The sequence below is a fragment of the Cyprinodon variegatus genome, unplaced genomic scaffold, assembly GCF_000732505.1.
Source record: "Cyprinodon variegatus isolate N-32 unplaced genomic scaffold, C_variegatus-1.0 Scaffold658, whole genome shotgun sequence".
Classification (NCBI taxonomy): Eukaryota; Metazoa; Chordata; class Actinopteri; order Cyprinodontiformes; family Cyprinodontidae; genus Cyprinodon; species Cyprinodon variegatus.
The window spans coordinates 98,710-170,536 of NW_015151111.1; the positions used below are offsets into that span (position 1 = coordinate 98,710).

At 37.2% G+C, this 71,827-nt stretch overlaps 5 protein-coding genes across 6 annotated transcripts in view; 1 reads left to right on the forward strand and 4 right to left on the reverse strand.

Annotated features, from left to right (window-relative positions):
* The window catches only part of ppp1cb (protein phosphatase 1, catalytic subunit, beta isozyme), an 11,775-nt gene extending 10,382 nt beyond the window's left edge, over positions 1–1,393 (reverse strand). The window contains exon 1 of the mRNA XM_015393812.1: positions 1,284–1,393. Within this exon, the coding sequence (XP_015249298.1) occupies positions 1,284–1,335 (52 nt within the window). The 5' untranslated portion in view covers positions 1,336–1,393. The remainder of the gene's footprint in view (positions 1–1,283) is intronic.
* Positions 1,394–3,932: 2,539 nt separating this feature from the next.
* Positions 3,933–22,974, reverse strand: LOC107096908 (phospholipase B1, membrane-associated-like). The gene is made up of 43 exons (XM_015393797.1): positions 22,917–22,974; positions 22,421–22,476; positions 22,234–22,297; positions 22,058–22,121; positions 21,285–21,319; positions 20,076–20,142; positions 19,950–19,992; positions 19,790–19,858; positions 19,634–19,699; positions 19,479–19,534; positions 18,762–18,828; positions 18,577–18,684; positions 18,392–18,445; positions 18,008–18,073; positions 17,809–17,895; positions 17,663–17,723; positions 17,519–17,577; positions 17,167–17,240; positions 16,712–16,755; positions 14,651–14,759; positions 14,491–14,542; positions 14,317–14,397; positions 13,713–13,778; positions 13,509–13,609; positions 13,321–13,402; positions 12,351–12,455; positions 12,151–12,246; positions 11,994–12,065; positions 11,830–11,907; positions 11,687–11,747; positions 11,544–11,602; positions 10,557–10,624; positions 10,431–10,474; positions 10,212–10,311; positions 10,059–10,110; positions 9,864–9,944; positions 9,158–9,223; positions 8,958–9,052; positions 6,506–6,587; positions 6,319–6,423; positions 6,104–6,199; positions 5,944–6,018; positions 3,933–4,717 (listed from the first exon to the last, which is right to left on the reverse strand). Exons 1-43 carry the CDS (start codon positions 22,972–22,974, stop codon positions 4,376–4,378), a joined length of 3,366 nt encoding a protein of 1,121 aa, XP_015249283.1. The 3' UTR covers positions 3,933–4,375.
* Positions 22,975–25,536: 2,562 nt separating this feature from the next.
* LOC107096921 (protein yippee-like 5) lies at positions 25,537–30,566 on the forward strand. 2 transcript variants are annotated; one of them, XM_015393826.1, is made up of 4 exons: positions 25,537–25,693; positions 27,871–28,059; positions 29,318–29,584; positions 29,628–30,566. In XM_015393826.1, the coding sequence occupies exons 2-3, from the start codon at positions 27,919–27,921 to the stop codon at positions 29,540–29,542; spliced, it is 366 nt and encodes a 121-aa protein (XP_015249312.1). In that variant the 5' UTR covers positions 25,537–25,693; positions 27,871–27,918; the 3' UTR covers positions 29,543–29,584; positions 29,628–30,566. The 2 variants fall into 2 exon arrangements, with proteins under 2 accessions (XP_015249312.1, XP_015249313.1); XM_015393827.1 differs by having other exon boundaries at positions 29,318–29,580.
* Positions 30,567–36,624: 6,058 nt separating this feature from the next.
* lclat1 (lysocardiolipin acyltransferase 1) lies at positions 36,625–53,786 on the reverse strand. Its single transcript, XM_015393805.1, has 6 exons — positions 53,464–53,786; positions 43,274–43,441; positions 42,945–43,143; positions 41,015–41,161; positions 39,686–39,802; positions 36,625–38,496 (listed from the first exon to the last, which is right to left on the reverse strand). The coding sequence occupies exons 2-6, from the start codon at positions 43,439–43,441 to the stop codon at positions 37,982–37,984; spliced, it is 1,146 nt and encodes a 381-aa protein (XP_015249291.1). The 5' UTR covers positions 53,464–53,786; the 3' UTR covers positions 36,625–37,981.
* Positions 53,787–67,995: 14,209 nt separating this feature from the next.
* Positions 67,996–71,827, reverse strand: part of lbh (limb bud and heart development) — a 9,400-nt gene continuing 5,568 nt past the window's right edge. Inside the window, exon 3 of the mRNA XM_015393829.1 lies at positions 67,996–69,146. Within this exon, the coding sequence (XP_015249315.1) occupies positions 68,931–69,146 (216 nt within the window). The 3' untranslated portion in view covers positions 67,996–68,930. The remainder of the gene's footprint in view (positions 69,147–71,827) is intronic.

Consider the following 71,827-nt stretch of genomic DNA (forward strand, 5'->3'; position numbering starts at 1 on the left):
CTTGGTCGTAATACTTTTACAGAAATGACTGCTTCAATGCGGCGTAGCATGGAGGCAATCAGCCTGTGGTACTGCTGAGGTGATATGGAGGCCCAAGATGCTTCGATAGCAGCCTTTAGCTCATCCAGAGTGTTGGGTCTTGAGTCTCTTAACTTTCTATTGATAATATCCCACAGATTCTCTTCTGAGATAGGAATTTTGGGTTTTCATGAGCTGTATGCCAAAATCATCCGTATTAAGACAATAAAATACCTGAAATAATAAATAAATAATAATAATAATGAACTTTATCACAATATGCTAATATTTTGAAAAGGACCTGTAGTTGCAATGCATCCTCTTTTTTTCCCTGAACAGTAGAATCTTGATCACTAAAATTTGCACTAGGCGTAGAGTGGGTATAAAGAACAGTGTAAGCACATCCAACCAGTGTAATACTTTATTGGCAAGGAGAGTGTGAATGTATGGCAGACAATGTGTGGGAATGGAGCATTACTCATAAAAAAATACAGATGAGTATAACCAGCAAAAAGCTGTATTCTTCTTTTTTTATATATATCCTGATTAAGTGTATACATGAGAAACAAAGATAACATTACAGTAAATGTAGTAGTTAAAAAAAAACGTATCTGTATGAGTAATTATTGAGTATAATTATACACAAGATTACCATACAGGGATAATCCCCATTGAGTTCATGCCGAAGAACAAATGCATTTAAAGACAATGCAATCAAAGAAATACACCTATATTGGCAAAAAAAGAGTAGCTAATAGTTAATGCTGTATTTTGTTTTGCTTTTATGTGTTGCCTTCCACTTGTTAGTAACGAGGCCGTTTCAAACAACCTGCCCGAGGCAAAGCAAAAACGTCCCCGCCCCTCCTACTGAACATCAACCGTTTAGAAAATAAATGTGCAAAATAAAAACAGAAGCTATAAAACCGCAATGCACAAAATGTATTTATGCATTTAAAACAATTGGAGGGGTTACTGTAAGTTACGCAAAGCCTCTAACAAAACTGCGCCAATGAAAACATGTAGGCGTTCATTGCTGGAAGTGTTTATAAACACGGCCAGGCAGCTAACGGCGATGCTAGCAGCAGCTAGCCAGGGATACAACGATACCAACGGCTGATGTTAGCCTTAGCTGCTAACACTAGCCTGCGATCCTTTAAAAAAGGAAAAGAAACGGTAGTAAGTGAAACACTCGAATTAGACGACCCGAATGACAAAACTCGAACTTCTGCTGTGTTAAACAAAACACATTTAAGAAAATAAATTACCCTCCAGAAGACGAGAGATGAGGCTATCCACGTTCAATTCCCCCTCCGCCATCTTCACTGATGTTGAACAGTGTCAACTGGTTGTTATTCACAGTAGACACTAGAGGGCGCTATCGAGAAAAAAGACACAAAAAGTACAAAACAGTGATACCAGGCAAGCTGATTAAACGTTTAATTCTCTGCTATTCATAGGGAAATTTTGTAATAAAAACTACAAAATAAAATATTACAATTTTCCATAAGACTGTATCAATAATTATAAAACGCAAAACGTACCCTAATTCCAGTGATGTAAATAAAACAGAAGGCCAATTTGTGCACATCAAAACAAAGCAAATTAGGTACAGGTTAAGATTATTATTCATTGCTTAATCTAAACAGATAACTATGTTATGTTTTCCAATCAGAAACTATTAAATCTTTATCTAAAAAATTGCTAAAAGACAAAAAACAAATTGCCCTAAAAAGTATAAAAACCTTTGTGACTCTAAAAACCAAATTACCTTCTGATTTATTCTCTTATTATTTGAACTTTGCTAGTTTTAAGGTGGGGGAAAAACAATCTTAACCCTGAGACTCCTAAATAAAATACAGTGGAAAAACAGATTTTAGAAATAATGTAAACTATAGTTCAGGTAGGTCATTAAAATTGATATCAGTAAACAAATCCAGCTATTTAGATCTTAGACGATAGTTACATAACTTGTTTAATATGGAGCTAGAAAAGTCTCAAACTCACATATTTTAACCACACATGCTCAAAATCCACACATGCAAATAATTATTTAAACAAGCACATGCAAATTACATATTCACAAGACAAGATTCACAAAATTATTTCTGATGCACACACAATTTAATCTTTATTTATAAACTACTTGTGCATTTTTGTGTTGATTTTAGAGACTTACCTGATGTGACTCGATGCACAAATGCAATTTTTAACAATCTTTAAATTGCAACCAAGTGGATAACTTCATTATTTTTTGCCAATCTCATAAAACATATACCACATGTATACTTTTTTGTTATAAACCAATCACACCTCGCTACATTTCCTGCTGTTAGTTCTCTTTGCTCCAGATTGGTGTATGGTCAGTGGTCTTTCTCTGGCACGCTCTTTACCGGCGCTTTGGAGGAGGATAGTGGTAGATCTGAGCCAGATGCCCTTCAGATGTGACCAGAGCTGGGGCAAAGCGTTAGGTGGCTGGTTCTAGCTCTGGAGGCTAAGCAGGGAGTTTGAATGCCTAGGCAGAGTGCAGAGCCAGGTTGGGGGTCAGCTCTGGAAGCTATGTGAAAAGTATGAATGATAGATGACTTAACAATCCCTTTAGAGGCTAAATTGAAACAGCCTCTTTAAATGCCACCCCTTGCCTCTACATAGCATTCCTTACTTAATCAACATTTGGCTGTCTTTAACTGAAAAAAACTTTGTTTTTACTACACTATTTATTCATTGCTTTATTATTATTTTTTTTATGTGGAACTGTTGTTGATTTAATATCATCTTATTAAACATATCTTTAAAAAAACGTAAAAGAATATTAACCAATGTAGGTTGTTTTTAATTAACACAACACAAAACATGAAAAGCAACAGCTGGAATAGGATATAGAATCCAAATATGGTATCAGTCTCTGCCTCTTTCTGTTGGCTTCAGTGGCATCCTACTATTCCATATAACAAAATCATTGCTCATGTGTTAAATGTTCATGTGGTTGGCTGCAGCAGTGGAGTTACCTAATTGGTTCCAGCTTGGTAAAAAAAAAAAAAAAATGAACTGAGTCACATTAGGGGAGTTTAAAAAAATCCACACACAAATGCAGCGAAGTTGTTAAAAACCCCTGGTAGGGTATAAATTAAGATATAATTGTGTATCTTTACTTGTAAATATTACATTCATATGCCTTTTTGGATCATCATGTGCATGTATGAATCTTTTTCTGCACTTGTGTGGATTGTGCTGTGCATTTTTGGATCTTGTCATGTGCATGTGTGGATCATTTCCTTTGCATGTATGGATCTTACTCTGTGCATGTATGGATCTTGTCCTGTGCATGTGGGGATCACATATGTGAGTTTGTGAATACTGACACCCTTCTAGCTCCATAGTATGGAGCTCCATAGTTAAAAAACCAAACAGCCATGTAAGTAAAATAAGGAGAGGAGAAATAAAGCATACCAAAAGCATATCCCAGGCGTTAAATACATTGCAGATTAAGATAAATTTCTCAGCACAAAATGGGAAGCCCATGCATTCAACAAGTGCAAACCTACCGAAGTATGGCTCTTTACCTAAACTGTCATGCAACGAGACTCACAGTAAACAAAAACAATAAAGAAAAACTAGTAATGGACATCATTTATTAAATAAAATGTATTTTCTATAATATCCTTCGACCTTGTCCTAACTGATACCCTAATGATATTTACATTTTCTTCTTTTGGTTTAAGTATTTTCCACCCCTTTTAGTGGTATTATAAATAAATGAAGCTGTGTCATGCCTTACCCATTATAAGGGTTCAGTTAGGATGTTATAACACTTTTACAGCTTTTCAAGGAGCACAAGGACAAAAATAATCACCCTCAAATCATTTATTCCAACAAAATATACAATTATTTTCTTTAAACCAAACATTGAAAGAAGAATGCCACACAATAACCACACATTATGTACACTTTTTTCTGTCCAGCTTTGAGCAGAACATTATATCTATTACTTTATGTTACATTATATAAAAACCCGAGTTACAGATATGAGGCAGGAGGTAATGTGCAACCAGCAAAGGTAGTCTGCGTCCTTGCACATTTTGCATGTTCTCTGCAGTGGTTTGTGACTATATATGTTAGTTGTTAGACCAGCTACAACTTTTAAATATGCCTTACCTGATTATGCATGGATAAAATGTGCAACTGTTCCTCGTTTTTGATATGTTTAAACAAAGCTTAAGGGCATTTGCTCTCATTCAGTCAGTTAAATTACTGAACACAGAAAATAAAGTAAAACATATATTTTTCCAATCAAAACAGACAGAGATGTGGTACCTTGTTGAAAAGGAAACAGTTACATTATTTCTGAGACCACCAAGTTTCAAAAGGAGCTGTTTTGTCCCTCACTATCCTCGCTTCTCCGCCTGGGTTCTCTAGTGTTTGAGTTAGAATAAGTGTTGTGAGCAGAACTGTTCATTTCAACTGCAGCCCTTGTCCTCTTCTTCTTGCTTCGCTTGTTTTTGCAGAAACAGAGGACCCCGGTGACGCAACACCCAACCAGTAGGCCAATGATGGTCAGCACAGCAGCAAGCCATCCTTTGACAGTGCCTGGACAATGTGGGGTGCAAGGTTCTGCTGTACTGCTGCTCATTGTTGGCACTGAGGTTGAGGTTGGTTCCAAATTGGGAAGACTGTTTATGCTTGTGAAGATATAAGGCTGCTCCTGAAACAGGTGAAGGGATTTCATTTAGAGAAAGGTACACTGCCAACAGAAAGTGTCATCTTGCTTCAATTTCTCCATATTTTGTTTTAGACAAAAATTTATGTTTATTAAAGCTGCTTAAATATTATTTTCAAATTGAACTTTTTGGACAAATGAGCCTCATCAAGAGTAATATTCAAATTTACTAAAAATGACTGTAGTAATCTGACACAGAAAACCTCATATTAACACAGCAGAACCCATTTTTAGGCGCAAGTGTTTGCAAGTAGGTGATAGGATTGGGCTTTGAAACGAGGACATTTGCATTCAGGAGTAAGTACTTCACATAAAGGGCACATGCACTTCCTCTACTCCTCAAACCCATTTCTTGTTTTTATTTAGTGTTTTGTAAGTACTCACACATGTGGTTTGAATGACTTTTGTGCATCTGTGGCACCAATCATAGCCTCTTTTGGATTCCTCTATATGCTTGCCACAAATTTGGAGGTGTTTTGTCCCATTATTTCATACAGATCCTCTTAAACTGAACCCATTTGGATGGCCAGCATTATCTGACTGCATTTTTAACTCTCAAGTGTGATGATTAATTGCATTAAAGTCAATCTTGTGACAGAGTCACTTAGGGGCATTCATAAACTGCTTGTGAAGCCCCATGCTTTGTAATTTTGACCTTCAGATTTCAGAATTGTTCATTTTTGTATAATCTCTCTATCTAAATCAGATCCTATGTTGAATGCTATGCCCATGAAAACATAATGCATGATGCTGCCACCTCCATGCTTAATAAAGCACTGCTTTTCATCTCCAGACATGCTGGACATCTCAGAACCTGCTCTAGTTACATTAGACCAAAAGATTCAGCTTCTTTTCAGCTCAAGCAAGTTTTTAGCAAAATTCAACCAGGCTTGTTCGACTGGCATCTGTAAGGCCACCGTACCACTTTTAGTCTTCACAAGAGAACATCAGAGCTCCAGCTAAGTGGGAATTAGAGGCATGATAATTTTCCCTAAAAGCCCCTATTTTCCGGTTACATATCCATTTTTTCATTTTTTTTCCATTTGAACCATCTTGTTGACATTTTTATAAAGATAACTATACATAAATTGGTGACAGAATGACTCGAATGAAGTCAAGCAGTGTGAATACCTACTGACTGTGCTCTACTTAGAGCAGAAAAGCATGTGCAAAAGTGGGTCAACAGTCGCAACACGAAGCAGCTGTCTTACCTCAGTGGGGCACTTGAGGATATTTCTGTCGTTGGTGAAGTTGTTATAGGTCTGTTTTTTACCAACTGGCTCCAGCTAAAGATGAAACAAGAACATGCTTTTGCCCATCTTAGGTGGTAATTTAGCAACACTGCGTTGTAAACCCTGCAGTTAGACTCACCATGTTATTCCACAGAGCTGCTGCCATGTCAGCCTGTCCTCGCTCACTGAAGTGGAAACAGTCCTCGGAGAAGAAGCTAGTGTCAGGCAGGCCATCCTGCAGGGATAAAAAAAAAAAAGGACAGGCTCTCTGAATAGATTCTGTGCTCTACCTTAAAGCTAAATCCTGGTATGTATGGTGAAACGCAATAGAATGTTGTTGCACAGAAGACTTACAGCATTTAATGGAATAACTGAGGTTCTGAAAAAAGGCTGGATAACTGCAGCAAAGTCCTCTCTGCCGTCATAACGACCTCCATACACCACATTTATAGTCTCGGTCTGGCAAAGGTGGATACAAATATTATCACTGACCCATTTAACTCATGTCATGTTCCAGAGAAAACATATAAAGTCCAGAAACCTGCAGCTCGCGATTGATCCATTTCATCTCAGCCAGCTCTGGTGAATCCTCTCCAGGCAACAGGAAGCAAGGGCAGACCTGCCTGTGGGACAAATTAGGAAATTGACAGCTTATTCTGGAAGAGTAACTGCCTTGTTAAATAGTTGAAAGGCCAGGTGTATTTTTTTAATGTCCCTGTTCAATCTTATCTTATTTTCTGTTGAAATGACATAATCTTACACTGAAAAGTAAATGGAAAAATCAAACATCTTATTTGAGTGTGTTCAATTATTTAGGAGATAGTAACTTCTGCAGAATCACAATCAGCATCCAAAGAGGTATCTGACCATTCCTCTCAGCACAATCTGTCTAAATGTTTCAGATGCCTGGGTTCTCTCTTAGGCCCAGTTTCCTCACTGAGCCTAAGAGTTTCCTCACTCACACAGTTTTATAGTTTCACCTAACCATCAGTATTTAATATGATTTAGGTCTAGAGAATAAGATTGGGCAGAACAACTTTTTGTGTTGATGTTTCAAGCCATAAATTTGTTAAAAAAACATCCACTGAAGGCCAACACTGCAAACCCCAGTAAATTAAATGAAATCTAATTGTATATACAAACCAGTTATCTCAAAAGCAATTTGAAGTCAATTAAATTAACTTTTTATGTAAGAAAGTATTATAAAAATGTAATTTTTGTGACCCAGAAAATTTGTAAGTTACTTTATTTTGTCAACTTTACTTTAATATTATTCATTTGTATTCAAGGTATATATTCTTTTTAAGTCCAGGATACTCTAAACCATGGGTCACTGACCTTTTAAGGCTGAGGGCTACTTCATAGCTATTAAGTCATAGCAAGGGCTACCAATGCTGCTCTATGAACTGGAGGGGTCAACATTCACCTAAACTTCATACATAATAAACATATTTTTATTCTTTCTATTCTATTATAATTCCTAACTTTCTTTTAGATGTAATTTTAATATCTCTATAAATGCTTAAATGCTCTATATGATTAACATAATGAAATGCTCAATAAAAGATTAAAAAACAACAATAAAAGAATACAATACAATTTCAAACTTAGTCAATTGGGGATCCATTCTGTTTTTAGAAGACGCTGAGGGAACCCCATGTGGTCCTGGAGGGCCCCTTGGTGCCTGCAGGCATCTCGTTGGTGACCCCTGCTTTAAACAAAGCTTAAAACCAATTGCAAAATAACTAAGGTGATAGAGTCCAGTGCAGCCCGGCTAACTGAAAATACCTACCCATTTTGGCCTAAAATGTCTCCCGAAGTTTGTTTCAGATTAAGCATATAAAGTATTATAATATAATATGTATTATGAATGTCAAAACTCTCACATTCAAGGTTACTGGTGTTCTTTTAATGAGTACTAATGTAATGCATAATGCACCATGTGACCAGCAGATTTGACAAACACTGTTGCCTATTGCTGAACAGACCCCATTGATTGTATCAATAACCTTACTTATGGTGTTGCAGCATTAGCCACACCTTTTGCCAAATAGTCAGGCAATAAGATCTAATTCTCACATTGATCTGATTGTCCTACCACTTTCAAATACTTAACTTTGTTTCCTGAACGCACCTTAAATATATTTATTTATGAAGGATATTTTGTCCAGTAGTTCACTCGTTTCATTTAAGATTTTTTTAAAACCTTTTTTATTATCATTACATTGTAACAAGTACTGAGCAATGAAATTTACTCTGTGCATTTAATCCATCCCCTTGGGGAGCAGTGGGCTGCCATTGAGCGGCGCCTGGGGAGTGTGGGGTTAAGGGTTTTGCTCAGGGAGGCAGAGTGGCAGTCTGTGGGAGTTGGGCTAGAACTCAGAACCTCTGAATTCCAAGCGCAATGCTATAACCAGTAGGCCCCACAATGAGTATAAACAACAAGTTGATGAGAAAAGAGTTCTGTTCGCCTAAAATAATTTGGTAATTGTTAGGTTTTACAATCTGTTAAAACCTGTTAGATTTGTATTTATAAAACAATCATTTGGCACTTTAAATATTTTCTAATGCCATGTTTTCTAACACGAAATCTGGTTCTTTTGGAGGAAAAACAGCACAACAGATCCTCCACCATACCAAACAGCGGGCATTCCCTGTTTAAGATTTATTGTGTTTACATTGGTTAAGTTAGGGCGTCCATCTCAAATGTATAACTTTAAAATAACTGGTTGGCATTAGGTTGGCAAAGAGTGTTATCCAGAATACCTGCACTGTAGATATGTAACTCATTGCCTGAAATAACATGTTTTACATAACTCTATTGTAACATCAATAATTTTATAATATGTTTTCCAAGAAATTAAACAAAGTGGTTTTCTATTGTTTCTGGTGATTAAAACAAAATTATTCCCAGCATTTACTTGTTAGGAGCTTATGAACTTTTTCTTTCTCTGAATAATAAAGAAGTGATCAGACCAAATATTGTTGCATACTTTTGCACCAGGCTGCATCCAATACTATCCTTATTGATTTTGCGAAGGTCTGAAACCTCCAGGATTTCTACGACGTTGACGATAGTTCTGGGAACCTAAAAAAAAACACAAAGAAAAAATAATCTCATTAGCTTTTATCCTTTTAACGTTCAGTGCTGATTTTAAAGAAAAGTAAAAATGAATAATAATTGTAATCTCACCTCATTGTACAGAATATCCAAGCTTGTCCTCAAGTAATTGCCGTAGTTTGTATGTGAAAGCGCAGCCTGTGGTGTTTGAGGCAAAAATAATAAAATAAGCAAAGTTTTTTTTAACAGTGCATGGATGGCTCCCTGGTTGCAGTTCAACACTACCACAGCTAATGGGTTTGTGGCCTGTTCTTTATTTATTAAGTTAGAAGAGGCATTCAACCATAAGACTACACACATAACTGCTTCCACCATGCTGGAACTACCCCAGGGTAAGTCCTCATCTTAAATTAGGATACTTTCTAATATCCTGTTTTAAAATAGATACTTTAAAAGAAAGACTGCTTAGTCTATAAAGCCTAAGATGAGTCAGACAAGATGAAGAAAGTCTTTTGAGTTGTTTATCCCACTTCAGGAACAAGGCCTGTCTCTATCCCTCCCCTCTGTGCTTCTTCAATGCAGACAGAGGCTGGGATAGATGTGGGAGACGGGAGGTCTGTGTTGGAGGGGTAAGGTAACAGAATGTGCTCATTGAAAAGAAAGCATGTCTGCTCTCATCTCACTCTGACACAATACGGCTATTAGAGGAGAGCCCTTCACAAAGCCTCATTGTGCTCAGGAGCTTAGATCCATTTGAGGAGTGATATCATGAGGCAGCTCCACACAACCCCCAGGGAGTTTAATCAGAGATCCAATGCATTGCAGGGGAAGGGCTCACCCGGTCGTTGCAGTACTGACAAAGGTCGTTGCCTCCGATGAAGAGGGTCACAAGCTTCCAGTCATTCTGAAAATCCACGGTCTAACTCCAGCCAATAAAAGATTCAGAGTAGCAGACAGATGGTGCAAAGATTAGAATGAAATATTATGAACTGCAACAAATCTGAGCAACAGAACAAATCAGAAATAAACTCACCGCAGAATTTTTCATGGCATCAACCAGGCTTCTGACCTGCCCTGGAATCCCTCTGCACACAATCATCAAGGTATCAGCATGCTACTTCTATGAGGTCATAAATTCATTCATTTTAATCAGTATATAATGTTCCTGGGAAATGTTTCAGCTTACCCTGCTTTAGCCCCAGATATGGCCATATTGAAGCCAATATTGTCTTTCCCAGTCCCCGTTGAAAACCCTTTGATACCAGGATTGAACTTCTTGAGGATATCTAATGTAGAAAGTTACAAATATGTTTTACAACATTGCAGAGAAATTGCCTGGGCTAGGTCTGACCTCTAGTGTTGCTAGTTTGCAGTTACATAACATAGGGGGGAAAGCGAGGCTTACTGGGCAGTGTGGTGACAGTCTCCAGAGTGTCATCCCCTCCAATACTAATTAACAGAGACATTAAATGAATAAAATGCTTGCAGAGGTACAGGGATTTGCTTAGAGCTTTCTTATAATGTGTCTCACCTCCATGACACACCCCTGTATTCTATAGGCAGCTCCAGCAGGTTTGTCGCCCTTGCACCAAAAGCAGCCTGTAGGGGAAGATAAAAGCTAGTGTCTGTAGTCCATCTTCAGATACAGTACATTTTCCAGGTTTTTTTTTTCTAGGTTTTATGTTGAAAGATTTTTACTGTGACATGGAAGGAAACAAACACAATAAAGGAAACTAATCTTTTCACATCAATTCAAGCCTTGCCACAGATTCTAAGTCAGATCTGTACTTTGACTGGACCATTTTAACCAATCAGCAGGCTTGATCTTAATTCCCATTATCAGATATGAAGTGCAATAGTTTTGAACTTAACAGAAAACCTTCTTTATAATCTTCGTGGTCCCAATTGAGTCATGGTAAACAATAGATGTGGACCCCCCATGGCTTATTGTTCTTTCATAAAGGCCAGATTTGTAGCCCTGAACTTGATTAATTGTGACGTTTTCTCTTAAAAACCATGGCAACCATGGGAATTCATGAAAATCTACTCAGATATGCCACTAGTGTACAATTACCAATTTGACAATTTTGGAAATAAATCAACATAGGAAAAAATCACTGATCTGTTAATCTAGTTTTACGATTAGATTTTTTTAATCTTCTTGTCTGTAAATATAAATCTAACTACATTAAATGTATCTTTATTTTTATCTTATTTTTTTATAAGATCTGCAAAACTTTAGATGCAAACTGCAGACTTTTCCAAAATTTTGCAAGACAGAGTAGAAGATATATTTTGGGTACTTTGCTCATGATCCAAAAATAGATTTTAAACCCTGCAAGTCGCTCAGAACAATAATGCGACACCATTTCAGAAATGGTGTGGAAAACTTTAGAAAGTAGACCTAAAAGTAAAACAAAATTTCCTTTACTAAAAGAAGAGGAGTTGCTAGGCTTTCTTCTGACTAGATTCCAGATTTCATGCACTAAATCAGACCTTCCAACCAGCATTTACTTACTGTTAGAGAGTCTCCAAGAGCCCCGACCACCTTAATGTCTGCTGGACGTACTCTGTGAGCTAATAAAAGCCAAAATGAGTACTTCTTTATGTCCCAAATGTCTCAAACCCAATAATCAAATTCATTGTCACCAGGATGCTTACCTGAGGTGGGCACAGAGTTTGATGGACTCATAGGAGTACAGGAGAAGTCCTTGCCCCAGTTCTAAAATGTGACAAAGGAATTTTTTGCATGATGCTTACAAAATGAATACTTGGCAGATTAAAATTAAGGAAATGAGACTTACAGTGATGTTTGGAGCTACTGCTGGAGGACCTGGAAAGGTGTAGTTGCTGTTGGCTGCTGTTCGAATAAATGGGATACTCTAGGGGGGAAAGAACCAAAATAAGCCTGAATCCTTTGCAAATCTTTGGAACAATAGATACGATAGAGTTTCTGAAAAGGACTTACCTCTGATGGACAATTCAGGTTAATATCACCTTGGAAGTCTTGTGTGTGGGTCTTATTGCCGACTGGCTCGAACTAAGATGTGAAAACCAAAGCTTTGTTTTAGATTAAAAAGGAAATAAAAAGAGAAACATGTGATGCACCACAGAGCAAACTCTACCATGTTGTTCCAAAGCGACCGAGCCATGAGGGTGTGAGATTTCTGGCTGAGGTGAAAACAATCAGGTGCGAAATAAGAGCGATCAGGCCGACCATCCTGATATGAAAGGCGAAAATGATTAGTTAAAAAGTGAAAATTAAAAATAAAAGAAAATCTGTGAAGAAAAAGCCTTTCCACACACAGATAGCCTCATTGCTCACCTCTAACCTGGGAACAATAACCTCTCTAAAGAAGGGCTGCAGTATCACGCTGAAGTTGTCATGTTTGTCATACCGTCCAGAGTCAATCAGCTCTCTCATATGATGCTGCAGAAGAGAAAAAGGTATAGGAGTAGTAGCAGACACAGATTTCTGTTGCTTCCTTGTAATACATATCACAATATTTATTCAATTAAACACACACATTTCTAAAATAGTACATGTTTCACTACAAGCTTAAAGAACAAACCAAAATAAAAATATTATTTATGGCCAATACTATTTTCTAAAAAAAAAATCTCAGTATTTTCCAGGTCTTAACCTGACCAAATGGAAAACTAGTGAATTCTCCTGTGCATTTTGGAATATTATGTTGAACATATTGGTTAAAAAATGCAACTTTAAAAGAGAATTATTCAGAATAATGCAAAACTAAGGAGAATTAGGATTTAAAAACAAATCTAACTTCACACTTTTATGAAAAAAATATTAAAAAAGGTAATTATCTTTTAAAAAACCAGTTAAGCAATTTCCACCAAGATCTAATTTAAAATTTTAAAATCATATAGAGATTTGAACTGAAAGGATAACAGATATTTATAGCTTTCCAAGTAAACAAGCCAGTCGTTGTTTGGAGAAACGTTTGATGGAAAAATAAGATTAATAACGATTAATCTGCTTGACCACAGTGACAAAAGTTTAGAGTGACAAAAGCATGGAATTAGTAGCAGCACAGTCTGTTTCATAGCTGATAAAAGCTCTGCTATTACTAAGTGGAGGAATAGTTACACACCCATTAGGGCCTGTATGCATTAAATACAGGTAATTCCTGCTATCAATTTAAAAGCCTTCTAATTTGTTAATTTTCTTCCAAGTCAAAGAGAAGTATATTACTTCCAAAACACAAAGTAAAATTTGGATTAAATCTGATACCAAGGATGAAAAAAATCTTCAACAACATATTCAACTTTACCTGATAAGCTCTGTTGAAATCACTGAGCTTCTGCAGCTCTTGTGATCCATCAAGGGGCTTCAGCACACAGGGGCAAATTATACTAAAAGAAAATCAGCATTAGGACTGTTAATAGCAACAAGGCAGAGTTTTGTTTTTTTTTTTTTTTTATCTTAACTATTTGTATTGCTGAGAAAAAAATCACTAACTTGACCATCCAGGTGGGACAACCCAAAGATGTGTCCTGGTGCAATTCCCGCAGGGGTATGATATTAAACATCTCCACCATATTAACAATTGCACGAGGCACCTGAAAGATAAATAAGTAGACTTTAGTCATTCATATTTAATATATATATATATATACATTAAAACTGCTTTTATTATAATGATGCAATATGACATGAACGTACTTCTGCGTGGAGTATGTCCAGTGCCTCCTTAATACGGAGAACCACATTTCTAGCTGAAAAAAGGACCTGTAGGGACAATTGTAATTATTTGATGTATTTGATAGGACACATGTAGTTAAATATTAGTTCGCTTCCACTGAGATGGGATGTTTTTTTCACCTAGTTTTAAAATTGTAAGATAATCAGAATCAGAATCATTTTATCAATCCCTGGAGGGAAATTATTTTCTTGCAGTGCAACCGTTTACAGAAGAGAGAGAACAAAATTGTAAGTACAAGTAAGATATAAGAATAAAATAAGATAAATAAGGATCACAGTATACACAATCGAAAATTAAATGACTGCCAGAGAGATGAATTATACAGTTTGATGGCCACAGGCAGGAATGACTTCCTGCTGCGCTCTGTGGTGCAGCGTGATGAAATGAGCCTGACTGAAGGTGCTTCTGGGATAACTATACATTATAATGTTAAATAATTGAGGTAAACCATATGTCAACCATTCAAAATAAATGTATTTATTTAAGCATGCTTCAACTTGAACATTTAGATATGATTCCAAAAAATTGTGTAACTTTTAAAATGTGTGGGAAGGAAGAACTTACACTGTCTGTGCAGTAGGCACATATATCATTGCCCCCAATAAACATGGTGATCACTTTCCAGTCATTGTTGAAATCAATACGCTGAAAAAAATGGATAAATGCTCTAATGTTAATGGTAAACAATATGAGGCATAGAAATGTGATATTATATTGCATTTATAACGTGTAATTTACCGAGTCATTTTTCATTTTGGCCACTAGAGTGCGCACTTGCGGTACCATGTCACTATAAGAGAAGACAACTATTAGTAAGCCAGTGATATTACCACACACTTCTTCTTAATGTGGAAATGAAAAGGTTTTTAAGCTTTGGGATGGATGGCGGTGAACTTACACACTCTGTGCTCCTGCTACGGCTTGATTTAGAAAGGCTCCTGAACTGTCCTGGTTCCCGATGCCCGTTGAGAATCCAGTCACCTTTGGGTTAAACTCCTTCAGGATGTCTACAAAAAATCATTGGGCAGTATAAAATAAAGAAAAATATATATCTATACTATACTGCTGTAAATAGCTTTAGATAGATACAGCTTATTCACAGTTTTTATATGAACTGTGATTTCATCGGCATTTTGAACATCTGTAATATTCCTGCAAATGTTATGTTCATTTTATAAGAATATACATATATATATATATATATATTCCTGCAAATGTTATGTTCATTTTATAAGAATATACATATATATATATTTGTTGATGATGATGATTTCTTCTTCGTTTGGTTTGTTGAAGCAATATGCATGGATTTGCAAATTATTTAAACTATTTAAGGTTCATGAACATGTACCGACACCCTAATAAAGATGTTATCAGAACCTTAAAATGAATCCATGTTAATCCTTGACCAAACTCTCAGTAAGTATTTTAGAAACATGCCTACTGTCTAGTTGAATTTTGCTTCTCTGTCACATCAGATATCTTCTTATCTTTATTGCACAACCCAAAGGATTGTAGAAAACATGTTAAAAATATGTTTCATATTTACATTGAGTGTATATTTGAAACAAATTTGAATAAACATTTAAAAGTTTTTATCAAATTATGTTTTACTATAGTTTCCATAATGTTTCCACAATTTTAGTTTTTGGCAATTAGTATAACGGAAAACCTTGAGAATATATCTGCTGTAGTATGTCTTGGTGAAAATATGTACTGGCTAATACTTAGGTATTATCCAAAATACCTACCATGACAAAACCATCTAATGTAATATTGCCAAATATTCATAGAATCAATCAATTCTTTTTCTACAAGAAAAAGAAAGCTAAATATTTACTTTTATTCATTTGAATTTGAGGCCTTTGGGTTCTTTTGCAATTAAGAGCCAAGTGAACTGCAGTTATACAGCAGCAGATAATGAGGTTTAAACTAGACCGGGTTGCATTATATAATGTGGCATGTTTGATATTAATTGAAGTGACGCATTATGAAATATTAATTCATTAACTACAATCCAGCTTGTTATCAGCACAAAGTTCAAAGGCAAACACCTGCAATGTTATCAAATTACATCACTGCACTGGCCATTGATGTGTGAGCCGTGGCCATCCATCAAGCCATTATAAACGTCAGAGAGTATAAAAAGGAACATACAATTCTGAGTTGAGTTCTGTTTACGGTTTTATTAGGAAAAATTTGCCTCCTCAGAGATTGTTTTGTCTGGTTTTACCTTCTATGTCTTAAAAGGTTGAGATAATCAAACATATTTTACTGTCAAACAAAAATGAATATTCATACATTTGATACAACTAAGAAAGAATTTTATTTTAAGAGGATCATACTGACAGTTAAACATGGTGGTGGTAGTATGATGGATTGGGTTTGGTTTACTGCTTTAGGACTTGGACTACCATTTGGCTGATGGGAGCATAAAATATCAGGCCATATAAGAATATATTTATTAAAAGTAGACAAAAAGAGCCACTTCATAAACTAAAGCACATAAATATTTGAACTTCCTAATGGCTCTGGGGGGTGGAAATCTATTATTTTCTTGGTATTCTCCTAATAAAGACTATTCATGTATAAAAACGCTGCTGCAAATGTTTAATGCCAGTTTTTCTTGCTCAGCATGGCTGTACTAGTTATTATGTTTAATCAGGCAATCATTCTTTCACATCAGCCTGTATAATGTTCACCTTGATCAATCAAATCTAATCGTCAATTGAAAACTATGTTTTATCATTTTCTTCAGTTATCTTTGTCTGAAACTTGTAAAGGCATAAAAAGTTTTTCAATGCGGTGTATTTATGACAATATCAGATTTTTATTTGTTGTCTGACGTGAAAGGCGGCTCTATGAGGAAGAGAGTGCACCACATCAAGTGTTGAAACCTCATTGAGTAACCCTTATACCTAATAATCATTTCAATATAAAACATAGCAAACAAACATACTTGGTAGAGTTGTCACAGTGGTAATGTTTCCATCTCCACCAATGCTGAAAATTGCAAAAGAAGACATCCTTAGTTTATTAAATAATATATATATATATTCAATTCAATTTATTTATATAGCGCCAATTCACAACACATGTCATCTCAAGGCACTTAGATCAGGTGAACTGTCAGTCAAATTGATTCAAAGTTTTCTATCTAAGGAAAACAAGTTGATTGCATCGACTCATTGACTCAAATGCAATCCCTCACACTAAGCATGCTTTTAGCGACAGTGGAGGGGAAAAACTCCCTTTTAACAGGAAGAAACCTACAGCAGAAGCAGGCTCAGTGTGAGCAGCCATCTGGCAAGGCCGACTGGGGTTAAATATATATATATATATATATATATATATATATATTGATAAGATTTATAAAACTAAAAACTATATAAAACAAGCAAACAATCAACTCACCTCCATGACAGTCCTCTATATTGATAAGTCACCAATAATAGGTTGTCCTCTTTAGCACCGGCACCATTGGCTGCCTGCAAAAAAGTCCATTATTTTCATGTGTTATCCTGGAATATGTAAATCATATTTCAGTATTAGTGTAAAAAAAAACACTGGAATGATAGTGATAATATTGATAATTATTGATGTCGATTGATGTCAATTACTAATCTCAATTAGCCGTTTACACAAAGAGCAGAGAAAATCTAACCTAGTGCTAAATTTATCATACAGGGAATGAGCTGGACATCTCATTTAAACAGCTAATATAGCTAATCTAGTTACTGATATAAGAAAGGGCAACATAACTTACAGTCAGAGAGTCGCCCACAGCAGCGACCACCTTGATATCCCCTGGTTTGACTTTATGAACTGCTCAGAAAAGTAACAGCTCAGTTTAGGTAACCTAAATTTAACCATTTACCAGATTTTATACTTGGGAAAATAAATCCTTTACCTGATGAGGGTGTGACAGGAGATGGAGTACGATCTTTGCAAAGCACTTCAGTACCCGTTACCTGAAAGTGAATAATAACCCTCATTATTCTTAATCAGACACTGTTTCTCTATAATCTGGTTTGTTTCTTTTAAAATAGCACTTACAGGATCTATAGGTGCAGAGGCTTTACTGACAACCTCCTCCTCTTTTCCAATGGGGGAGTTTATGGATGTTCGGAGGAAAGGCCTTTCCTGGGGAAATGTAAACGTTTTCAAGTTTAATCATATAAATTAGAAGAGGAGAGGTCATATGAGAAGTCGAGATTTTTTTATTTCTTTAACTGGATGCAGAGGTATATCTCACCTCAGTCGGACAGGGAACATTGATGAGATTGTTTTTCATTTTAGTCTGGTCTGTTGACGGCTGGAGCTGATGGAGGAAATCTATGGTTAATTGATATTTGGGGGTCATCCTTTTCAGTAATGTTTAATGGAGATGATTGCACACATTTCCTATTTCCTCATACTCCAGATTTATAGGAGTGTGAGAAAATAAGCCAGAGTTTAACAAGGTTAATCTTAAAATCTCATATCTAATCAGTCTGATAAACAGATTAGTCGATCTCCTTTAGATTATAGTGCTTGTGTCCCGTTATCTACAGCACGTTTTTTTTGTTGTGTACCAGACATTAGTGCACGCCGTGTTCTTTAAAGTGCGCATGTCTATAGTTCATTTATGGGAACTTACCATATCAGTCCACAGCTGCAAAGCCAATTCATCGAGATGGGAGTCTAAGATTTCCTTCAAAGGATCATACCCAGGGTATAGGTTACACATTAGCCAATAGTGAGCATACAATGTCACAGGAAATGCATTATTTCGGAAATCCACTTGTTGGTTATAACAGTTTTTATTAGTTACTATTTACTTACAGAATATGGGTAGGATTCAAGAACAACTGGAGAAGACTGCAGGACAACTGTGAAGTCTTCACCTCTGCTGTACCGTGAAGGATTTTTCAAAAGATCACCTACAGAGTCCTGAAAGCAAAAATTAAATATGCTGCTATTAAAATAGCTCTGACACATGGGTGGGAACATCCTGATCAGTGTTGTACCTGTAGTGCTTTCAGCAGGAATGCTTTATGTAGTCCTGGGTTTATACCTGGTTTTGCACATGAACAACTGCTGCAAAACAAAAAAATGCAAACATTTAACTTAATTAGACCTTTATGGTTTAAAGGTTTAAAATATTTTATTAAAGTCTTCACACTCCTTGAACCTTTTCATATTTTATCAGATTATTAATTGCACTTTTATAGGATTTGACAAAACACTGAAATACGTGTCCTTTCTTTTTATAACGGCAATGCAAAATATCCTTACATTTTTTTATTCTTATATATTTTTTTAGCTAATTTCCCAACATTTGGGTTTCCATGAGAAAAGACTGGCCATGCTATCATCCTGCTGGAAAACTTTAACGGGTTTTCCTTAAAGAATTAAACACAGGTTGCTCCATCCATCTTCTCCTCAGCTCTTATCAGTTTTCCTCCTCCTGAAGAAAAGCAGCCCTTCAATGCAGCAACCACCATTTATCACAAGATTGTATAATCAGTGCGTAACGCAGTGTTAGTTTTCTGTTGCCATATGTGTTCTAAATGTTGAACAAGATTATATATTGCTGTCATTTTTTATGCTGATTAGTTTGGGTTTATTTCAGTTCCTTTTCACAGACGTATACATTTTATGAGGTGCTGCATTGCACCTAGATTGTGCCTCCGTATGAATCAGGGAGGATTGATCACTTTTATCCTTGATTTTTAATCACTTACTCATCTTTCTGATGGTGTCCACTCCAGACCACCACGTGAACTAAAGTGCGATGCATCTGGGAAAACATTAACAGGTTAAAAATATTACAGCAAGTGTTTCTGACTTTCTCAATGTTTCATTCACTGTTGACAGAGTAATCTGATCAATATCACACCTGATTCTGCAGCCTGTTCAGAGCTGTGTCCACCTCCTGAACTGTGGTTTTAACTTTTGCATCAACCTGTTATGCAAAGAACCAAAAACATCATTCAGGAAGACATTTTTAAGGGTTTAAAATGTATATTTTAAGATTTGAAACAAGAAAACTCACATCTGGTGAACAGGCACATCTTAAATCCGCAGGGACAAACAACAGCACTAACTGCCAGTCTGTCACTTCCTAAAACAATAAAGTCAAATGAGTTTGATTGAAAACAAACAAATAACATTTTTAAAACTTTTCAAAATGGGCATGAATAGACTAATAATACCTGATTGGAGGAGGAAAGGTCATCAACCTCTTGTATTGAAGTCCTGCAACACATTACCTCCACTCATGAGGAATAATGCTATTGTTTCCACTGAAGCATTTATAATGTTAGATTTATTTGTATTACCTCTGATTAAATGAGGTCTGAGCCTCATGCTGAGTGACCACATTGGGATTAAACATGGATAACAGCTCTGTGCAAACATAGAGCCCACATTAAATGACATAATGCTATGACACAGCAAATTTATACAATTTTGTGAAACAGGGAAGCTTCGATCCCTGTAATCATGTTGTGCTCATTGTTAGGTGTCCTGAAGGTCAGTGTTCTGTGTTTATGGCCTGCTATCAGAGCTTACAGATAAGTTTAATTCACTGCATGGCTATTGATGCGATAACTTTCTCTTCAAAGTGCATCCTAATCAGACTATTGCTGAGATACTATCTGCACTTGATATGAGCTTTCTGCCGGCCTTGAATAAATACTTTCTAATACATAATCCAACGAGTGTTTAGGTGAAGAGTCTTCTTTTGATTTATATCCTCACTGAAGAAAATAATTCATGCATCTTTTGCATCTACTTAAGCATATTTAGTCACTTTTAAAAAGTTGCTTTATATCCTACCCTGCTAATGTAAATCCAGTCCAGAGAAGGAGGCAAATTTAAGGGCTAAAAAGAAATAAAATTACCTTGAAATGCAAAAAAAAAAAAATTAAAACAAACAAACCAACTGGAGGCTTGGTTCTTGTATCTGAAGATTTTTCATTCTTTGGCCAAACTGCATCTTTACTTTAGAGCTTGTAAGAAAGAAGTTCCGAAAAGCGTTTGGGAAAAAGTATTTTTCAAATGTGCAGAGTGGCTCTTCCAAAGACCTAGGAAGCATCTAAAACTACTAGAAATGAAGCCTAGTGTTTGTGCGTTTTTTTGTACTCTTTTTTCTGATATGATATGACCTGGATTTACAAGAACCTTTTACCTGGAATGGACCCTAAAACCAATGGTCACCAATGAAAGTGATTGGAGTCAGACTTCCAAACACCAGCCCTCTGACAAGCTACTAAAATCGTCACCTCAGTCTCTTTTATTTTAAATATCTAAATATCTAAATATCTAAGTTATCCATACCTTCAAATTATTAAAACAATTGTCCAACAGAGTTTGACAAACACCTGCCTAAAGACGGAAGGAGACAGAGTGCTTTCAAAGAATGGATCCATATGGGAGCAGATAACAAAATGGGCAGGTTAAAAACCAAACAATAAGGACCTCCTAATGGAAAAGATAAAAAACTCCCTGGCTTAAAGATGCATTTAAAAAGTTTAAAATAATCTTACCTCTCAGCCTACTAACAACTCTGGAGGCTTCATTCCTGATAATAAAAAAAAGCAAGTTATTTCGCACTAAAAAATATATTCATGATTCCTTAAAAAGAAGTAAGCATATCAATGAGGAGATTCCTGAAAACTATGGTTTTACAATACAACTAAAAAAGAATTTCAAAACGTGCTCTGGTTGGCGTCACGTATGACAATTAATCACAGTCTTTATTTTTAAGTCATGTTATCTTTTGAAAAATATTAATTTAATAAACAAACTGAGGCACGAAAAAAGAATAAAAAAGTCCTACATTTAGAAAGGTTTTTCAAGATGCAAACTGTGAGAACATTATACCTTTTTGTCATTTTGCTCATTAAAAATAAAAGATGAAGTTTTCTGCTTAATTAGCTGAACTATCCAACTGAGTTTCTAACCTGCAGTCGACTGCTTAACAAACATGCTGCTTGCCAATAGAAGGTTTGAAACATTATAGACATAATGGACGGTATAAACAGCAAAATTTGTCTTTAATGTGTGTCGGAAACCAGTGTGCAGCTATTTTATTCAGCTCTGACCAGAAGTGCACAGCAACTTAAACCTCTCATTTAAGGCAAACAGACATACTATTGCTGGTAATTTGCTGTATATGTCACTGTGGTGTGCCGTCATATACCAGATTCATGTAGCTACTTTCAATCAGTCACTGATTCATGATAAAAAGCAGAAAAAAGAGAGAAAATCACATTTTTGGCTGCTTCAAGCTTGTATGTGTGTTATGTAGGTTTTGTACCTTTCGGACAGAGGCATCCCGACAGTGTGAAGCACTGCGATGTCAGCTGGTGTAAGAGCATGAACTGATGATGGGGGAAAAATGTCAGAAATGTCACAACCTTTTCATTAGGCCAATACAAATTCCTAAAGTGTTGAATCTCTTCAATAGGCTTAATAATGATAGGGGTGTATTACCTGACTGGGATGAGGACCGGGGAGAAGGTATTGCTCTGCAAATGGCTGGCATGAAAGTTTCTGTCTGCAGTACAAAAAAAAAAAACAATACAAGATGCACAGTATTTGAGCAATATATTGGTTATGCAGTACATTTACAGATAAATCAAAACATGACTCATATACTGGAAGAGAAATGTTACTATACCTCTTCTGATTCATGTGTCAGAGGTCCATTTCTTTGCAAATCAGGACCAGCAATAACTACATGTGACAAGGGGCAAAGATTATTACTTTATTGGGAGAAAACCACAGTTAAAACAGTTAACCTACATGTCATCAATAAACAAAGATGACATTAAATCCTGGTGTAGTTTTGCAATGACACTCTTTATAAACTTGGCTTTTCTTAACTGCAGGCTAAAGTCCTTAGACTTTAGAAAAATGCTGTAAACCATTTGATACGATACAATAATGGTAAAAGCTTAAACAGATCAAAATAAATAACAAAACAGCAAAAATTGTGGATGTTAGTGTGAAATCAACACTCTCTAGGTACATCAGCAAAACAAGTAAAGATTCCCGCTAAAAGAGCTTGTAAAGAGCAACATGGCTATTCAGTTGCCAGATCTCTCTGATGTCTTCACATACCTGTGAATTGCAATTAATGTTCTAGACTATTATGAAGAAATGAAGGACTTCACCTGTGAATGTGTGGCAGAATCCAAGGGCTGCCAGGATCATGAGGGCAGCTCCAGTCATGATGCAGAGAGATGTGATTGACACTAAAATCTGTTGGTTTGTGCTGCTCTTTCCTCCTGCACAACTTCAGAGGAAAAATGACTGGGAGCTTTCACTTGCTGTAAAAGTACTCTCCACCTGTGGAGGGGGTGGAGCGGGCAAAAGCCCTAAACAGGGCGAGGTTTTTAACAACAAGGAAGAAAAAGATCGGAAATAAAACTGGATATTTTGGAAGCTTGAATAGATATTATAGTGCAGTTACAATTATTTCAGTAATGCTGATTCCTACATTTACTACTATAAACACAAGCTGGCTTCAAACCTTTTAAGAGAGATAAAACTTTGGTGGGCCATTCATTGTTTTAAGTGGCAGGATACCTTTAAGTCTTTCATAACGCAACTTTTGATCAGCTTATTAGGGTTTTTTCTTTGATAGAGAGCTTTACAAAATTAAGGAGTGTGAACTAAAAGGAACTGGATAAAGGGTTTTTTAAGAGAGCTAAATAAATATCTGAGAGGTGTGATATGCATTTGCATTCAACCTCCTTTTTCTGACACCTCTGAATGAAATATTTTGCAGCCATGTACCTGCAGAAGTCATCTAATTAGTTAATAGAATACACCTTTCCATCTATCTTTCACAATCTCTAGCCAAATTATAATAAATGTAAACTGAGCATGAGCAAGACATTATGAAAGATACTGTGTGGGAGAGTTTCTCCCTGAGTATAGTATGAAAAAACACATGGTGTCAGAATAATGGTGTTGGGAAGCTCTTCTCACCAGTAATGGTGAGACTGAAAAAAAAAGGTTTGGAGGCTTGACCTAAGCCAACAAACCAAAGCTGTTTATTTTTTTTTAAAGGAAAACTCTGCCCTGTTTTTGCAGCATACCAATACTACACACAGAATTCCCCATAAACATGGAGATTTCATGCATTCCTTTGTGCCTGTACTTATGGAACGGATACTTTCAGGTAATTATGTAAGTTAAGCTGATGCTGCATCTATTGCACATTGGTTTTACAGTCATATAAATCCAACTGGGGTTTATTTTTGGAAATGTTTGGAGATGTGATTAGATTACAATAATCTTTAGGAGAGTTGTGCTTAGATGGACTTAAGATAATCAGTCTAGTGCAATCAATTTCACAGGAACCAAGATTGTTGTATAATAATGTCTTGCATCAAAAAAACAATATCAATTCCAAGTCTTCTCCTATTTCCCATAAATGATTGTTTCCAACTTGCCAAAATGGTGACAAAACACAACTCAGATTTTTTTATTATGACTTAATTTCTTTGCATGAATTGTGCAGAGAAAGAAAATGATATATATTTTCCTACTATTATCTGTAAAAACAAAACAAACTCTCTTCTTTTTCATTATCCATATAATCATACATAATCTGGGGGATCTCAATATTTATAATTTGATGTATTTTCTTGACTCATGAAAAGAGAATTGAAACATAATGAAGTTGAGGTTAAAATTAGCTTATATATTAAACAATTGTATTATAGTTATTTAAAATATTTACACAGATGGTTAAAAAAGGGGAAATGTGGGAATATGGATATTCATTCAAGAGTTTAATATATGTATATGTAACAGATTAACAGACCTTTTATCTATATACACAGCAGAAATGGTAACAATTATTTTCAGTTTACAGTGGGTGGAGGAGGTTAGACAGGACAGGGTGGTGATTTGCACAGATTCTAAAGCTGCAATAGAAAGCATTCATTCAGGAGGAAATAATAGGAAAGACCTTGTTTAAGAAATTCATCAGAGTTTGTTTAGGTTTTTCAGGTATGGAATAGATGTTCAGTTCTTATGGGTTCCAGCACACGAAGGGGTAAGAGGAAATAATAATAGCAGACAAGTTAGCTAAAAAGGCTTTAGGAAAGCAGAATATAGATCAGATTCCATTTGGGGAAAGGAAAGGTAAATCAATAATTAAAAAGAAAGAAACAGAATTATGGCAAAAAATATGGGATCAAGATGAGAAAGGGAGAAGATTATATAGGGTTCAAAAATCTGTAATTGTTAAAAATTATGGAGAAAGAAGCAAAAGGGAAGATATAATTTATACTAGATTAAGAACTGGACATACCTACTTGAGTGAGTTTTTGTTTGTACTAGGGAAGAGAAATAATGATTTATGTGAGAAAAGAAAATGTGGATCATGTTTTGATGGATTGCATTAAATATGCCACTGAAAGAAAGAGGATGAGCAAAGCAATTATGGAAAAAGGAAGAGAATGGAGTATTAAAGGAATTTTAGGGACAGGTGGAGATAGGGAGGAACATTTTGTTATTAATAAAGCATTGTTTTTATTTTTACATAACACACATAAAAAATAAATAGAATATAGTAGGTGGAATTCTATAGCTACACACTAATGTACAGTAGTAGGTGGCGGTATGCACCTATAAGCTGTTTGCAATCCGCCAATCTAACAAAGAAGAAAAAGACGACGAAGAAGAAGAATTTCATTTTCTTGGGGTCGTTTTGTGTTTTTTGCGACACCTACAGGCGGACTGGAGTAACAACAGGCTGCAGTAACCGGATGTTGACACTGGCTGAAAGCGGAACGAAGACAGGAACAGCTGAAAAAGAAAAACAAAGCCACGACGACGACGGCAGAACCAAAATACACACAAACTACGGTTTTAAATATTGGTGACATCGTCGAAGGACGAGTAATACCGTGTAGTTGAAACCAGATTGGAAAAGGTAAGAAGACTTGATGTTAATTAATGCATTTTTTTTTATAACTACTTGAGCTCCTAGCTTGTTGTCTCTGTTAGCTTAGCGGTTAGCCTTGTGTTTGTTTTCACTGATTTCCTCTCCCCACTTTTTTTTTTTTTTTAACCTTTGAGTTACATGGGGTCCATGCTAACTGAAAAACCAGTAATGTTAACAGTTCGAAAACATTTTTCGTAAAGCTGCGGTCATTAAAAAGGCTTAATTTAATTTCGAATAAGAGTGCTGACTGTCGAGTTTGGAGTTGGGAGTGCTTTGTGAGATGATGAAACGGTGAGTAAATGCTAAGACTCATAATCTGACAGTCTTCTTTGTTGGTTTCCACTGAAATTAAAAACCTGAATCAAAAATAATACCCTGAAAATGTAATTGATCGCCTTTTTATTTCTATGAAGGATCCATCTTTATTGTGAATAATCTGAAAATTTGAGTTTTGACAGCAAAACTGGCATTAAAAAAATCTAATCAAAGGGGAGGTGGTAATAATAACATGTGAGGTAGCATCCTCAGCATCTATGCATTATTTATAAAGGAGAATCCAGTAAATTGTCAGGGAAGAGAAGACAAAAAGCTTTTCTCTTATGGCATATTTGCATTGAATTTTCTGCATGAATGACCATAAAAGTACCTGTTATTAATCAATTTATTTTTAGATCATCATGAGGCAAAATAAACAGGGTTTATTTTACAAACGTCTTCTTATAAAAGGACATATAACCATCCTCTTTTTGTAAAAGTTTTTCAAGTCAGAGCTACAACTTTTTCATTAACAATATACATTTTTGAAAAATAATTAATCCACTGAATGTTTAGAGTGGTGCAAAATAAAAGTAGGCCTATTCATTTTACTAAGAAAATATGTATAATAAAGTTTCCTGACTTTGCTAGATTTTAGTTGTTTCATGATAAAGATAAAAAAATGGCTTCCATTCCTCAGATTCAAGCCAATAAGAAAACAAAAAAGCCACTTTCCCTTTGGATAGGTAAGCTAAATATTTTGTAAATAAAGGGAACTTTTGGTGAGTGTGAGGGACCAAACTTAAATAAGGACAAAAGGTGTTCAAAATTTGAAAAAGTGCTTTCATTTAATCGTGTAAAAAGGGTTAACAAAGGCTCAAAAGCAATACAAAATAACTTAAATACATAATCTGGGCCCAACTTAACTGAGGTCAACAGAGGATCCAACTCAAACAAAAAACTGACCTGCAAACAAAGAACTAAAGGCTGCTTAAAAAGGGATGGAGTAACCCAAGTCGACAAAATGAGGGAGGCACAACATAACAAAAGAACCAATAAATACAAAATTAACCATTCTATGAAACAAATAAAGCAAAACTTACTTACTTAACAGAAACAATAAATGAGTATTTAAGTGACAAACTAATTGAAAACTTCTTGAAACAAGTCTCCCCGTCAGTCTTTCAAAGATGGTATGCTCCAAGTTTCCTTCTCCAGCTGGTTTGTATCAGCAGCACCTCAAACAAAAGAACAAGTGTAAATAAACCATACAGACAGACATTAGCTAAAGTGTGCACCCATTAGAAAATACCTGTTTAAAATAACCAACTTAAACATAAATTATAATATAATATAAAGCAAGAAAAGAAAATACTAACACGATGTGGTGGTGGGAGGATCATCCACCACAGTGAGAATTAACCGTAGCAGGTCTGGCAAACACCGGGAGGGCACCTTTTACAGGCCAGGAGGTGTTGAACTTGGATCTATAACTTTCAAAAGATAAGTTAAATGATGGTTCTCTAAAAATGGCAACACATTTCCTGTTGTAGATATTTAGCAATAACCAATGAGTTTTGTTGTTTTGTCGTATTACAGTTGCAGCACTAAAAAGGTTTTTTTTGGACTGAATAAAATAATGGCTCTTTGGATTGTAAAGGTTGCAGGTTTCTGGTATGAAGTCTGTCCATTAGGCCAAAATAAATAATTGGAATAAAGATTTACCAGTCATGACCTTGAAATGTTCAACCTGCTGTACTGCACTGTTGAAATGTTTTCAATTTCATATATTGTATATCTTTGCCCAGCTCCTCGCACCTTATAGCCCAGCTAACATATTCCTGTTCATGCTGTTTGTGCCTGTGAAGCTTTTATGATATAGAGGTGCCTTATATCGTTTTTTACTGCAGGTCTTTACCAGGAGTTTTTGACTGCTGGGTACCTCCATAGACCAGAAAATGGGACGCATCTTCTTGGATCACATCGGAGGGACGCGCCTCTTCTCTTGTGCCAACTGCGACACCATCCTAACCAATCGGTCTGAGCTCATCTCCACACGATTCACTGGAGCCACAGGCAGAGCTTTCCTCTTCAATAAGGTATGCTCCAGCTGACTGAGTACACTAGCTTTGACATTTTTAATCAGAGTCTACCAAGAATATAATATATACTCTCAGTGTGTTTTTAAATAATAATTTGGTGTGTTTATGACGTATAAACATAAATAGTACATCTACTTCCACAAATACTTGATAAATTGTTTTGAATCAATTTCAAAATAATAATCTTTGTCGTGTGTGGATAGTTTAAATGGATTTTGTTTAGGGCTGAATAATTCTGTCAGAAAAATGAAAATTATGAATATGTTGAACCAATACATTATTGCAATTTTGCACCACCAACAAAAAAAGAGTTCATTGTTACAGGACTTTACTGTTAGCTGCTACTCTCTCCTTCCATCTGTGCAATTGCAAACCCACTTTAAACATATTAAAGGGCCAGAGTGAGAAATTTAGTTACTTATTCATGTTTAAATTTAATCTGAAAATTGCATTTTGTTAAATTGCAATCATAATGCAAATGTAATTAATGGCCCAGCCCTGATTAATCTCTTTAATTGCTCATTCAAATGTGCTGGGATGGGAATGACTTAAAAACATAGCCAAAGTTTCAACCATCTTACCCAAAGTATTACACTTACATGAAAGGAAATTGGTTAGAATGATCATGAATTATGCAAGAAACTAAATAATAAAGCACATCTATTCCATATATAGATATTATGGAATTATATCTATATATGGAATAGTGCTGCTTCTAATAATTATTTTGCAAATCGATTAATCTGTCTATTAATTTTTTGATGAATTGATTTATAATCCAGCAGCCAAAGGTTCCATTTTCACAAAATGAAACCAGGTGAAACTAAAACGCTTCATCGAGGAGTTCTGGATAGAGAATATTGGCAGAATAAAAAATGTTTTGTTATCTTAAATGCAAAATGTTTACCGGTACATATTTTTGTTGTAATTACCGGTACAGCTCTAAGTGGGTCGTTCTGTCAGCTAAAGGCATATTTTAGAGTCTCAATACTCCAGTTTACGATTAATCGATTAAATTAATTGTTATTCACAATTAAACTGATTATTTCAGCCCTAATATGGAATAATAGGCATACAGTAATAGAACTAAATTCCTCAGTCTTACCTAAATGTTAAAATGGTAGTATATAAGTTATACACCAGTTTAACTGATTTTTGATAGTATTCTCTTGCAAAAAAGCCTACGGTAATATAAACAGGAGATCTATGCCACGTATTAAAGTTAGTAAACATCTGTTCATCTCACTCACTTCAGGTGGTGAACCTGCAGTACAGCGAAGTTCAGGACAGAGTGATGCTCACCGGCAGGCACATGGTGAGGGACGTCAGCTGCAAGAACTGCAACAGCAAGCTGGGCTGGATCTATGAGTTTGCCACTGAGGACAGCCAGCGGTACAAAGAAGGGCGCGTCATCCTGGAGAGGGCGCTGGTGAGAGAGAGCGAGGGCTTCGAGGAGCACGTCCCCTCAGACAACTCCTGAGCTCTCGACCCGCTCACACCCTCCTGCTCCTCTCTCTCTTTTTTTTTTTTTTCTTCCTTTCCGCCTCTACACTGCACATCACCATTTTTTTTTTTTTTCTTCCTTTCCGCCTCTACACTGCACATCACCACCTGCAGACTTTGGGGCCTGTGCTGTTCCTAAATTATCCCTGCTGTTTCAACTAAGACTTTTGGAGATTCACAGAAAAAAAAATGGTGTGCTGGAAAGGAACCCACCAATATATTCACAAGACCCTCACCACAGATGTCCCCTTCACTCAGCTGTACACGTGCGGTCACTGAGTTTCCATTAGAAACACGGATGTCAGCTTGCCATCTCTGGATCTGGAGATAAGTGGAAGGAATTCTGCTGAATTCAGAGAGTGCTGGTCATAATCGTTCAAACGATGCATCCCTCTACTTCTTAGTTTTGTGGTATTTGTGCTCCTGTGTTGTGGAACTACCACTGAATGCATTCATGATACCGAGATGTTTATTCTGTATCAGTTACATTATTCTAGTAGCTTCTAGTTTGACGATTGTAATATAGTTTAAAATCTCTGTTTTCATCCAAATGACACAGTGAGGACTGCACAGAATGATGTCATATTGTAATATCTTTACGCCCAATAGGAATCCAGCTCCTTCTTTGCTTATGTACATGATTTGATCATTTAGGTGTACAGGGGGCGTCCTTCGCAGCTACTGCTCACAGTTTTCAGCTGTTATCCTGGATTGTGGGCTGGTCCGTTAGCAGTGTAAAAAGTGCAGTTTCCAAGGACTGTATTTTAAGATGACATCCCAGGATATTCTACAAAAACGCAGAACTTTTTGCTCCTTTTTGGCACAAGATGTCTGCCATTTCTGGCATCATGGTGACCCGCTCTTTATATAATCTACTGCTTTTGTTATCAGATGGCTTGTTTCATTAAACCAAAAGACAGGCAAGCTTTAATGGGGTCCTTAGAGCCCCCTTTTTTGGGGACTAGACAGTAGTTTGTTTTTATTGTCAAATTTTAGGGATTTAAAAAAATTTTTTTTATGACATCTGATGTCAATGTTTGGCTTTGTTTTTGGCTGTAGTGTGATCACGGTGCTGGTTACAGGTTTACATATGCTCATCACTATCAGCATCAATGTCATTGATTTTGGACCTTTTAATGATTTTCCTTGAAAACAAAACTTCAATAAATTAAAACTACCAGAAAGTGATGAAGAAGTTTGAAATTATTGCTTTTTATTTTATTTTTTTCCAGTTTGGACAGGTTTAACACATACAGGCTCACGGAAATACATCCAATCCCCTTTAACGTTTAATTAAATGTCCCAGTTCAACCTCGCGTTTTTTAAAGCTGCTGGAATGACAGACTTGGCTTCTAGAACATGGTCTGCTAACGTTCAACATGGTTGAGGACAAATCTTTTCAATACGCTCATCTTAGCCGTCTCAAATTGTCAATTTAAGATAGATGGAAATGGATTTTAAGCTTCAAAGATATAACATCATGATATGAAGGAAAAAAATAAGACATTGGGATTTAATTAAATAAAAGTAGGGGCTAATAATTTGAATGACTTTTTCTCACTTTGCTCCTTGTTGACCGTCATGATGACCCCCGCCAGTTGTCCGTGATGAAAGGCCATCCTTTGTCAAAAATTGTTGGTAAGCTGGGTTTCAGTGGGTGGCATCCATGCTTTACAACTGAGATATTGCATTAACTGAATTTGCAGTGATGATTGTGATTTAATGTATTGCAGGGATAACAGAAGTACCATGTTTGCAAGAGTGTAGGTGAACTGTAAAGCATGGTGATGGCTTCATTGTGCTGTGAGTCGAAGTGTATAGAGTAATGACTCTTCACCATAAAATCAACAGGTAGGTTGTTGAAACTGAGTGTTCCATTAAAAAATGACGCCAAATAGACATAAAAAACAATTACAACTGGTTAAACTTAAGCTTCTGAACTGAGAACATTAAGCTTTTTAATAACCTTTGGACCTAAACAACCAGTTGAAAGAAAACCAGAAATTGCGGTTAAGATGCAACTTGATTAATAACATTAAACCTGTTAATGGTCGGGGGTTTTAAAGTTATTCATCCATTTATATCCCCAAATAAATGACCAGCATAAGCATATGTAACCATGTGACGTGCACTATAAGACATGACGGTATTTTGATCATAGATATTTGTGCATTATAGCTGATTCAGAAGTTGTAGAGAGAAATAAAATAAAAATTTTTTTAGATTTTGTTTTCCAAGTTTAAATGCAATATTTATAATTAGAAATGATCTTTATAAAGTCATTACCTAAACGATGGTTAAGGATTCGCAGGTCACACGAGGTAGTGAAATAGTGAAAACAAATGCATGTAGCATAAAGTATTCTGTTGTTTAGGTTTTTATATTGTATTCACAGGCCTATTGATTTAATCTGCTTCCTATTATACGAGTGCTTTCTGATGAAGCTGTTGAATAATTTTCTTGATTTAAAAGATTAATTTCCTTTTGTGGCTTTAACCAGATTTCCTCTTATATTTCTTTATAAAGATGTAGTCTTGTGGAGCTCACCTTTTTTAATCATTAAAATAATGTGTATTAACTGATGGTTATGTTTTTTTGTTTTTTTTATATATATATATATATATATATATATATATATATATATATATATATATATATATATATATATATATCATTGTTTATGAGGAAGATAAAGCCGCTGAAGTTAGATTGTTGACCTGTAGGTGGCAGCAGAGTACAGAACAAAGAGCTTCCAAGATGTTCCCTGCTGGAAATGCTGCTGATGCTGCTGTCATGTTTCCCTGCAAGTCTATTGATGTCACTCTATGGAACAGATTAAATATGGATCTCATGAATTATTGATAATAAAGTACAAAAAAAAAAAAGATAAGGTATTAAAAACAAGTAGAAGCCAAGCGGATCTAAATCATGCAGCCCCTCAGTACGAAAACAAAACAGCTTCGACATCTGGTTTATAAATAGGAAGTGATGACTTACTCCTTAATCCACCCACTAATATTGCAGTGCTGCCGTAGAGTTATTTATAGCCGTGATGCTGCTGCTGGGAGCCGTCTGTGTTAGTGTGTGTTGGAGAAAGACTGTGTCACTAGGGGTGGATCAACAACAGGTCTCCTTTTTCTGCAGTGGCTCCTCAGAGTGGCCGTCCAGGACTTTAACTTTGCCCACAGGCATATAAACAAAGCTCAAACTGCCCAGCTTGCAGATGCAATGCAAACGTTTTCCTCTTTTCTTGCAGCATCTATGGCTTCTGACTCAGTCTGCTGTCATTTGAAAGTCATTCATGACTTGAGGCAAGAAAGAGGCTTCCTCTCCAGAAGTCAGTGTTTCTAGCTTACTTAGCTGTAGCTGTTGTCTCCACATCATCTCAAATGTTAATTGAGAGTCATCTGATGAAAAAAAAAATATCCACCCTACATAAATGATCATGTTTCTCAGCATAAAAAAGGAAAAAATCAGTTCTCTGAGATGTTTACTGCTTGTTAAATGCAATTGAAATGTGAAAGTGAAAGAAGGAATTGTGAAAAGAGATCAGTTTTACCCTAAGACATATTGATCAGTAAAATTGTCCCTAATTGGATGCCTGTGTGCGTCATCCATCCATTCTCCTTTTAGAAGAAATATTAAGTTATATTGAGAAGCCGGAGTGGAACAGTAGGAGAGGAAAAAACGAGGGGAGTGTTTGGATAATTGCCCTCTTAATTGGCTCATGATTCACCGTCCTGTGAGTTTTTTTAGCCTTTGTTTCTCTTTTGTTTTATGGAATGTTATCGACACCTCTACGCCCCTTTAGATTACAGAATAAACTTCTTTTTCCACTTCTCTCCTCGCATGCACAAAAGAAGTGACATCACTCTGTCACCAGTAGAAAATAGCATGCTTTCCATTGACATCATTCCACATCCCGTTGCCGGGAGACGAGAGGAGTCAACACGAGTTACTATGGTGACTGCACTTCACCTTCAAAGCTCCTGACCTTTTTGGTTGTCTACGGTAGATGTGTGTGTGAGTGTGGGCAAAGCACACATGGCAAACAGTGGTCCTAGTGTTGTGTAATGTGAACGTTCAAGGCCTTGTTCACTCATGCCCTGCAGCCCAAAAGCTGTTTTAGATAGAAAAGGCCTCAGAGTCGCTTACAGCTGTTCAAAATGTCACGTATGACTCCAAATATAAAATACATTAGAAACTACTGAGTAAGACAAAAGCTGCTAGATTTCCTTACAAATCTATAAGAGAGATAGGTCTGCTGTGTTTTTGCAGAGATGAGGATAGGTGGATCTAAAAAGATAACATTTATTTTTCAGTAGATTAATCAAGTAAAAGTTATTTATAATATAGATCAGACCAGGTAATCTATATTATACAAAATTACTTTCCTACCCTTTACCAAAACTTGTTGCATAAGCTGGCTCTCCATACAGCACTACATACAAGCCTATTAATGGTAAATTCAGTGGAAGGAAAATCATGTGGCAGAAAAATGAATATATGAATACTGGCAGGCAATCATAGCCCATTTATCTTTTTCTCCAGGTTTTGAGTCTCAAGAGCTATAGCAAAAGGTGCAGCAATTAAATATTTTGTGTTAACCCGTTTTTGCAAATATGCAACAAACCCTTTGTATTACATACACAGCCTAGATGGCTTGTTAATCCCCCAGTGCCAGTTAATAAGCATTCAGTGTGGAGCTAGGAACCTTGTTTCCGTTACACCTGCTCCCTATCGGTGTAAATTATCATTGATTTTTGTAAATATCACAAATCAATAACCTACATTTCTATGTATTTTATAATAAATAGAAAGTTTAGAAATGTCATTTTGCAACTAAAGGCCTGTTTAATAATTTAGGCATCAAGGGGTTAAACCACTTTTTGTATTAAGGAACGAGCCAGTGGCTAAGCAGAAAAAAGTACGTTGAATTATTCTTTTTAGAGGAAAATAAATGTGTTTCTTTTAGAGAAGTCTCGAACAGTTGGTACAAATTATGCCCCTTTTGAAAAAAATTGCATTGCCTTGTTATTTCGTAGGATTGTTTTTTTTTTTTTTTTTTTTGGTTGAGAAAAATGTTTTAGCCCACACTCGATTACAGGAATGGGATATGGATCGCTAATTCTTTTAAAGGAGCAACAACTAATGACACCTAGTGCTTCAAATTGGAGCAATAAACAAAGTAGTTCTAAGATGTTCTGGACTGTACCACTAGGTATGAAAGGAGATAAACGTTGCTGATGGAGAGGACTGATTGTTTATAGGAAATGTCCCATATTATGATTTTGGTTCATTTTGCAGTTAATTTCTCTTAAAAGCAGTGTTTTTAAACCCTATGAAACAGATAAACATCCCATAATGTGCAGGACAGTGTGCGTTGAGGACCAGGTTTAAAACAACAGTGCTTTAAAGATTTCTTGTGTAAAACCAGGGGTGTCAAACTGGTTCCATAAAGGGCCATGTGGCTGCAAACCAAACTCCAGTCATCTCATCAAGTCATCATGACTGGAGTCTGGTGTGCGATTGCCTGGTTGGAAAGAAAACCTGCAGCCACACGGCCCTTTCTGCAACCAGTTTGACATCCCTGTGTTAAGCCATATGTAATGACTTAACACCCTTTAGAGTAAAAGTTAAACATCTGATCCAGTTTAAAATGACTGTGAAATAAAGGCAAATTATACTAAAAGATGAATAACTTGCATTGTAGCTATGACTCCACATTTGTTTTGGCAATTTAAACTCAGTGAAACTCTTGAAACATGAAATCCGCTGGTGAAGACGAGCCAGATTTGCTTCATTCTTAAAATGAGACGAAGGACCGCACAAAGTCCCCCAGATGGACAGAAATGGCCCTCGCACCGCCCTTCTGCCATCACAGGTTTGGATCAAAGCTTGATGAGGGTTTAATTCCCTCTGCTATAACTGGCTGGGCTGCAGCTGTTAGTTAAGCTTAAGCTAAGATACACAAGAAAACAACTCCAGGAGACTTTAATGAGGTGATAAGAGTGGATTTATTGAGATACATTTTATTATTTAAGAGACTGCCTCTGTGATGGTGTCTACACTGTTTACCTGAGGACGGTGACTTCTAGGAAGTCCAGCATCTGCAAACAATTGTAATACAACAGAAATAATGTTTGGAGAGCAGACTAGCGCTGGTTTAAGAAGTGTAAACTCAAACTGATATAGAACCATATAAATACAGGTATAAAATATGTGAAAAATAAATCTGCTAACACAGCTGTATCACAGTGATAGGAATCAACCCTTTTTAGTGCTTAAATAAAAGAAAAAAAAGACATGGTGGATACACAATGTACAGAGGTTCCTAAGGAGACAGTTACTCCTTTATTACAGAATCAATGAGGTCTTAAACAAGGGGAGAAAGGATGAAGCAGGGCGCTCCAAACGGCTTTTAGTCCCAGTCCTTTTTTGGCATAAATTCAGTAGCTTTCTCAGCTGTCAGTTGCTAATTGGGTTCAACTGGCGCGCCGATGCCAGTTCTGGGCAAAGGAACACATGCAGAGGTGGGCATTACAGGGCTTTTTTGGATTAGGCTGACCTCAGGGCCATTGTTTCCACTCCAAGTCTGGTTCTCTGGGCCGCCCTACACATTGAGGGGTTATGTTGCCTCAACAGGACACTCCTCCAGCCCAGAACCTGCCTGAACAAGGCTTCAATGCATTCCCGGAAAGAAAGGGCTAAAAAAACTCCTACGCTTTTACAGCTGGTTGGATGTACAATTGTTTAATTTATTAGGATATAGGCAAGCTGTAGCTTGGCGTTTGGTATACAACGCTGATCTTCCCTGACATTAAACACAATATTCAGTTCTTTGCTTCACATTATGTATGCGTTTTTCACCTTTGGCTTTTCTGTGCAAAACCCTACAAAAGCAATTAGGATTAAAGAAGAATAGGCTCCCTTTTAGGACAGGGTCATTACAGTGCCTTGCATGAGTATTCATACCACTATCACTTTTCCACAATGTAATCTGTTAGAAAAAAATTTATTTATTTATATATATATATATATATATATATATATAAATAAAGACTCTTCTACACATTGTAATATCCAATGCAACTATTACCCTGTGTTTTCTTTAATTTTACTCTGAATCAAGCAACTCTATGAAGGCCTTGAAGATTTTTTAGTGATGATTAAACAAAATCATGAAGACCAAGGAAAAAATATGGCTCTAGTTTCATTTCGTCAACTTTAAATTCAGTATGGCACATCTGCATCGGTAATGTCGTCCATGTAAACCGTCAGACCAGGCAAGGAGAACATTAATTAAACATTAAGACAAGAGGCCCAGCTATTAAATGTCCGGACAAATGTTTCTTGCTACAATAAAGGAGATAAATGATCTAAGTGTGGAAAAACAGCAGGTCTAGACAAAAGAAGTCAGTGTTATTCTTTCCTTCTGACCGTTTTTATCTGCTGTGCTTTTGGTGCCAATCCTTTGAATGGTAGCATTATATTATCGTTGCTGTCTGCACGCACAGTCAGAGCAGTTCTGGTGCCCTACTGATGGGTGGATACAGGTGAAGATGATTTACTCAAACAGATGGGGAGGAATGAGTTAAGCTTGGTGTGATTCTTTGTTTTTGCATAAAACCCTAATAAAAACATTTAAATTTGAGATTACAATGTGGAACTTTTTTTTTGTTGTTGAAAGGTTCAAGTGACATGAATTCTGCAAGGAGCTGTAGACCTGACTAATGTGGACCGTTCCTACTTTTTCTCTGGTAATATGACAGTTTCTTTCATTGATAAACTAATAAAAAGTCCCTCCAACCAGTGCTATTTTAAATGTTGGTAAAAGTCAACAAGTCATAACAGAAAACCAATGGCAACATAGCATACAATAAAACGGGTTTTATAGCCATGGTGATAAAACAAATACCAACAGCACTGTCTCCTGACCAATGCCAGAAAAGACTAAATAACAGTTTAAACACAGACGACATAAAACTGGTAAAACACATCAATAGCAACTTATTTAACAAGGATTGTGCACCCAATTTAAAGTCTCATGTTGTCATTGAAAAAACAATGATGTGCTGAACTTTGTGTTTTTTTTACGCTAGATTTAAATGATTTTAGAGGCTCAGCCCTAGAGCTAACAGATGGTTTATTTTCTTCTTACCCTGACTGCACAACAGGTCAAAGGGAACATCACATGTGATGAATACCTTAAACCCAGCAAGGATAAATAAACCCAACATTCCTATTTTTATTTCTTTTTTTTGCCAGAGAGTTAATCTATCCACTGAAGCGATCTGAAGATGCACTTGTTACCCTCTGAGGCAGAAAAGCTTCTGTTCCTCTAAGGGATTCAGATCAGGCTAACAGCACTGATCTGCTTCAAACTGAATTGCTGGTTCTTTTAATCCCCACCTCACTACTGAATTTTTTTGTCCAGCATTTTTTCCTTCTCACACTTGGATTTCCAGTACTGATGGCAAGCCATCTCCAGCAGCTCCATCCCACCAGCCAGCTTCTGCTGGACTGTGTAGACTATAACCATAACCAGGACATAGAGCCTGAAGGTAGACCAGAGCCACAGGCCTGTGAAACAAAACGCGATGAAGCTGCTCCAATACAGCAGGGAGACAGCTTTGATCAGAGAGACGCGCAGCTCTGACTTACAAGGCGGCACTCGCGCAAAGCCGTCCCTGTCGAAGCCCCGAGGCTGGCCTGAGTAGAAGTCCCGCAGACGGATCTCCTTCTCAGCCCAGCGCTCTCGACACCAAGACTCCAACTCAGAGGAAGAGGAGGGAAGTGAAGAAACCGGATAGCGGCGTACGTGGAAGTGGATCTCTCGTGGAAAATGTCCTAAAACGAGGTGACGCTCCGTCTGAGGGATGTTCTTAGGGTACGCCACTGTGATGTCATGGACAGCATCAAGGTTGTCTCCTATGGAAAGAAAATAAAAACAACTATCAGGATGGGTGTGTCTGTCGACCTACACATTAAGCTAACAAGGCAGGAGATTTATTTCTAACTCTAAGGCACAAGTCAGAATTTTGAATTTGTTCTTAATCTTCAGAAGAAATGCTGAACAATGAGGTTTTTTTCTAACTTTTCATTAAGTGTATTAAACAGGAACTTCAATATTTTTTTTAGCTCTTTAATGCATCAACAGCACATGCTTTAAAAAAACAACAACAAAGAAAAACCCAGTAAAAGGTCATTGATGAATTAATTCAGCGCGTTCTTCCTTTATTTTTTAAAAACTAAAAGCTACCACCTTTATCACAGAAGCTGAAGCACATTTTCCCATTAAACATCCAGGAAAACCCTGATCTGATCAGTGTAGCTCTGAAGAATTTAACAATAAAAGATAATCCTCTCTACTTTTATACATCCGCACTTTCAAAAAAAAAAAAAAAATCACAAATGATACTGCTGATTTTAACCTCCAACATCCGTGATTACTGCATATCCGCAGTGCTCTTATGAGCAGGAAAAGCTAAAATAAACATCAATTTAATGGGAAGACACCTGGCAGCGCCGAGTTCTGCATAGCTCAGGTAAAAATAGAGATGATAAAGCAACAGTAGAGATAGTTAATATGTGCATGATGTCAGTCAGCTGTGCAAAGACAGGGGTGAAGAATTAGCCACCATATGATATCACAACACCTGCTTGGAGAAATGGTGTCATCATCGGCAAACAGGAAGAGTGTGGGTGACACAGAGGGGCCAGATGTGGTATCAAAGCCCTCACCATGGAAAGGTGGGGCTGCCAGGACTAGCTGAAGCAGAAACATGAGAACCTAGAGAGAGCTATGATGGCTGGCAGTGGGATGAAACGCAAGTCTGGGACTTAAAATAATATCAGGTACCAGCTTTGTTCTATAAGTGTCGGTGGAACAACTACAGTCATTACAACTAACGCGTCATTATCTGTTGGTTTTGCTGATGGAAGATTTCCGTGGTGACAGCAGGCTTTCTGGCCTGTTTATTTTAACTATAACCAATATTAAATCAGTAGAAATACATGCGTCTGTCGTCTGACCACACACTAAGTGTAAGAGCACTGTTAGCACACTGAATACAGACGTTACATAACACAAGAAGCCGGTGATGCGGATCCCCCTGACCTTTTCTTAGTTTGTCCACGATGAAGGTGAATCCGGTGGTGCGGGGATGAAGCACATATTCCATCTTTGGAAGGTTGTTCTGCACGGCATAGGCATCACTCTTTGCTCTTGTGTTCTCTGCAGGAGAGATGAAATTTACAATCATAAATACTGGAAGAAGCAGCTCAAGTCACACAACTGAACATATTTTTATTTGTTTGAGTAAAATATTTTTATTTATTTGAAGTACAAACTGGCCATTTTTAGACTAAATCAACTTTTACCCCATATTACAACCTCAATACATTTTATTCAGAAGTATTGAGATGACACTGAAATAAATGAGTGCATAAACGGGAATTTAAAATCTGAAGTGTGCCCCTCTTCCCTCTGATGCTTCTAAATAAAATCCAGTAAATCCATTTTTATATCAATCTATCATCTAATTCCAGTTTTATAGTACTAATAGAGAAAAGCATCAGTGCATCATAATACCGCCACCACCATGTTTCACATTAGGAACAGTGTGTTCAGAGTGGTGTGTAGCGCTATCATTCCTTCATACGTCACCATGCAGGTCATTCAGCAGAGCCATTTGCCTACAGCTGACCCCTACTTGTTAAATAGAGATCACCTGTGAATATCCCAGTATAAATACAGCTGTTCTGTGCAGGCCTCATCAGTTTAATAGAAAACGTTACTGAACAAAAAATAAACACATGCTTCATCTTCTTTCCATCTCCAAAAATTTTTAGTTTTAAAAATTGCACCACAAACTCATGTACACTTTTTAGGCCTGATGTCTGCATCTAAGGCTCTAGAATGAAGATTAAAGGAACAATTTAATGCAACAACTTCTACTTAAAATTAAAAGAACGGAACATGTTTATTCCCTGGTTTCATATGTCAAATTAAGCTTTTAGCTTGAAGATGCTTAAACACAGATATGTGCAGATATGGGATGACATGATTATACAGAAGGGGGACAAATGTAAAACAATATGTGAGGCTCAAGGTTAACAGGTCAGTTGTGATGTAACTAGACTGACGTGATGCATAGAGAGGTTTAGCTCCCCTCAGGACAGCGACTCATGCCTTTGATTAGCTAAGCTGTGAACTCAAGGGGCTTTAGGCAAAAAGTCAAATCCTGAGCCCTGAGAGATCAGAGCCCTCTTGTTGTAATGACATTGTCGGGGACGAGTCAAGGGATTTAGAGATGGTTTTACACCTTTAAATTATACTTGCATAACAGTGTCAGTGTTAGAACCAGGTTGGTATGTTACACATTCATTCAGAGATGAGTCGAACGGAGGCAAAGCCGCCCTACAAGCTGCATTGTTTACATCCCACCTGTGAGGTCTGTCCCCTCTGGGAACAATAACAGCTGTAGAGGCTCTCTGATGTCACAGAAGTAGTCCAGCATGTTTTCCAAATGTTTCTTGTCCATCTCCCAGCGACGCTGAATGAAAACAAAACAGGCCACCTGCATTGCCCAACCTGGAAAGTACACAAAGTTTTTCCACAAATAAGTGATAAGATTTCCAACTTTCACCAGGTCTGCTTTTTTGATTAACAAAAGAAAAAAACAAATACCTGGTGTTAAACCTGTTAAATATGCACAGCACTGAAACCCGGCTTGTTAAGAATTTTTATGACCTGAATTGATGTTAAACATTTATTTGAAAATCCACCTAAAAACAAATCTACCCAACATGTGAGGATTGTGGTGTTTCAGTAGTTAGGATTTTTTCTAGTTTATCATCAGTCATTTCTTTTAACAATACCTCTCAAAAGTTTTCACACCCCCAACTTTTTTCTTTAAGTTTGTCATATTACCCCAACTAACTAAACTTGTAACATGGTAGGACATAGATACATGTTTTTTGGTAAAAGTTTTGTCTTAATTTGTGCTTAGTCTCTCTGAATGAACCCTTTACAAGCTGATCTTTCATTGCATTTACAGCTACCATCGTCCCACTTTATATCTGTAAGAACTTTGTAAATCTACACATTGAAACTAGCGTTGGGTTTTAATTTGAACTGTTTGGTTCCTATTGAACAAGTATATAAATATCAAACCTATGAACTCTAATATAATCTTATGAATTTTCTTTTCACATTTACAGTCACACATATTCAGTGTTTGATGCTGCAGGTACTTATCTGTACCATTTGATTATTTTATTTAACTGATTCTGACTGCAAAGCTGAAACTGGTGTCTGAACTGGAGGAGAAAGCAGCAGGAAGGCATCCTGACAGAGTTTAAATCCTCAGCATTGTTTACTGCACCTCAGCTCCACTATATGGAGGAATCATCAGATGTCATACACCTTCACTCAGTTAGAGGGTTTTATCAAATGAAACGGATCCCAAATGAACTAAAATAAAAAAAAATAAAAAAATTGAACTTACTCAATTATTTATAGGTTTGGCAGCTCTATGTTAGAGTGCCTTAGTTCTATCCAGAAAATGAGGAGGGTATCTTTAAGGACATAAAGTAAGGCGAACAAAGTATATTAAAGGCTCTGCTCTCTGTGGACAGGGTGAGAAGATAAACGAAGAACAAACACCCTAAGGAACCTACCTTAAAACACTCCCTGTGATGCCAGCATCACAGGGAGCTGTCCTCTCATTTCATTATTCAACTATAAGCACCATTTTAAATGGTGAATTTAAAAAACAGATTGTTGAGCTCACAACCCTGAGGATTCTTCTTCGCTTATATCAGGCAGCTTCTGTTTTCAGTCAGTGGACTGGGCATTGATACCAGGAATTGAAAATAAAACATTTGAGTGATTCCGTGAGAATTGAAAGGTTGGAAACAGATCTGAAAGATTATCGAATCTCAATGCCCAACTGTAACTAAAACCTTCAAACATTTTTCAGAAAGATGTCTAAAAATGCATAAAAATTAGCCTATCTAAAGATCCAGTCTTTTTAAGTCATTCTGCAGGTCTTCAATCAGATTTAGAATGGGACATTCAAAAGGATAAATATGTTTTGTTTAATCAAAGGGATGCTGCTATGAATACTTTTGAAATAGGTAAATACTTATTTCATCCTTTGATAAGAAAATCAGGAAACTATTGCTAAATATTACAAAACATCAGTCCCTTTAAGGGAATGAAGAAACATGGATGGCTCAAGGCCCTAATGTTGTGTAACTATAATTTTAGAAAATGACATGTAAAGCAGTGATCGTGTTACACAAGTGCACCAAGGAGTGTTTGTGTATGCGGTTGTGTGTGGAAAAGGGCACGGCACCCACTGCATACACACCGAAGCCGGGCACGGCCTTGAGAGCAGCCTTGAGGCAAATCTTTTCCAGGCGAAGGTAGCTGTACCTGAGCAGGCAACACCAAAGGAACATCCAGTCCAGACGGGTGCGGTGGTTCATGATGATCACACTCCGCTCCCCAGGAATGAAGCCATCCCCTGTGATCACCACCTTCACCCCAAATACCAGCTCTAGCAAAGACTGGAGGAGAAAAGAACAGAGGTTACCAAAGAAAAATAAAAAGAAGAATTAAACACAGACCAATCCAAATGAGATGTGTGGCTGAGTGGATTTAATACAAGCAGTCAGTTTTTTAAGCTAATGTACGCACCACAGGCAGGGTGAGCCAGGTAGCAACAATTCGATCCGTAAGCCAGCGGTACCAAGCCGGAGATATCAGCATGAGCGGCAAAACTGGACCCAGCATGACGACACTTCCAAAGAAACTACCTAAAAATAGGGTTATAATAAAGTAGAGGCCCCGCACAGACACAGCCATCTGTAAAAGACAAGGAGATAAGAAGGAATCTAATTTATCCATGGAAAATTACACTGACAGTTAAATGGAGTAGTCTACAGGACGATGGACAGAAGTGTCCAAAGTTTTGGCATTTATTGTGCGTGGGATTTATACTTCACCTGGAAAATCTACAACATGAAACAAACATGATTATTGACACTTTCATCTACAATAACAACTGTGGTGCTGGAGATCATCAGACATATTTTCCCACAAACAGTGGAAAATCCAGGCCAGACATTCCGAGCATGGAATGTAAATAAGTGACTCTTTTTGACGGTAGCTGATACATTGGGAGTGTAAAACATACTAAATCAAGTTTGGCTGAACATGCACTTTGGACTTATTCTGACTCTTTAAACAGAATTAAAAACAAAAAAATCGCTGACCTATCAACTAGTCTATCAGTGAGGAGATCATGTATGCTGGTTCTTTTGAATGAAACCACATTATGCGCGTTTTAGTCACCGGATGCAACACAATGTTCATATCGAATGCCACTAACTGAAGCTAAGTATCCCTGAGGATAATCAGCTTCAGGAATTTAATACCAGGGACCTTCAATTGCCCATGACGTGTTTGATATAAATGCTTATGTTGCAACCAAGTAGCTTCCCCTTCCAAACACCTTTGATAACTGGAGAGTTAGGCTGATTTCATTTGACTTTAATGCAGGTCTATGTGTGCTTTTAAAATTCCCTGAAACTGGGAACATTCCAGCTTTGGAAAGGCAGCGACAGATTTCAAGCCCTTAAAAATAAAAAAATAATTAGAACTGTAAATATTGAATCAGAACATATTTTTATTTTTCCCTTAACTGGTGTCTTTCAGCCCCTTTACAGATAGATTACCTAGCTTTGATGTCTGGCTTAAGTGTGGAAAACTTGGATACTGATTTCCTACATCCTCCAGATACATGTAAGTTTTAACAGGAAACATCTAACAGGTTAACAGGGAGGGCTTTACGCCCAGGGATATTTACTTTCTTCTTTTTGCATTAATTCAAAAAGGGTTTTGAAAATTTTGTTTCCTTCTAAAACAAAGATATAGAGATGTCTTTAACCTAACAGCCTTTGCTTTGCATCCTTATATAAAGGAGGCTGTAGACACTCTTTAACTCACATGAGACCAAATATCACATGACAGAAAGTGCCATCTTATGAATATATAGGTTAATATAATACATTTGCAGTGCTGAACTGTTGTGATCCAGTTACAGGCATGAAATCAGCTTTTCCGCTGCACACTTCCTGCTTTATAAATATTGTTCCATGAGATCATGAGATACCACAGAAAAATTGCCAGAGCAAGCATACTCTATGGAGCACTGTACTGCAAGGCTGCCCCTCCTCCACCTGTTGCTATGGATATCAGGTCAGCTGGCCGAAAGGAGGCTGCAGGTCTTTATTCTTCTTCTTGTATTTATATGCTAAATGGCTTGACTCAGAAGTCTAAACTTATCTTTCACTACTATAATCCTGCTTCTCTGGCTGTGACCAACTGGATGTGCTCTCTTCATCCTCTGACATGGGAGCTGGCTCGGAGCTTGTCTGCCTGGCTGTGTTTTTCCTGTGGAGCTGGTTTACAGTTTCCTTCTGTCTGCTTGAACTCAGTCGGCCTCTGCAGATGGCCGCTCACACTGAGCCTGGTTCTGCAGGAGAGTTTTTCCTATGAAAAGGGACTTTTTCCTCTCCACCGTCGCTACAAGCATGCTTAGTGTGAGAGATTGCCTTCAAGTCAACGAGTTGATGCAATCAACTGGTTTTCCCTAGATAGAAAACTTTTAATCAATTTGACTGATCTGGTTGAATTGTAGAGGGCCTTGAGATGACATGTGTTGTGAATTGGTGTTATATAAATAAACTGAATCAAATTTTAGACATTAGCTTGATAACACTTTTATAATAAATGGTTCCATCCAATATCTATAAATACTGTGCTATTCCCATTCAGATCCCAGTCATTTTGCTCACAGATAATTAATGTGTTACCATGAAATGTTAATAACATTCATCAGAAGTGAGAATAGCAGTGACGAACAGCAAAAGTAATAATTGCAAAGCTGTAACTGCTACATTTCCTTTTCATATTATATTCTTTAATAAACATCTTTTTTTATAATACTTTCCATTGTTTTATATTTGAATATTGCTCCACATTTCAAATATTTCTAGCTTTTTACCAAAATATGCGAGTTCAAAGTCATTATTGTAGCATAAGGGCTGATTTATACTTTGAAACTAGGTCGTCTGCGTAGGTGTCGCAGAGACATCCCCGCCCCTTCAGCAGACACTCTGCTGCACCTTTCCCAAATTGTAGGTGACCGCAGACAGGAGGCTAGCTTGTTTTGTTTTTATGACCCCAATTGCAGAAAACGACTCGTGAAGTTGAACCAGCTAGAAGAGCAAGGTGCGCAACAACATTGGGACCCTTTTTCCACCTTGATCCCTGCACTTTTTCGCCCTCATGTCCCTCCGTTGTCGGACAAACTTCCCCACTTCCTCTCCGCCTCGGCCGTATCTAGACCCAAAGCATATAGCGCAGACCACGCTCAAAATTGAGCATAAATCAAAAATATCTATGTCAAGCTCACGGCGACACACTGCTGCAGGGAGTACAACCAGCCCTTAAGACATATTTGTTCCATTTTAAATCAAAATTAGGTAAATTATATTTTACATTTTTGTTTGAAACATTTAGGTAAACACAATGAATCTGTGATATTTTTAAATAGAAGCTATCATGCCGTGGGAACCTCAAATTAAACAAACCACAGGCTGACGCATCAAGACCATACTGGTGCTTTGGGGAGCTATATCATCCTCCAGCAGGTGTTTTCCTCTTCTCTATGAACTTCAGCTCACAACGTTTCATCTCAGTTACTCCCATAATTGCATAAACTCCTGGGTTTTAACCACTCACTCATTATCTTGCCCTTGTTGACACCCTCTTTGGGATCATGACGCAGCAGTTCTCATGGCAGCAACCACAGAGGCTCAGGGTACGTTTAAATAATGCAAGCGTGTTTGTGTGTATGATTATGCCGGCAATAAGGGTTTAAGGGTTACTAGGGCTTAATGATGGAAAATGTAAGGCGTGTCCAGAGAGGATAACAAGGCTTGCTCAGCACGCCAACCAAAGTTTCACTCTCAGCAAATGTGAAAACACACCTTTGTGTGTCTGCTGGAAGAAACACGTAGTCTATATATGGAACAGTATTAGGATCCATACACCTGGAGCCAGGGATATAACAACTCAACAGGATTATGAAATCCCAAACTCAGACTTGGTTCTGCAAGACATAAACCCCAGAGAGATATCCCTTTACGCAAAGCATCCACTTTGTTTTAATAAACCATAGGCTAGAAACACTTGAGCGTTGCGTTTAGTCTCATCAGTTTTGTTGGCTAAAAAATGTATTTAAATCACCATAGAAATGATCCTGGAAACACTTGCCCAAATACAGCCCTGCAAAACTCACAACATACTCTTCAGAGTCCAAGTCTGGCTTTTCTGGCAGAGATGCTGCATTCCTACATTTAAGCTAAGTTCAGACATCCCAGCAGTGCAGTCAGGAGTTCAGCTGTGTCTCCGCTAAGCAATAAGCTTCAAGTGGTTTGTTCATCTGGGTGAGAAATGAGCAGAGGATGGAGCAGGCAGATGAATGCAACAACTGATGCAGAAGATAGAAGTATAGATCTTTTCATCCTGTTTAGGCAAATTAAATATGCTCTACCTGAAATAATTACAAACCTGGAGCAATTTTCTTTCCTGCATTGATGAAATGCTGATCAAAACTGAGTATTAATTCTTTCCAAAGTTCACATTTACAAAAAAAATAAAAATAAAATGTTCCCTCAGAAAAATAACAACAAAAACACTGGTTAGAATCTGTCAATCCCTTCACGATTTATACAATCTACCACAAAACCTACATTCCTTTTCTCCCTTTTATTGGCGCTCTCTGCTAAATATAGTTTCTGAATCAAAATAAAAATCACTCAAATAAATTTAACAGCATACTAATCCTTGCAATAAAAATCCAAACCAATGAAAACTGCAAACTTCAGGACGGTATTTAAAAGAAACTAGAATTGGAATAGCTTGTAAAAGCCTCCTCTGTGATTTGCACATTTGTACTCCAGCATCCAGAATAGTGTTACATCTTCCTAACAACGTGCTAAATAATATTCTGAAAATCATCTAAATGTAATTTCAAAAGAAATCTTCATTGGGCAGCACAGTTTAAAATGTACAAGCAACACTCGCCTGTGCACATGTTCCAAAGCCACTTGGGTGGCCAGTTAAATTTCTTGTGAAGAGGTTAAGCAATGGAAAAAAAATCTAGTATTCTAAAGCACACTGATAAAGATTTTAATCTGTGTAAAATCAGTCGGAAAATAACAATTCAAATAGTATATAGCAGAATTTTTACATTTAATTATCAAAGTAAATAAAAAAAGTTGAGGCATCTAGTATCAGATACGTAAATCACTAAGAATTTCGAAATGTTGATGAAGCAGACATTTTGATGTCTTGCAGTAAATGCACAGGAGAGTTTCACATCCTGCTTCATGGATATACGCCTCTGTTAATGTTAGAATGATTTCCTTATGGTGAAAAACAGTCTATTATTAAGTTCTGACAACAGCAGCACAGGCTCAGACTCGCTTGTTTTGATGACCTTTCTATGCGCCACAGAAATGTTAAACAAAGCTTCATCTTTTTAAGAAGAATGGGCCCATTGACCTCTATACTCAGTTAAAGTCAGCGCTTTTGATTTAATAACAAAAAGACCGGCTGTGAAAATGGCGCGCATAGGACACATCTAAAGTAAAATACACCACTAAAACAAATAGAACACAAAGGCCCATCTGATGAAGTGGAACTTTTACAGAAATGTGCATCCAGTAAAGTGCCATAATAACATTTGAGAAATTGTTATCTGAATGACTCAAAAAATATTAATGGAAAGTTTTAGACCGGCCTGGGTAAAGTCCAAACATAAATCAAAATTTGAACTACTATTTTAATCTTACAAATCACCCAGAATGGTTCAATTTAGGGCTGGGCGATAAACCCGATTTTTACCATTACCGTCATTTACTACGATAACCGGCACAAATTTTCCCATGTTGGTAAATAATTGTGTGCGCTGGTAGCTGGCATTTCCGTCCCCTTTAAGACACTGCAGCATGTAGGGAATAAACAAAGAGAATGGCGGATGAAGAAGCGTCAAACAGCTGTAAACAAAACTCCTATGGAGCCGAGCATGAGCAGAGATGAAGCTGAGCACACAGAAAAGAAGTCGAGGGCGCGTTGTCAGAGTTGAGCGCGCAGCAGACCGGTTTTTAGCGAGGGTGTGTGAATTTAAACGATGCAAATTGTTCTCACAGCACGCTCAGTTTGGTGGCACCAAAATTTCGCCATAGATGTTGAGCAAAAGAACACGTTTGCCTGAAAACCATCAGGACTACCCAAAGTAACACATCCAACCACCACCACCTGCAGATAATTGAGAAATTATCGTGCGTTTATCATTACCGAGGTAAGACTGCCCAATTTATTGTGATATTGATTTGAGGTCATATCGCCCAGCCCTAGATCGATTCAAACTTTTTGGCAGAGTGGCCAAAATTACTCACTATAGGTTGTGAGTAATATTTGGTGCTAATAGTGGCACAAATATTTTCTAGGCTGTAGCAAATTATTTTGTACAAATGACCATTTTCCCTATCACTTGAAAACTGCACATTTTCTTTAATCAGACAATGTTTTTTCTGATAAGGAACTCTGCTTGATGATATCTAATATTTAAGTGAGAAAAAAAAGACATATCAGAGAAAATCTTTTAGGGGGGCAGACCCGTTTCTATTACTGAAAGCCAGTGCCTCTATTCTCTTTAATGATGTACAAATATGCGGCAGAAACATGGAGAATATGTTCATACAGAGCTGTCTACTGCAAATAAAATGTAAAATGTCATGTTTCAATTTTATGAATTGAGTGATCTACTTATTCAGAACAAACTAACAAGGCCAGCTCTAAATCAAAGCTATATGAGCCAATTTCAAAGTGTCTTGAAGCCACTTCTATTATAAGCAAACCTCATAGGGTTAACATGAAAAGGAATCTTAAAAATAAATCATAAAATAAGAGATCTTTCAAAACATGAGGAAGTGATAACTCCAACTTCAGTGCTGTGTTTGAAACCGGCGGCTGCGTACTCCAAAGGTCAAGTTCGTTGGCCGATTACGTTATAGTGCGGCGTTGTTGCATGTTTCTATTCAAAACCCTTTCGTATGTGGCTGACAAACACAGCCTTCTTTTCACCTGTTTTAAGGACAGTACCACTGTATCCTATGTAGCCCTGGGTATCCCATGATTCATTGTGAGTGGAAGCAAGCTGGCTGCTCCGTGCTCAGAGGAAAAAGGAAAATGGTGCCGAAAAGGGATGAATATTGTAAGTGCAGTTTAATATAATACAAGTATGTAAATAATTTTGTTTTGACTTTATGAAAATAGTTCATTTTAATAGTTAGTGAGCCAGATATTTAGGTTTTATCTGTCCCTGTACAAATGGGTTTAGCTGACTTTAAAGCACAGATTCCAATGAACTACAAATCGGATATCCGCAACACCAGTGCTGCTGCTGAAGCTCCTCAAAAGTGAACTTAGCAAACAGAAGAGTAGTAAATAGTCCACCATCCATTCTTGGTAGTGCTGACAGCTGGAGAAGGCTTGAGCTGTTCGGATCTATAGCTGAACTCTTCCAGTATTCTCATTTCACAGCCTTTTTCGAAGGACCCAGTACAGGTAGGCTTGGATCTTTGGAGCAGGCAGCGTTTGAAAATCGATCAAAGCCAAGATTTCTAAAAGCCATTTCAAATTTCCTTCTGTAAAATATTTCTCCTCAGTGTTAACAAGCCACACCACTAGGCACCAGCCATATAGGCACTAGCCATATCCTGGGGCACAAAGTACTGGGGGAGACAACACATAAAATATGCTTGTGAGAAATAATTATGGTAGCTTATGAGCATAACAACCTATTTAAAATAAAAATATGTAAAGCATGTTATTAGAAATAAACAATACAAAAATATTTGCTTGAGAAAAAGATTTCTAGAGTGAAAGGGTTGAAATTTATACTTGCATACTTGCTCCCATTTTTTTTCTTACGGCAGTGCATCCAGACAGTGTCATTTATCTGCAACCTGTGACGTGCTTTAAGTCTGCACATGCGCATCGCCACAAGGTAGGGTGGATCGTTGGATAGCGCTGATTGTCAGAGCAATGGCACCACATCTGCTTCTTCTTTCCTTCCCATGGCTCGAGCCACCCGCTCAATGGGCTCGAAATCATAAACAATGGTTGCTTTAATGTTCTTTCAGCTTCGTCTTCCATCATGCCAAATTTCTTAAGTGTTTTCAGTTGTGAGGTATAACTGGTATTACCAATATATCCATCTGGTGGCTCTAAAATCAACCAACCCCATGACATCACTACGTGGAGTACTGGGACATGACGGTGCCCTCACCAAAAGAATTATTGACCAAGCTATGTTTTTTTTCTTTTCTTCATTTATATCAAGTTTTTAAGATAGTTTTTGATAATAGTGAGACACAATGTCGTAAATTAAGTTAATTCGGCTGACCATTTCATTTCCACTTTAAAGCACTGCTTTAGGCTCATGGATAGAATGTGTTTACAGCTAAATAAGATTAAGCTTTCTTAAAAGCAAGATCTATTAAAGTTTTATAAATTTTGTGCTTATATACTTCTCAGAATCTGTTGTTCCTTCAGCAAATGGCACTTTAAGAATCTTAAAAATATACTACACATAACAATTAATTGATTACTAAATTAGTTGCAGGTTATTTGTTTTAGCCCAAAATACGACCAAATTTGGTTATTTTTAAAGATCAACCAATCAAACAGTGCCTGCTTTAGAGAAAGACTTTTACACCCTGTTTGTAAAAAGGACTGCTACCGCAGGTCATTCATCCTTGCTGCCACCAGACTCTACAATGCAACAATACAACGGCAGTAACTTGTGCAATGTGCAATTTACTATTTGATACCCAGTGCAAAATCTATATCTATATATAAATACCCATCTAGATAAATACCCATGTAAATACCCTGTGCAATAACCCTGTATATGAATCCTGCTATTTAAAAAAACAAATAAAAGACTTCAGCTGTCATATGTGGATGCACTGTATATAGAGGAGTGGCAGCCTAGTGGTTAGGGTATGGAGGTTGGAATCCTGAGGTTCTGAGTTCGAGCCCCAATCCCGCAAACCCTTAAAGAGCAAAGACCCTTAAAGTCGTAGGGAAGCGGCCAACTGTTGCATTTCCGAATTCTCCTTAGTGGTGCCCAACTTTAAACAAGTAAATAAAGTGAATGTGATTGGCGGAAGGTTCGCAACTATGTTGGTTGTGGCCGGTGTCTCAGAAGCATCTTGCTAACCAGTTAGCAACTTAGCACTAGTAGGGGAATAATGGGAAAGTACATTATGACCAAGAACTACTTGGAAACAACAATGTCAAGGAATGCTATGGACAGCCAAAACATGCAAGATGAGGAGAGTTTTCTGTCGGAGGTTGTGGATGAGTTTCCTACGTCATACATTTTTTATATAGAGTAGAAAAGCGGGGACAAAGTGGTTGTTGAAGAGGACGCCAGGGCGGCAGAAGCTCGGTTTGGTTTGGAAGTTTGTTTGAGCCCTTTCTCGCAACGCTGCCAGTTCTGTTATCTCTACGCCTGCCGAACACACAGACATCCATCCCCGTGAACACTGGGATGTACCTCAATGGTACAGTAAATTATTCTTATTTCACCCGTTGCTTATATTAGCTGCGACATATGAATCAAGATGCTATGACCGAAAAAATTTGATTGACAGATGATCGTTAAAAAATTATTGGCTGAATTTAGGTGTACAAGCTGACGTATAACTAACTGGCCTGCATAAAATAACAAAAAACACAGATTTTAAGACAGGATATTTCTAAATAGAAATGTTCTAACTTTTTGGACAATATGGTCTGATAAAGACTAAATTTATATACATGTTTAAGCCAGAATGATGTGAAATTTAAATATGACTTCTCTACTAACTTAACCCCACACTGCTCTCCTGTTGCCCCACGATGGCAGCCCACTGCTCCCCAAGGGGATGGTTAACCTGCAGAGGTAAGTTTCTCCAATGTGAGATCAATAAAGTTAAATTATTAATTAATCATACTGTATATACCCCATGCACCTTTTTCTTCCTTTGACACATTCTTCTCTTTTAAGCTTAAAGAAATCCTTAATTCTTGTAGTCCAGCTACTTTTCTCCACATTTACTTTTCCCCCATCTTAGTCTTATTTTAATATAGTAAATAAACTGAAGTCCCTGACATTCACTATAGAGCCCAGCATATAATATGGTTTGAAAACCAGTACTTCTGCTAGTGCAATCGCACCCCCTCAGGATATTTTGAAAAAAATAAAAATAAAAGTATTTTTTTTTATGTATAAACACAACTACATGTTCTAATGCGACTATTAATGTGTAGTCAGAAACTAAACAGAAAGAAAACAGCCGTCAAAACATCAGCGAGCAATCTCTGAACTTCCACCTGTCCTTATATCTCTTTTCCTTTCATCATGAAATGCAGATATACAGATTAATGTGCTGGATAATAACCATGTGTTATCAGAAGTCGTTATTTTCCAACACAGTAACATTTTCCATCATCTATGGGTGGGGCTAAATCATGAGTAACCAGGAAGAAAATGCGGGTTAGCTTAAACTGTAGCCACATTTAATGAGATGCGACAAATACATTTTCTATAAACAATTGTAAAACAATTTCCCTGATACCAAAACCAAAATATGCAAACTTGATAGGAAAATTTAAACGAACAATAATGTTAAACCATGTTAGTAAATCCGCAGATACTGTCTGCTGTCTATAACGTTGTTTATATAAATAGCTATACTCACCTTTTGGTTTTTTTATCGTAAGCAGTTGCTGTTTATATTCAGGTGTGCCGGTTAAGCATGACTCAAATTAGCTGCAAGAACTTAGTTGCGACATTTTAGAAGCTAGCAGGTTGCTAACAGTAGCTAGCATACAAATCTCATCCAGAGCAGTTGTAGCAGCGTGGCACGCGCTCAGGTTTCCCCGAAGCATCTTCCGCTCTTCATCCCGCTGACAGGCAGCGTTAGCGCCGCTCTGAGCGGAGCTAAAAAACACAGCGAATATTCTCCAGACTTATCAATTGATGACGACCTCTTAACTTGTTACCTCTCACCTGTCCTGACACTCAGCCACCAACAGGTGACGCTGTTCGAACAAACTACTTCCCCCAAGTTTAATCGAGGGCCGAAGATGCCATTATTTTTTTTATTTTCTTCTTATTATTATTATTAGATGCCATTATTATAAATTAATTATTAGCAAGATATATTTGTGTATATATAAAAAAAAAACAAACAAACAAAAAAAACGGTATTAGGATCTGTTCACATACTCATAGCAATATTTAAATAAATCAGGAAATACCAAGTACTTTATAAAATTAGTCGGTATCTAAAGCTTGAATTTAAAATCCTAAGTACTTTATTTAGTGTTTCTGAAAAAAAATAAATTTTTATTTCATGAACTAAAGTCCATCAGTGAATAATTTATTTGGCTATTCAAATAAACCCAAACATCTGATTAGTTAATCATCACACCAATAACCACCTACTAATAACAGTGTAAGTCCACTCATTTGAAGTGTGATAATTAAAGTGCATCTATTAGATGATACAACATAGAAATAAGGAAAAATCTTAATTTAATTTTGGCTTTAATATTTGATTTACTTAACCATGGTGTATTTCATATTTGATTATTATTTTTTATAAACTTTGTAAAAATAGTTTTTTTTTTTTTATTGCAGCAATACAACATAAAACTACAAAGGTATCAGAAAGATATTTGACTATATTATGTGTTATTTATGTTCTCAGCCATTACATGCTAATTATGTTTATTTTACGCGTAATAAATCTAAAGTAGTTATCAGATAAGTGTTCTTTTAAAGACTCACCCTAAATAAAATCCAATGTCGCTGCTTGGCCCCATGCCTTCTGACGACATGAGACAAAGTACATGAAGCAAAGTTACTTCCTGATAATGATGCTGTGTTTTTATCAACTGTCAAATCAGCTACGGATAAAAAGCTTTCAACGGATCAGAGTTTGGGTGTGTTTGAAATGAATAAATTGTGCAGGTAGAAGAGCTTCAGATGTCAAAGACATCATGAAGCTTATTTGAATCAGCAGTTCTTTCTTAGAAGGGCAAAGAGAGGGCCACTTTAGGACATCTTTCTTAACAAAGCATCATCCTTCACAAGAAATGCTCATGGCTATGTGAGAATGGAAAAAACTCTAACACTTATTCATCTGACTAACCTAACAAAACAACATGCTTTTAATTATTAATGTACTGTAGAAATGAGTAAGACTTGTCTACAAAAACAGCTCATCAAAGCACTCATCTATGTGCCTCATTGGTTAAACTGTTTAAAGAGTAAATAAGCTACAGTTTTAACTTTGCTTTGAGTACTTTTTTGGAAAAAGTTTTACCTTTGAATCACTCTGAGTGTCTTTAAATGTTGAAATCACTGAAATAAACACCCTCTAGAAAGGTATGTGTAACCCTTGAACTATTTCTTGTACTCACTAATCATTTTTCCATGACTTAGTAAGGTTGTTTTTCATAATACAAAGTTTCTCTCCAAAGATTCCTATGTAGGTAATATATCCAATCTCATTAGGTATATCATTATTAAATGCTTCTTGAATCCTCCAGCATAGCCTTTTAAAGCATTGTAACTACATGTATGTGTCATTTGTTTCTTTTAATTTCAGTTATGAGGCGATCCGAGTCTACAAATGACCTCAGCTTTCAGTGATGCGTGTGCATGTACTGGTCAGTGTGTCTAAGCATATCTGAGGGTGAACACGTGAACTGTTGTGTCTGCGCAGCTTGGCTGAGTGCACATTGTGGTAAGAGTGAGTGAAGCTGAGATGGACTGACAGACGGGGTAAAAGAGAGAGTGCACTTAGTCAAACTCAAGACTTTTCCATGACCTGCTCCCCATGGCATGCACTCTATCTGAGAAACAGAGTGAACTGTATAGTTTTATCAGTGTAAACTTCTTACGGGTCAGTGCATCACTTGAGAGAGGAATGGAAAACCTTGCTTTGAAACAGCATGCTGCCAGCTCACCTTTGAAAGAGCAGCACATTGATAAAATTTATGATCAGTGCTGGAGTGGAATAAACAAAAGGAGCGAAGTCCTGTGTTATTCCCAAACGCATGTAAAGAAGGATCTTCTACTACAGAGGAATTACAATAAATCAATAGGTGATGCATTAACCAGGAGTTAAAAGGATTCATGATATTGATGAATTCATGATTCCTGATAGCTGAAGAGCAGCTCCATTACATTGTTATAGTTGAAATCTTACATGCTGTGCATAACTCTTTTTGTTAGACTTTAGTAGATGGCCACATTACTTCTGAAGATACAACACATTAGTTTGAGCAGGGCGAAGCAGACTTCCATGTCTTTAAAAAGACTCCACTCTTGGAAAAAATTAAATGTTCTCTTAAGCATTCAACTGGGAAATTTGAAAACACGTTGGGCCCCTTTTTTGGCTATATACAATAATATTCCAGATTATTTCACCTTTACGAGAATGTGCTTTGTACTTGCCGGCAGGAATGGGATGTGTGAACTGACCAATCACTGACCTGAGTGGGAGTATATGGGATTGCTTTTTAGGGATTGTTTTTCTGTATTTGACTGTTTTGTGTTTTATTTGTCTAATGGTAAATGTGTATGTATGAATAAAAGGAAAACTTAAATAAAAAGACATTGATTTAAAACAAAACTTCACTGTCTAAAAGTTAATAGCAGTTCCTGTTGGCATACACATTCATCACAGGATGGTGCCGCTTTGTTTACAAATTATAGTTCACTTGAACAAAGTACAGTATGAAATTGAACCACACCAAACTAAAATAAACCTATGCTTTTGGTCCAAACCTAATGACTTTCCTATTGTGAATACACCCTTAATGAATACGCCAAAAGATAGCACATATGTTTTTTGTAAATGAACCAATTATGGCCTTTTAACAGGGCCTCACAACAATATCTTGAAATATGTCTTAAACACATGGATTAATATAGTGCTTTTTCATTGTTTTGGGGCTGTCTCAGGGATTCTCTTGGGCCCCAGACACCCTAGATCCTAATTTGACATTGTATCTTGGGATGTCCTGATCTGATATTGATATTGGTACCAATCAAAAACAATTATGGGAATATATCCATCTATCCATTTCCCATCACGCATATCCCTGCTGGGGTGTGGAGGAGTGCTGATCCCTATCTCTGGCGGTCTATGGGAGAAAGGCGGGGTACACCCTGGACAGGTCACCAGTCTATCACAGGGCAACACAGAGACAAACAGGACAAACAGCCATTCAGTCACACACACACCTAAGGAGAATTTAGAGAAGCCTATTAACCAAAAATTCATATTTTGGACTGTGGGAAGAAGGCAGAGTACCTGGAGAGAACCCATACAAGCACAGGGAGAACGTGCAACATGCAGAAAGACCTCAGGCCGGGAATCAAACCCCAAACCTTTTTGCTGCAAGGCAGCAGTGCTACCCACTGCACCACTGTGTAGCCCTCTAACAACATGTCAGCCTGCATCTAAAATCTCCAATACAAACATAGTATAAAAAAAACTTCATTTATGTTTTAAAGTTTGAAACCCCTAATAATAAATGGGTCAGTTTTTATCATATCCTTTACTGTCGACTATTGTTCTCTGTTTGATCACATATCACTTCATCAAGCCTTTTCTAACATTTTATGCTACAAATTTATTAATAAATTTAGGGGCTATTTATGCTGATATAGTATCAGGATCAATATTGGTAGCGGTCAATATGCAAAACTGTTATATCTGTATCCTATCAGAAATGAAAAAAAAGTTGTATCGGATAAACTCTATGCTGATCCAAACAGAAAAATCTATAAAACTGTAACAATCATGTCTGGTTGAAGTGAACAGTACCTGGTAGATCACTTGCAATGTATACACAGCTGTGTCTGCATATGGAGCATTTTGATGGCAAAATCAAAGGTTAGACAGGAAGAGAGACATGGTTGCAAAGTAAAACCCAACAGATTAGGGGAAAATACAAAGTAAAACTCTGAATCACTAGGTGAACTGTTTGCTGTTTCCATTATTAACCTTGACTTAAAGCTGAAATCTCAGTTTTAATGTTTTTACAAACAAATGCAAATCCAACTTTTCTGACTCCCACTTCAACTGTTTGATGCTATGGTTTAACCAGTGGTGTCAAAAGTACACATTTGTTAAGTAAGTAGAAGTATAGATACTGCATTTTAAAAACGCTCTGGCTAAAATTGAAGTATCAACTTGACCTCTGTACTCAAGTTGAAAAGTATTTGCTCCAAAAACGTCTTAAAGTATAAAAGTATAAAGTAACCTTAAAAAAAAACAAGAAAAAAAAAAACAGCCAGATGGCACTATATGAACTGAAAGCTCAATTTTTCGACTATTTCAAAAAATTCTTTGAGATACGGCCAAGGATGAGGGAGGTCTTGTTGGTCTCCATCTCCTGATACGCTCTCATCTCTGTTTGACCTTTCAGACATTTCAACATCTTTTTCCGACATTGTAGCATGGCATAGACAAATGGCATTTGCAGTTTAAAGAAAACCTGCTTGCTTCTGATGATTTCCTTTAGCTAACCAATGAGTGTTTGCGTTCTATGACTCATCCAATTACACTAGTTTTCACTAGATGTGGATGGCGCCAATGATCTGCATTGGAGGGCGCACATGACGTGAAATAAATATTTACAAACATTAAACCGAAGCCAAGAGTAATGAGCAACGTTTGTTTTAAAAATGTAAGGAATAGAAAGTACAGATACTTTTGTGAAAATGTAATGAGTAGAAATCAGAAGTAGGAAGAAAAATAAGTAATGGAGTAGATTATAGATACCTAAAAAGTGTACTTAAGTACAGTAACAAAGTATATGTACTTCACACCTCTGGGTTTAATGCCGGACAAGCAGCCGTAAAAAAGCAAGAGTTGCCAAACTCACTGTTGAACCAAAATAAACATGGCAGCGCAGGAGGAAGAGCACACACAAAGCTGATGCTATCAGAATCCATGATTTCATTTCTGAAAGAAGAACAGCAAGCACATACTTGCTTTATGTTTTCACATGGTGTACGGTGAAATTTTCATAGGTTATGGTGTCAAAATTAAATGTTGTTAGACGGGCACTAGGTGTCACTCGACCAACTGGCTCAGAAATGAACAATTAAATAGAAATAGGCCCCGATTGATAAACGTGTAGAAATCAACCAATGCTGCTACACTTTGGTCAGTCTGGCTTGCCAGGTTATATGAATGTGGGTTTGTCTAAACACATAGCTCAGCATTGCAACGTGGACAGAAAAACAGATAAGAGAATGAAACTGATCTTTTTCCTGATTGTTCAAGCAGCAACGGTGGCTTTACATTTTCTTCCAGGCTTGTTTATGCTGGTGGAAATACCAGTGCATATTTCTATGTGAATACTCAATCTCGTGGGGCCACAGAGTGACCCATTACACAGCCAGTGTGTCAGAAAAATAGATCAGTGTGTAAGGGATCGTATGAAAGTGTGTTCGGGCTTTAGAGTATATGATGAGACTGCTTTTTGTTTAATCCCCTATTTAATTTACCCTAAAACCATCATAAGATTTACACAGATGCAGAGTATTATTTACACATGGGATGGAGGTCGGAGGCAAAGGAACTTTTTACCAAGGTACAAAACTAGACCAAATCTCAAAAACAATGTGCAGTTTATATAAACAATATTTCTTGATCATATCTGATGTAATTTTTGTATTGGACAAATATGTGAACAAAAGTAGGGGAAGATTTCCATTGAAAACAGAGGTGGTGGAGGTGCACTGAGAATACTGAGAATGGAAGAAGTAAAAAGCTCCTCAGCTTTTAATGTCACTTTAGTGATATAAATAAAAAAGGTTATTAGAAGTGCAGTTATATATTGGCAATTGAAGTTCCTGTTATTTTCAGATACATTGCTAAGCTAACTAGAAATGACTCTCCTCAGTGTATGTTTCACACATTAAGATCAATGGTTTACTGGTTCTCTCCACCTCCTGTGGAGAACCAGTAAACCTCGGAGGATTATTGTTAAAATGTTGCTTAGTTCATTCATTAACAACTGCAATGGTGTTTTTGAGACTTAAGTTGTTTAAATACAATAGAAGGGACTTGAACCTTCTTTGTCTGATCCTTAGCTTCCATAGTGCGTGGGAGTCCAACTTATGTGGATTCATGTTAAATGCTGAGAGTTAATGTAAGATATTATCTGCTCACAAACACTTAACAGAACCTTGTGTCAAACATCATGCATCATCATGCAAGGAAAGTAAAACAGTTTTACTTTGAATCACATAAAAAGCAAATAATGCCACCAGCAATGTTAGAAATGTGTCTCACAGCATTCTATTCCCGTAGCTGTGTGGGAGATACTGAGGAACCGTTGTGCTTTTGTTTATTTAAAGCAGAGTGTATTCATAAACTAACTTTAACGAGGTTATACAAGGAAAGAAAGTCTTGCTTTGACTTTTTATGTAACATTCTATCCTCAAATAGCATACCGTGCTATTTTTGGTGATGTGAAAACCTAAATCTGCCTCTTTTTTCACTTCATGTCTCAGCGTTGCACCTGTAACAACACATGCATGTTAAGGCAACTGCAGCGTTGGATCTTTATGTATCTATGTTTGTCCTTTTCCATGTCCCAAGTCCCTTCTCTCTTTCCCTGCTTTTTCCACCCTCGTCTCTAGACAATAAGGATTAAAGCGGTGGGGGCACAAGTTGTCTATTTATATCAACAACAGTGAATGAAAGAGAAACAGCTTGTGGCTTTGCACATTAAGGCTATGGCACGGAGCAGACACTGGGATTTTTGTTTTATGTCCAAACCTTACTGGCTTTGAGACTAGATCAGATGTTCCTTCTTAGAATTTAATAAATAATTACTGTTACACTTAAAGGTATTTTAAAACAAATGGTGCCATTTATAGCCGGTTGGGTACTAAATGAAGCCTTTTTTTCATAACATTTTGTACCAACCGTGCATGGATTTGACAAGCAGGGATTTAAATTAATTTTCCATAATGTTGTATACTAACAAAGTGCACAGCTCTTCTAGTTTAATCAGCCATATTTTGTAAGAGTTATCCAGCCCAATAAAAGATCATGACCAAAAAAAATTGGAATAGGGCACAGTAAAAGGTTATGCAATTAAACCAATATTTAAGGCATTGGCATTTTAATGGATTCTAATCTCTAAATTCATGATGTGTGACTCAGAAATGTTCAAATTATTATTTAAGGGTTAGCTGTAGATTGTTTATTTGAACTTATATTGTTTTGCATCTCAAGACAGATAGAAACTTTACAAAAACAGAAGAATTCATAGTATTCCCCAGACGCTGCAAAAATAAGACTAGTTTTTCCTAGACTTGACGAAACTCATATGCATATTGTTTGGTGTTGTGCAATGACCCCGATGAAGGCCACAGACAGAAACAGATTCCTGGAGTCTTCACCTCATAGATTGGGTTCGGTGGCCTTCTCAGATTCTTAATTTAGGATTCAGAGAGAAATCAGTTGCTACCCCTAATTCTTCTCTTTTGTCTAATTTATCTATGACGCAAAAATTTTATTTTCTTGAACGACAAGCTATGTTGCAAATTGCTGATACTATTCATTTATTCATTGTGCCACAGAGAGCGCTGTACTTTGGTATCAGGGGTTTTTCTCATATTTTCTGTGATGTTGAGGCCTAAATGCAGTTTGCTGAATGTGTTCAGCGTGTTGGTTTTTAATTTCCCGTACAGCTATGGAGGTCTGGTTTTAAATGTCCACATTTAGATCTCAGCTTGTGTGGTCATTTGCTTTTCAGATTGTGTGTCACATGCTGCTGATGGGTTTTTTCGATGCCAAATAAATAAAGCATTCACGGAAAGAGGACATGACAAAACTGGACTCTCAGTTATTTTATTGTGGTTAAAAAGCAGTTTCTCCTTTTGTCATGCTCTTTTTCGTGTCTTTCTGGTTTGCTGTATCATCTGGAAAGTACATTGGTTAACTTTTATTAGAACACCCTGACATCATATTCATAAGTTTCAGTTTTGCTATGGCAGCACTTCTATCATATCGGTGTGAGCCTTCAGCAAAAGATCCACCTGATCTGGAGATATTACTTTATTCCTGGTAACTTAACTTTTCCATGCTGTGTCATAGTAAAACCACATATGCCAATGGTTTGATTGGGATTTTATTTATTAGGCCTACATATGACAGTGCATATATTTTGAAGTTGGAAGAAAACAATGGCTGATTAATCTCATGCATGGTTTGAATTCATACTATGTACCTTTTATTGGAATAACAATACCTTTGACTTATGTCTCTCCCAGGTTTGCACGTGGGCAGATTAAAGTTTTTGCCAATTCTAAATCACATTTCTGTCTGCTCTTTGACCGGGCTCCCCTAACTCATTAGTAAGCTGTGATTATTCTAATGTGTGCTCTGCTGTGAGGCAAGTGGCCAAAGATCGTTTGTCATTGCAGGTCCTTAATTGTAGGAGGTGTTTCTAATTAAATGGCCACCTGGATGGTGTTTAAAAAGCGCCGTTCCACCCATGAGGGTGTGTCACCGTGGTACCAGGTGTGATCGAAGTGCCAGGTGTTTGAGACTCAGAACACCAGAGGTTGCCATAGCACCAGAGAGGACCAGGGTTGATCCAGGGGACCAGCCAAGGCCATGACCCATCCGAGTCCGAGGTCCAGTCGGGTCCAGAGGTCCCGGATTGGTCAGCAAGAACTAAGCCGAGAGAAGACCAGGCAGAGGGTGTTTGTGCTGGAAGCACATCTTGGTCTGCCACTCATTATCCCCTGGACTGTAATTTCAATAAATTCCTCTGAAGGGCTTAAAACATTTATGGTTACCGTGTCGCTCCCTGATTTTGTTGCGGCCATTTGAGCCAGGCCGTAACAGACAATGTTGCTTAAAGCTGCTAAAGTTGCTAAAGCTTCTCTGTCTCTACTAAAGAAAAGGGTCTGCACAGCATGATACTCCCACCACCCTGTTGCAGCATATGGATGGTGTGAATGGATGATATATGAAATAAAAACATGCATTATTTACTTACTTTGTATATTAAATCAAATTCCTTTGAAAAACTAAGGTGCATACAAAAAAATCATAGCCACTATACTCAACTCTCTTTAACATCTTCCTTTATGCTTCCCTGAATTGTTTATCTTTCAATCTTTCCCTTTTTGTCCTGTGGCTCCAAGCGAACCTTATTCTAAGCTCTTTCCTTGTAGACAGTGCCAGATATGTGTCCACGCTTGGTTGGCCATATCCAAACAGGTTAAAAATAACTATCAAAGTTTTTGCCTCATGTCCTGAGAGCTCCACTCTCTTCTCACACTGGAGGAACCCTGGGAAAAGAATCTTTCCCTTACGCACACGGCACCCATAACACCAGACACAGTAGTGCATAAAACATCCAAGCATGTGCATCAGTTTGCAAGCTCCGATCAAATCAAACTTAAGAGGCTTGCACTTAAAGGGTGCAGCGCTAAAATAGCAGGGTTATTGGAACAGGGGATCTGTTTGCAGTGAAACATAACCTGCACTGTGGGAATGCAGTGTACTTTCCTACTGCTGTGTAAGTATGGGAAAATTGCTGAAACAACAAAATGAGATGGAAGTCATGGGGGGCAGAAAATGGAAAGAACAAGAAAACAAGCAAAACGGGTAAAAAAGAGTAGGTTAGGAGGAAGTAGAATAAAGAGCTACACATTTTTTTCTCCTCAAGACATACAAAGAGGGGCACTGTGAGAGGAAGTGAAAGGGTTAATGCCGGGTTAGTCATGGAGAAATCACTATTAGGAAGTGTTAGTGTAGATCATAGCTGGGAGTTTGGGAGAATTGAAGGGGCCAGCGGGTCAGACACGGCTGACACACTCGGATCAGCAATGGGATTGTTTCCACTGGAAAGAATTCCAGGAATGAGCCAGAAGAGCTATCAGTGACTTCACTCAAAGGACAGCAGTTTTTATACACAGCCAGTCGACCGCACATGCTCTCACACACTTTTAAAGATGCTGCATCTCATGCCAATAATGGGGTGTTAGACACTCTCCCTCACCCCCCAACATACCACCAACACCTTACACACAGACACAGACAAAATCAGAACACCTCCAATGTGCTGCAGCCAAGAACCACCAGCTGGATTGTTTACAGGAGATTAAGCACATGGAAATCTCTGAAGGAAAATCTGGGCTTTGAAAATATATATTGCTCAAATATATAATTGCTCATAAAAAATCATGAAGTCATAAACATGCAGTTGACCTACCAGGGAGAAATTTGAGGAGAAGTTAAATGTGGGTTTAAGTTACCAATTAATATTCCATACTTTGCTCATCTCAAACTGCACTTAAGCCTATTACTTAAAAATTGAAAGCAAACGACACAATCTGGCAATCTGCCGAACTGGACGGGGTAGGCAGGAGAGCATTGATAAGAGAAGCAGCTAAGAGGCTCATGCATCCATTCCTCAGATGGACAGAACCTATGACTGGAATTATTACAATTCATTCATATGAAATAATCTCTCCCTTTAATTAAGCAATTAAAAGAAGTCCCACTTGCAATAATGCAACAAAGTCCCACTTCCAATTTGTGGTAATCCATGGGGACACAGCAAATGTGGAAGAAGACTCTCTGGTCTGATTAGGCAAAAAATTGCCATGTGAGGTAATAATAGAAACTATAATAGAAATACACAGTAAAGACATGTTTGGGCATCCTTTTCTTCAGTATTGACATAGAAGGTTTTGGAGTTTATGGAGAGATGATCAAGGGGGCAGACCTGGAGGAAAAAATTTGAGACTGGGGCGTTTGGTATGCCTACTGGCAGGACAAGGACCTCAGAACCTAAAGTCAAAGCTACGATAGTGAAAAGTGGTACTTTCAATCACAGACTGCAACAGATTTAATGCTTTTATTTGGAAAAGATCATCCTTTATCTTCAAAAATAGTTGCAATCTATTATCTACATTAAGTTTGTGGTTGTCATGTAAAAATATTCCTTTTTCTCGGTTTGGATTACATTTTTTTTATTGGCTAGGTTTTAAATTTCTTTAATGAAAAACAAATTGATTCGACTTCCTGTTAAACCTTAACCTTCCAAGATATGAAATCCATGAAATAAAAGATATGTGAGAGACAACAAAAATGTCTCTATTCCAATTTTCTATAGACCTTCAAAAGGAAAAATGAAACTTAAATTACAAAGCTGGATAAAGGAACAATGATGAAGATAAGAGTTGTTCAGAGTATCAGATTCTGCGTTCATTGCTCCTTTTCATATCACCTTAGCCTCTGAGGCACGGGTCCACTCTTTATTAAAACTGAAGGATATTGCAGTCTCCAATAATATCTGAAAGACACCGTGAAGTTCAGAGGTCTGTCCCTGACGTCACATTATTGCATAGCCGGGTGCAAGTTCAGACTGCGTCTCCAAGGACTGTACCTCTCCTCTAACTTCTTGTGATTTCTTTTTTCCATGATCTCATTACTTTTTCCACTGAGATCAAACAACACTCATGAGGAAAGTTACAAAAGCCATTCATTACAGCTTTCTGAACCAGACACAAACTCCTTGTGCTGGACTCAAAACATTGCAGCTGACCATCTCTCAGCTTGATTTGATATCCCTAACTCTTAAATCTAATCTTTTTGTGTAGAGATAGTGTGCATTGTCTCCCTTCCTGGAAGTCACTGGAGAACCTGCACATCGGCCTATGTCAGCTCTCAGCCTCTTATGGCCTGCCATGGCAACGCTTACAGACTTTTCCACAAGTGCCAGACAATCAGAGATGACCTGGAGGAGTATTATTACATGATGTCCCCTTTTAAGGCACCTGCAAAGTTTCCATGACCAACCGTGGTCCGAAAGCTTCTCTAAATTCATTTTTTTTTAACTTACTTTTTCTTTGACAAGTTCTTAGCAATTCTATTTTTTTGGGCACTCCTTTTGACTGCAATTAAAAAATACATTAAGGGTGTATTTCTTTTAAAATGCTGTAGATTTTCATTAGCTCACAGTTAATGAAAATTCAAAAATTACTTTTTGTGGTTACATAAAATCAAGGAAAAGTAATTTTAATACAGCAACGTCAGCTTTCTGAAGGTACTTTATATGTAGGCCTTGTGCAGTTTATTTACTGAATACCTTTGGGTTATTCTTTTTATAAATTAATTCCACATTTCAGCTTGGCATTAGGGTGATAACACTATCTCTGCTTACATGTTTAAGAAGCCCAGCACTGCAAAACAATTTGAAATATAAGCAAGTACATTTTTTTTAATACAAGGGCATTTTGTTCAATTAAGCAGGTGAGACACTTTGCAAATGGAATAGAAAACTTACATTGAAAATCCTAAAAATAAGCAATTGCATTGTTTTATTTCATATGCATATTCAATTTTAAGAGAAAAAATACTCATTGCATTGGCAGATCATCTTAACTACTCAAATTAAGGGAAAAAAACACTTATTTTCAGAAACTACAGATATTTGCACCGAGCTGGTTTAATACTGGACATTTACTTGTCTCATCATTGTCTTGATGATCCGAAGCAAAATTTGAATCCAGAAGTGACAGTATTGGAATCAACCTGGGTTTTAAAATTCTTTTAATTACAACCTGCACTGTTATGAGCGACTTAAAGAATTAAAAAGTTGTAGCCCAGGTCCTAGATTCCTCTTTTGTTCCGGCTCCTGAAGTCTAGATTCAACTTTTATTCCCTTCCTTGTGAATTTACTGTCGACTAATGAACAAGCTCTAAATCCTCTCTGAGCTGTAATTGTGTCTACACGTTCACCATTTCTTTCCTTCCACATGAATAGACTTGTAAATGAAACTAAAGAGCCAACTCTTTTAGCAATGAGATTTTGTGGCTTATGCTTTTTGTGAAGGCTGATCAGGAGGTTTTTTTTCTGGACAACTGCCAAGTCAGATCTCTTCCCCGTGATCTTCTTGAAAAACTATTAGTTTTATTAAAAACTTTTCCGAGAATTTTTTTTCCTTTCCCCAAGCAAATTAACTGGAAGGCTAAATCAAATTTAGTAATTTAACAAATAGAAATGATTCTAAAATCAACTGACCCATAACACTAACCATTTAGTTAGATTATATGCAAAAACATGTGTGGATCTTTTAACAAACATGTTCAACTAGAACTTTGAGCTTAAGAAAATAGGTTTCTTGGTATTTCAATGTTCTGAACTGCACCTGTGAATATCAAACCAGAGTTGTTGCTTCCACAGTCCTAATGAATACCCTGTACTGTTAGGTGTTTTAACCCCCCCCAAAAAAAAAAAAGTTTTCAAGATGGGTTGAAAATTTTTTCTATGCCATACTGCTCAAGCTTACCTGCTCCATATAGCTTTGTGTAAAACTGAAAGCTGTTCAGAGGTTCAGGAATGAGATTTTGTTGCAAGTAGGTGAAAGATTGTGTGCAAACTTTAGACAGGAAGTAGCATGTGGCTGCTCTCGCTTCTATATATACACACACACTTACTTGATGCATCTGTTTTCATAGAGGGAGAGAGATGTTCTCAGTGTGAAAGATGCCAAGCAGGAAACAAGACTGCTTTTCTCCAACCACTGCAGGTAAGATGAGTGGGGGGTAGATCTAAGTGTATGTGTGTGTGGGGGAGTGGATTTACAAGAGGAAAATTACAGGGAACTTCTGGAAACTGCTACGAGTGCACAGGATTACCCAGTTTCAAACAAGAACACGCAAAAAAATTACTGTAGACCCACACATGTGTATAGCAAATTTGATTTCTTTATTTACAGTCTTTGCAATAATTAATGAGAAAAGTGGTCTAAATACAAAATAAAACAAAACAAACAGTAACAAGAGAAAGATGGCGGCTAATCTCCCTGAGCTTTACAAAAACAATATGGGGACCTGTAGGCGACTTGACATGACGAAGATGTTCTGTATACAGCCCTAATGCCACTCACATGAGAAAGATTGAAGAGACGGACATTAGTCATGCTTCCACAACAGTAACATCAAACTGTCCACAAAAAAAGAACAAAGATTTTTTAAACTTGAACTGGTTACGACTCCTGGACAAGTCACTTGCATATTTCATACCCGCCCACACTCGCACACAAACATACAAACTTCCAAACACCTTTTGGCAATTGTCCCAATGGTCAATGAAAAGTACTGTTTCAGGTATTGCCTAATTTTTCCACAACTTTATGGCATTAAACATATGGCTGTTTTTTTTTTTTTTTTTTAAACAGGAAGACTAGAAAAGATGTTCAATTCATCACACCAGGAACATGTACTTACACATCCTTCATTGGCTTTTTACATTGCTTTAACAAGTGCCCTCTTTCAAAAGCTCATCCTTAAACGTTTAGCTTTGTCATCCAAGCGCTGGTTCTTGGAGGCCAATGTGATGACAGATTTAATAGCATAACTCTGGTTTCAGTGCACAGTAAGCTTGCAAAGTCGGTCAGTTACACTTTTCGTTTTCTGCTCAAGATTTTCTTCAAAATAACTAACAACTTATTTTATCATTTATAACCCCAGCAAATTCTGTGCAGAAAACAACAAAAACAAATCCCAGTAACTTTCTACAAAATATCCACTTCTCAAAGACAACCAACATTGACATCAAGAGACAAATCTATAGACAGCAGTGGCAATAATTATTAAAGCAATTAAAAACAAAACAGTGCACTGTACAATAACTCCCCACAGGTTCCACAATTGCTCTGCACACAGGTATAAAGACTCTGGGGTCATGATGCCAGCCATTTTGGGGTCAGAGCAGAGTTGTCTCTTGCAGGGGAAGAGCCGTTCGTGAAGCACTAATCTGCTGCTCTTGAGCCGAGCATCGCCATTGACTTGACATATTATGAACACAATGGGAAGTAGGGGAGGGATGTAGACTTTATCTGATCTTTAACCCCCATTTTGATGTGTCCACACAGGAAGAAAGGTTAGTCTAAAGTCAATCGACGGGGAGAGGGTCATTTTTAGTTTTGGTGGATGCATACATTTGTGCCATGGGTAAAGAAATGGCAACAAGAGACACTGGATGTGTCAGTTGAATGTGCTGCAGTGCTCCAGTGAAGTATGACCAATGCGTGAAGAAGGCTACTATCCCGCAGAACCAAAGAACAAAGTGAACATGGTGCTGAACGACCCAGCCTCTAGTGCTGGGAATTCTGTGCTGGCTGTCCATTCTGCATGCTGCTATTGTTCTGCTCCTCTTCGTCCTCTTCTTCCTCCTCACTGACAAGGAACTCCTCAGGAGGCCAGCGAAGCTCTCCGCTCTCCACCTCTCCCTCTGTTGGCTCAACCACGATGGATGGGAGGCGGTCTTTAAGCTTACAGCAACGATCAAAGTCTGAGGGGTCCGGAAATATCTGGAAAGGAGAGACATTGATTTTAAACATTTTAGGGAGTCAACTTTAAATTTTGCAATTACAACAAGGGTTGCATGAGGCAAAGAGGTAGTGCACCTTTGGATCAACCAGTTTTGGCCTTAAATGGTTAAACTAGAAGTACTGCTGACACCTGTGCTGTCCTAAATATCTGAGAGCTGACTAAGCATCTGATGAGAACTGATTACAGATTTGTACTTGCATGGCAGAGGACCTGCTCTTGCCCATCCCACATTCCTTCAGCAAATGTAATCCATCTTTCCTCATACTTGAGTAAATTTTTTTTAACACGAGACTCCATGCAGTTTCAGCCAACATCCTACAAATTCATATTAAATGGAATACTAAACCTAAACCTTTTATTTTGGTGAGCAGTCTTCAGATGGGCAAGAAGTCAATTTGCTGGAAATACAAAAATGTTTTTTCAGACCAAAGATAAAGTGAAAGAGTGGAAAAAGTAAATATGTTTAGAGAAATCAGAAGTTAAAAAGTGGATGTCTAGTTAATTAGTGAACACACCATACCCAACTGCCACCAGGTAGAGTTGGCAACACTCCTTAGTGTTGAAGTCGTAACTGAGGGAATCAGGAGTTTTAAAAATCATACCAGATGAAGCACTAGAATCTTGCAAAAAGCAATTTAAATGATATCAGCTCCCTGAATGAACTGCGAACATGACTTTGTGGAAAGTACACAGCTAAATTTAGATTGCTACTGGTCATTCATGGAACATTCTGTCACAAGATGTCACTTTGTGGTGCTGATCCAGAGCAAGTGACATGTATTATAACAGAATTAGTGCATTTTAGCCCATTTAGCCTCCAGCCTTTCCGTTATGCAACAAATCAGACTTGGGAATGTTTGCAGCCTTTTGGAAATTTCAAAGTAACAATAAGGGTTTTGATTCCAGGGAATACACACATAAGAATGGCTGTTTAATATAACTTAAGCCGACTAATGAGAGACGCAAGGCTGTTTAGTCAATTGCATACATTTTTTTTCATTAGGACTATAGCAAAGCCCTGTTTTACAGGGACTTAATTTTGCATCTGAACCATTTTCTATTTCAAACCTAAATTGGGTATGAAATGTTCTCAATTTGCATGGCAAGTATTTTCCTATGTTCTACTCAAACTACTATGCAAGGGGGTTCCCAACTCCAGTAAAACGTATATACCGGTAGGAAGTCACGCTTAGGGCTTTGACCCATTTTAGAATAACAAACAGCAATAACAAAAGTCTAAATAGGTGTAACAAAGTATAGTGAAATTAAGTTATGTTAGATTCTTAAGGTTGCCTAAATTGCAAAAATAAAATGATTTGTCATAGTTTCACTACAAAATGGCTTGCAGGGCAAGCATGAAAGTAGGAGGGGGTGAACACAGTAATGCACATAAATGAAATCCTTAATACTGCCATTTGATACAGATTAACCTGCAGCTTGTTACTCTACACAAACTATTCCTGCCTCCAATAAAATCCACTATTCACCAGTAATAACAGCTAAGCTGAAAGTTGCATTTCTAAATATTAGTAATTATACAATTGCTGCAAGTTTTTTGTGAATCTTTATAGTTAAAGGCTTAAAATAATTTTTCATGGAATAGCCAGACCATATTTCTTAATTTGGTGAAGGAAAATTGAAATGCTTGAGTCTAATATTAAGGGCATGAGAGGCAGTTTGACAAACTGCATACATCCCCTGTTAAACATCAAACTTTCTCAGAAGCAGGGGAACTTGTTCTGGGGGGAGCGATGGGCTGCTACTCTTGGTCCAAGAACAGCATTTTTTTGCTGTTTGGATAAAATAGATGAATATTTTTAGACCTGCATATTTCATACCAAGTCACAGAGGTTCAGCTGGGTTGTTGTCGTTGTCTGGGCACAGAGCCGAGTGGAAAGAAAGCATACTAAGAGCCAGAATGAGACAAGAGATAAAGAGATCCAGCTGTGTTCGACTCTTCCAACCATAAGGAAGAGTCTGAGAGAAGACAGAATACCATAAGAAAAAAGGAGCAAAAAAAAGAAAAAAAAAAAAAAGAAAAAAGCTATAAGTATGCTTTACAAATGAGATCTCAGGTAATTCAGGCTTACATGTTCCAATCCATTTCCAAACAGATTTATAGCATCACACCATGTCCGTTTGCAGGCAAATAAAGGGCGTATCTGCCTTTTGTTTTGTCCAGCATTGCAATATTTTCTGTGCGTCAGCCTCCAAAAAAAGAAAGCGACAGATTTTGCCAACACATTATGGGCATTTTCTTATCCAGGGGAAGGGGGTGGGGAATCTGAATCATGACGCTGCCTTTTGAGAGAATAACTCTAGGTCGATTTTCATCTCGTTTAATTTCCTCTTGAAGGACCATGGGCTACATTCACTTTATCAACTTGTGTAAGAGATTAGGGATACGACTGGTGAAACCATCTCCTTCCTCAGAGCTTCTCTCTAAGCAAAACCTGGGGCATTGGGAAATTGTTGAGATTAAATTCCCAGTTAAGAGTTCAGAGAAGGAAAAAAAAAAAAAGCAATGTGATGCTCATTTTCATTCTGGCCTCTTCCGTTCAATCCAGACTCACAGCTGGGTGTAAACCAAGGAGTCATAGGAAGCAAAGCTCTTCCTCTGGGTCAGTCTGCATCCTTTCTGCATGGCATTTAGAGCAGA

What these genes read in the sequence shown, in the direction of transcription:
- LOC107096908 (XM_015393797.1), bottom strand. Translation starts at nt 22,974, where the DNA reads ATGACTGGAGCTGCCCTCATGATCCTGGCAGCCCTTGGATTCTGCCAC. An exon ending in GGTCGCTTTGGAACAACATG is followed by an intron (nt 12,066 to 12,150) that starts GTAGAGTTTGCT and finishes TTCACATCTTAG; the next exon opens with TTCGAGCCAGTCGGCAATAA. An exon ending in AAACTCTGTGCCCACCTCAG is followed by an intron (nt 11,603 to 11,686) that starts GTAAGCATCCTG and finishes GGCTTTTATTAG; the next exon opens with CTCACAGAGTACGTCCAGCA.
- LOC107096921 (XM_015393826.1), top strand. Translation starts at nt 27,919, where the DNA reads ATGGGACGCATCTTCTTGGATCACATCGGAGGGACGCGCCTCTTCTCT. An exon ending in GAGCTTTCCTCTTCAATAAG is followed by an intron (nt 28,060 to 29,317) that starts GTATGCTCCAGC and finishes CACTCACTTCAG; the next exon opens with GTGGTGAACCTGCAGTACAG.
- lclat1 (XM_015393805.1), bottom strand. Translation starts at nt 43,441, where the DNA reads ATGGCTGTGTCTGTGCGGGGCCTCTACTTTATTATAACCCTATTTTTA. An exon ending in CAAGGCCGTGCCCGGCTTCG is followed by an intron (nt 41,162 to 42,944) that starts GTGTGTATGCAG and finishes TGTACTTTCCAG; the next exon opens with GTTGGGCAATGCAGGTGGCC. An exon ending in CGTGGACAAACTAAGAAAAG is followed by an intron (nt 38,497 to 39,685) that starts GTCAGGGGGATC and finishes TTCTTTCCATAG; the next exon opens with GAGACAACCTTGATGCTGTC.